General features: G+C 41.0%; 1 protein-coding gene and 1 pseudogene across 1 annotated transcript; one reads left to right on the top strand and one right to left on the bottom strand.

The window, feature by feature from the left end:
- On the top strand, positions 14,353–14,712 carry LOC102172463 (annotated as a pseudogene).
- MMP13 (matrix metallopeptidase 13) lies at positions 17,079–29,045 on the bottom strand. The gene is made up of 10 exons (XM_005689359.3): positions 28,898–29,045; positions 28,567–28,808; positions 27,211–27,359; positions 26,910–27,035; positions 25,023–25,184; positions 23,474–23,591; positions 22,359–22,492; positions 21,258–21,417; positions 19,353–19,456; positions 17,079–18,423 (listed from the first exon to the last, which is right to left on the bottom strand). Exons 1-10 carry the CDS (start codon positions 29,015–29,017, stop codon positions 18,323–18,325), a joined length of 1,416 nt encoding a protein of 471 aa, XP_005689416.1. The 5' UTR covers positions 29,018–29,045; the 3' UTR covers positions 17,079–18,322.

Below are 72,089 nucleotides of genomic sequence, written 5' to 3' on the forward strand. Positions count from 1 at the left end.
CAATATGCTGGGGAGTTTGATCAGCACACCACAAAGAGGGAGTCAAGTTAGGGCTCTGCTGTTGATCAGGAACATCTTGTTTTGTTTCCATGGAGATGGAGGCCGGGGCAGGCAGGGAAGTGGAGCCAGTCCTGCCCCAAGAATGCGCCACAGCCCCGGCCCTGGAGCAGGTTCTGGGCCCTGCTCCGCCAGGTTGCTGCAGAGGTGGAGGCGGTATATCCACCAGGGGTCCATCAGATGGATCGGTCACGTTCTATCTCCATGTCCTCTTCTACTCTAGCCGTCAAGGCCTTTTGCTCTCTGCCTGACAGTCTCATGCCTTTTCCTGCCTCGTGGCTTCTGTCCATTGCCTCTTCTCTATGTTTCTCTTCACTCTTCTCCATCCTAATGTTGGAAATTCTGTCCAATCTTGCATTTAAATTTCCGAAGAGAAAGTATCAGATTGGTCAGTCAACTGTCATCCAGTTTAAAACACCTCTTAGACAAAGCTGTTTTGCCAGGGTGACTTTTTAGAGGTCTGGCCAGGTGCTTCAGCCAGGAGAGGGATCCCAGGTCTCAGGGAACAGAGACCCCTGTGTTGGAGAAGAGGGCTGTGGACAGGCAGACATGAATAGCGCCATGTGCAAGAAAAGCTCCAGGGCACGTTCTTTGGATTCATTTCATGGGCAATAAAAAGACACTGAAGGTTTTCAAAAGACTAACGACTAGAATTCTAGTTAGAAAAATCAGTTAGTAGTCTGCGGGGATAGGACTGTCAGTGCAGAATACAGGGAGAGCAGTGCAGAGGTCCAGGTAAAATGTGCAAGAGTCCAAGTAAGAAGTTATCAGATCCTAGGGCTTAAGCGGGGCTTCTTCCCTGGGGAATGGAAATTAAAAAGAGAAAGGCATTTAGAACAGTTAGGTACCAGGTTGGGTAAGGGAGGGGAAGAAGAAGGAACCATCAAAAATAACTCTGAAGCTTTGAATTTGTGTGACAATACCAAATAGAGGAATAGGAAATTCAAACCGGCTTGTAGGAGGACAGGAAGGATGAATTCTACTTTGGACGTAGTCATAATTCAAGACAGAAGTTGCTTCACAATTATCAGAGTTAGTAATTTTTTATTTTTAATTTTGATGCATAAAACTTTGTTTGAATGAAATTTTAAGTGTAAGATCAATATGTTAAGCGAAATAAAAGCAAAGCTATTCTTGGTGGGCTTGGGTAGGAGGCTCCCAGATCTTCCCTACTAGCCCTGCTCTTATTACTTCCCCACTTCTAACATATCTAAGTGGGCATCTTAATAATGCATGGAGAGATGCTGGGAAAGTGCTCTGTCTTTTGTAGATGGAAAAAACTGCTGTCCATGGAGGAAAATGAACTGCCCAAGGGCTTACAGCTGGTCAATAAAAGGTCTAGGACGAAACCCCAGGTTTCCTAATGCACAGTTTACCAACAAATGTCTAATGTGTGCCTGGCCCTGAGCTAAGGCTTCAGGGTGACAAAGAGAGTCTGTCTTCACAGAATCTCTGTTCTAAACGAACATGTGATACATTCATTCAGAATGGTGATCCTCTGGAGAAAACAGAACAGCCTGCTGTGGGAGAAGGAAGCAGGCTGGGCTGGTAGGGAATAAGAAGCCAGCTATATGACAACCCAGGGGAAGTGGGCTCCAAGAAGGAAGAGCAATTGGAAATACCCAGTGACAGAAATGAGCTGGAAGTATTTGAAGAACAGAAAGGCATCTGCATATCTGAAAGGCAGTAAATAAATGAGAGGATAAATGGTAAAAGGTGAATGACATCCAAGGAGCAAACTGGGGCCAATCATGCACGCTCTTGCTTGGTGACGTTTGGTGTGTCAGTAAGACTTCTCTCAGTATTTTATTTATTTAATTACTTTTAGTTTTGGTTGCAGTGGGTCTCGGTTTCTAGCATGGGCTTTGTCTAATTGCAGAAAGCAGGGGCTGCTCTCTAGCTGTGATGCGCAAGCTTCTCATTGCGGCATGGGCTCTGAGCACACAGGCTTCAGCTGTCGCAGCACGGGGGCTCAGCAGTTGCAGCTTGTGGGCTCCAGTGCACAGGCTCAGGAGTCAGGGTGATGCAGTTTGTTGCTCTACAGCATGTGGGATCATCCCAGATCATGGAGTGAACCTGAGTCCCCTGAATGGTCAGGTGGACTCTCATCCACTGTACCACCAGGAAAGTCCCCAGAAGGACGTTTGAATGGAGAGGGCCAGCAGGGACTGAGAAGTTGGATGGAGATTAGGGTAGAGATATATGTTTACAAGACTATCTTTTCAGGGAAGAGTCATTTGAAGCTCTAGAAGTGCATCAGGCAGCCAAAGTTTGCAAGACTACTAGGAGAAACGGAAAAGAGCTGATAAAAGAAACCTGGGGAACATTTATGAAAGAAGGGGAAAAAATCACAGAACTAACAGAGCTAAGAGAAGTGCCAGCTACCTGCACCTTCACAGAAATCCCGGGTCCCATGACCTTCAAAACTGGGGAGGGTGTCAACAGTGTCAAGTGCTGCCATCCCCCCAAAGTTCAAAGACCTGAGGGATAAAGTCTCTGAGCTGAGCAACTAGGAAAACATAGCTGTCCAGGGGACCTGAAATTGTGGTCTCTACAGGATGCTCATGATTTCTGTTGAAATCACATGGCAAACATTTGAGGCGTGAATTACTTCAACCGGAAGTACAATTCGGTGCAGTCACGAGTCCTGTGCTGTGCCTTCACATGTGCTGTTGCAGCCTTGGCACTGGAGAGAGAGATAAAGGATCAGTGATGAAAAGGGGTAAGGAAACACACTCTCCACCCTCCAGAATTTCCTAGTGGAAGAGGTAAGTAGCCCAGGACAGTGTGACCATCTATGGGAATCAAGTGTCTTCACTGTTGGCCCCCACAGAAGTTTGATGTTAAGCGTGTCAGTGATGACACTGCTCAGGACAGGATTTCTGTTACAACACTTGCTCGTTCCAAAACATTAGCACAATCCTTGTGTTACAGAACCTGCGTGTGATGTGAAGGCCCTAGTACTGTGTCAGGGTCAGACTTCAGTTCAATTTGACCAACATTTAATCAGAACCTTCTGTACAAAACGCATCGCTTTAGCACAACACTCAATCCCAATGCCCACTTGTGCGGGCAGTAAGAGATAGAAATATTGTAAAGAAAGTAATGTGCTTTGCAAGTTCAGAAGAGGGAGGATTCAATTCTAGCTGAACTCCAGCTGAATTCATCAAGCAGTGACATTCCAGCTGCTTTTAGAGGGTTGGATAGGACTTCGCCAAGCCCTCCTGTTCAGTCATTAAAAGCTGATAGAGCATAATTTTCTAATTACTAACGAGTTGCAGGGTCCCATCTGTCTCACTTATTCACCTAGGCTTAAAGATGAAGTAAGGGACACTTAGTGAACGCCCACTGAAAACAGGAGCAGCATCAGAGTGACACTAGACAGTGGGTTATATGCCTCAGCATCATCTTCCTCTGAATCCTTAGGATAATGTTATAGTTACTGGAACTAAAGCTTGATGGCAAAACTTCTTCCAGGGTGGTGAATAAATGAAACATGCTACCGCAAGAAATGCTGCAAGCAGAGCAAGGTCTTGGCTACTAATTAACCATGTGTTTGTTTTAAAGCTCTTCTCTATAATAATATTTACCCTGGGATTTCTTTGGAAGGAATGATGCTAAAGCTGAAACTCCAGCACTTTGGCTACCTCATGCGAAGACTCGACTCATTGGAAAAGACTCTGATGCTGGAAGGGATTGGGGGCAGGAGGAGAAGGGGACGACAGAGGATGAGATGGCTGGATGGCATCACTGACTCGATGGACGTGAGTCTGAGTGAACTCCTGGAGTTGGTTGTGGACAGGGAGGCCTGGCATGCTGTGATTCATGGGGTGGCAAAGAGTCGGACACAACTGAACGACTGAACTGAACTGAACTAATAGTACATTAGTTTCTCTTCTTCCCCAAATAGGTCATATGAAAAACTACAAATGAAATACAAGATCCATTTGTCAAAGCATTATGTTTCCTCTATGAAGTGTGTACTGGCTTCAGCTCAGTTCAGTTCAGTCGCTCAGTCGTGTCCAACTCTTTGTGACTCCATGAATCGCAGCATGCCAGGCCTCCCTGTCCATCACCAACTCTCGGAGTTCACTCAGACTCAAGTCCACCAAGTCGGTGATGCCATCCAGCCATCTCATCCTCTGTCGTCCCCTTCTCCTCCTGCCCCCAATCCCTCCCAGCGTCAGAGTCTTTTCCAATGAGTCAACTCTTCACATGAGGTAGCCAAAATACTGGAGCTTCAGCTTTAGCATCATTCCTTCCAAAGAAATCCCAGGGTTGATCTCCTTTAGAATGGACTGGTTGGACCTCCTTGCAGTCCAAGGGACTCTCAAGAGTCTTCTCCAACACCACAGTTTAAAAGCATCAATTCTTCGGTGCTCAGCCTTCTTCACAGTCCAACTCTCACATCCATACATGACCACAGGAAAAACCATAGCCTTGACTAGATGGACCTTCGATGGCAAAATAATGTCTCTGCTTTTCAATATGGCTACTGGCTTAGTCACCATGTAATAACAGAACTCTTCTAAAGTTATCAGCACAGTAAAGTCAACAGGCGGTAAAGAAATAGATTTTAAAGGACTACTGAAAACTAAAGCAGAGGACAAAGTATATCTCAGTATGAAAGATATGGAAAATGCTTTTCTATGCAATAAATCAGCCCTAAATGGCAATATGTGAACGTACTGTGCCTCCACTCTTCCTGCGTGCTGTGTGCTAGTCGCTCAGTCATGTCTGACTCTTCGCGACCCCATGGACTGTAGCTCACCAGGCTCCTCTGTCCATGGGATTCTCCAGGCAAGAATACTGGAGTGGGTAGCCTATCCCTTCTCCAGGAGATCTCAACCCAGGAATTAAACTGGGGTCTCCTGCATTGCTGGTGGATTCTTTACCAGCTGAGCTACCAGGAACCCCCATTCTTCCTACTGCTTTGTTACTTGATGATTCCTTGGGTCATTCAGAGTGAGATAATCTGACCAGTAATCCCCAGTGATGGAAGCCGAACCCCCCTCTGCACAGAGCTTAGCCCTAGAGATAGGAAAAATTGGAAGGATATTTACAGTCTTCCCGTGGCCCACGCTGGAGATGAATAGACTGGTTGTTTGCAACACTGCCCCTGCCGGGAACACACACCCCAGACAAATATTACACATCTATACTGTTTAACTTGTGCCCTGTTTTGGGCAGATGCATTTCCCAAGTGTCCTTTCTGTGCAGCAATTATGGCAGGGTAACTAACTGTAAAGGACATACAGTTTCTATTTCCAAAAGCCCCCCCTCTCCTTTCATTTCCCCTTCCATTTCTCCTTGCCCCTTGTAACTCCCTGCTCCTACTTGGCAAACCCTCCTCTAGGCCAGTGAGTAGCATATCACGTACAAGGGTGTTTCTGAGTCAGAATAACCATAGCCTGGGGAGCTTTGTAGTCAACATGACTGTCTCTAAAGCAGAATGCCAAATTCATTCAAGACTGAACAGTTGGCCCTGGCCCCAAAGTGATGCCATCCAGCTCCCTCCTCACATGGACGGGGCCGTGAGAACCACCCCTTGTGGGGACCATCAGCCATGGGAGGAAACACTGGAGCCCCTGTCCTTTGTTGCAGGTGAGGACAGAAATCACTCAGTGCTGCAGATAGAGGATGAGCACTTGTCTTACTTTCCTTAATTCAGTGCATGGGGATTACAGTGGCACTATACCACCCTAGAGAGGAGCTGTGTAGGGGAAATCACTGGAACTTTTTGTCCTTTCTTTGAGAGTGAGAAGGGAAACCCTATTGATTTCAAAGACATGCTCTTTCCCAAGCTACTCTCCCTCTCCCCACCAGTTGTGTTCCCAGTGATCAGAGACCTGTTCTGCCATGCATACATGCTAATTTGCTTCAGTCATGTCCAACTCCTTGTGACCCTGTGGACTGGGGCCCACCAGGCTCCTCTGTCTATGGGAGTCCCCAGGCAAGAATCCTGGAGGGGGTTGCCAGGCTGTCCTCCAGAGGAACTTGCTGACCCAGGATCAAACTCCTGTCTCCTGTGTCTACTGCATTGGCAGGCGAGTTATCACTAGCACCACCCTTCTGCCATGGAAGTTGTTTAATTTCCTAATCATAAAATTATATAGATCAAATCACCTGATGTTTTATAATTGTAACCTATGAATCAATTCACATGATTGACTAAATGTGTCTGTTGCCAAGCAAGGGGCCTGTGCCCACAGGGTAGAGAGTCAAATTCTGACAGCAGGTATTTGCAGCAAAGCAAGGGTTCATTTGCAGGGTGCCAGGCAAGGAGAATGGGAAGCTCATGCTCAAAACCCCATACTCCTTAGATGGCTTTTAGCAAGGGTTTTCAAAGAGTGTTAGAGGAGAGGGTCGTAGGATGCCTGATCAGCCTGTGGCGCTTCTTCTGATTGGTTAGTGGTGAAGTAGCAGGGTGATATTTTGGGAATCTCAATCATCAGTCTTCTAGTTCTATCTGAGGTCTTGGGTCCAGCATGTAATCACGACGTTCCACTGGGTGGGAGCTAGTTTCTGCAGAACAATTCGAAGACATGCATCAGATTGTTACCTGTATCCCTTCCCTGGGATCCAGGAGTCCTGTGACTCTTCTTTTCTAATTATTAACTGCTTGAGTCTATTCTCTATAACTCAGGGAAGGCCTAGGAGACCAAAATCTTTTAATACAAACAAGAAATGCAGAACATGGAGGGGTTTTTGTACCCAAGAAAGCCCTGCAGGGTGCCTCTTGATTTCAATTCGCATTTTCGTTTGATACTCCTCAATCCTGAGAGTAACAGGGTCAGACAAGCAAGGGAATACTTAAGTTTTAAATAAAAGCAGGAAAACTTGGTTTTACGTGGGCTCAGTTTCATGTCCTGGTGCTTATTAGTGAAACTTCTTGCCTAAGTAACTTGGCACAGTTTTACTCCTAAATCTAACTTAATTTCCTTCCTGAGAAATATACCCACAACCTCAGTAAGCAAAATTAGGCTGCAAAATATGTGAAGTTACTTTGTTTAGTTTAGGAGGAAGTAATGAAATAAATGGAGAAGGAAATGGCAACCCACTCCAGTATTCTCGCCTGGAAAACCCCATGGACAGAGGAACCTGACGGGCTACAGTCCCTGGGGTTGCAAAGAGTCAGACATGACTGAGCACGCATGCATGCACCCTAAGAGTTAAATCTCAGTCTAAGAAATTGAGAAGACAGTCTTATCAGTGGTGAGCTTGCCAATCTTTGAGAGCTTCAACTGTGAGAATTCTACTGGAGGGCATAATCCAAGAGGCTTTGTCAAGCTTGACTCAACTCTGATTACCATGATTTCACGTTCAGTAACAGCATTCAGCTGGTATGAAACCATGGTTTTACAGGCCGTGTTTTGCTCCCCAGGTCAAAAGTCTTAATTCATCTTCACTAAGTAAAGAATCATCAATGATTATATCACCAAAAGGAATACCTCAATCCATCTTCTTTCTTTTTCCAAGGAGGAGGGATTGGGAGTTCATATCCTCACCTGTCAGCTGGGGTTGGAGGGGGCAGAAATAGGTCAACATATCCTCCAGGGAGTATGAGACTCACCTGCAATTCTGTAACCTAAGGGTGTGGCCACGTCCATGTGCTGTCTATGAGATGACTACATCTACTCCATGTGGCTTTAAAACAATGGGTGAAAGCCAGAGGATTTGGCTTGTTCAGCTACAGTGTGAATGCTCAGACTTGACTCAAATACTGATGCAGAAATCAAGTCAGGCACATGGTGGGAAAAATTAGCTGCCTTGTGCTTCGGCTGACCGGGCCTGTGATGGTTAAGTTGTATAAGTACAGGAAGAAATAGGTTTAGGAAAGGGCTGGGTGTCAACAGTTTCTGCTCAAGCCCACCCTGAGGGTCCAACAGGATTTCAGGCTCAGATGGGCAGCACCCCAGAGTGCGGTGCCTCTGTCATGCCCTCCAGACCTCCCTTTCCATGGGAGAAGTCCTTGATGACTGGCTACTCTTTTGTCCAACTTAGAAGCCTCTGAGTCTTCCCTCCAGGCTTTGTGCATACTAAGGAAATATGGATACATTTTAATATATCTAGTAAAGAAAATGTATTTCCTCCCATAAATCTTATTAAAATGTATTCCATTGACATGTAAATTGATAAAATTACTATGGAGAAAAGTAAAGAGGTTCCTAAAAAGCTAAAATAGAACTACCCTGTGACCCAGCAATCCAACTACTAGGCATATACCCAGAGAAAACCATAATTCTATAAGATACATGCCCTTCCATGTGCATTGCAGCACTATTAACAGCCAGGACGTGGAAGCAACCTAAATGTCCATCAGCAGAGGAATGAATTAGTCATAAGAAGGAATGAAACTACGCTATTTGCATAGATGAGGATGGACCTAGATGCTTCATACAGAATGCAACGTCACAAAGAGAAAAATATTATATATTAACACATATATGTGAAATTTAGAAAAATGGGATCAGTGATCTTATTTGCAAAGCAGAAATAGAGACACAGACGTAGAGAGCAAACACATAGATACCAAGGCAGAAGTGCGGGGATGGAGGGTGAACTGGGAAATTGGGATGGATATATAAACACTATTGATACTACGTATAAAATAGATAAATAATGAGAACTATTGTCGCACAGGCAACCATTGTCCGTGTCTGTGGTGACCTAAATGGGAAGGAAATCCAGAAAAGAGGAAAGTGAAAGTGAAGTCGCTCAGTCGTGTCCGACTCTCTGTGACCCCGTGGACTGTAGCCCACCAGGCTCCTCCGTCCATGGGGTTCTCCAAGCAAGAATACTGGAGTGGGTTGCCATTTCCTTCTCCAGGGGATCTTCCCAACCCAGGAATTGAACCCACGTCTCCCGCATTGCAGGCAGACACTTTAACCTCTGAGCCACCAGGGAAGCCCAAGGGATATATACAAACAGATAGCTGTTTCACTTTTCTGTACAGCGGAAACTAACACAGCATTGTAAAGCAGCTATGTGAAGTGAGTGAAAGTCACTCAGTTGTGTCCAACTCTTTGCAACCCCATGGACTGTATCCTGCCAGGCTCCTCTGTCCATGGGATTCTCCAGGCAAGAGTACTGGAGTGGGTATCCATTCCTTTCTCCTGGAGATCTTCCCAACCCAGGGACTGAACCCCGGTTTCCTGCATTGTAATCAGATTCTTTCCCCTATGAGCCACCAGGGAAGCCCAAGAATACTGGAGTGGGTAGCTTGTCTCTTCTCCAGGGGACCTTCCCAGCCCAGGGACTGAGCCAGGGTCTCCTTCATTGCAGATGAGTTGCTCAGTTCTCCCTTGTCTCTCTCATGTGTATATGTTATTAAGCTTTTGTTTTGCTTTCTTTTAATCTGTCTCACATCAACTTAATTCTTACACCAGCCAGAAGAACCTAGAAGGGTAGAGGAAAATGTCTTTCTGTCCGACAGACAGCTGTGGTTGGCTTTTGTGCTGAGATGTCCAGAGGGCTGATGGAGTGGGCACTCAGGTGCTGTGAAGGTGCACGTCTTTGTAGCTGAATCTAGGTTTTTTCCTGAAGAAGCCCGCTGGATGGCTGAGAGTGAGAGGGGGAAGAAAAATATAAAGCATTCAGGATGAATCAAACAAAATTGAGATAGTTGTATGCGTTTTTCCCAATATGTATGTCTTCACTGAAGGAAGAGGGCAGCCAGTAAGTAGTGGGGTCCAGCCCCTGGGCTGAGGTAAGGACCGGAACTTGAACCAGCAAGGTCTGGAAAAAGGAAGGCAGTATCCACTGGACACGGGGTATTAAGAAGCAGGGATTCTGGCACAGGGACCCAAGGAGGGGACAATTTGTAACAATGGTAGGGCCTCAGTCTTGAGACAACCACAGAAACTGAGTTGTCAGAACTGGACGCAAAACCAAAGTTGTCCTGGCAAAGAAAATGTTTAGAGTCTCAGACAATTGAGCCAGAGCCCTAAGGTCAGTCAGGATCAAGAGACCTGAGCTGTGGGGAGAGGATGACCACCAAAGGCTGAGAACCTGGTGGAGCCTGTCTGTTATCTGAGATGACACAGGCGCGTGGACTCAGCTCCCCTTGCATCATCAGATTGGTGCTACCCTTACGGTAGAGTGAAATGTATTTCATGACCCCTGATAAATACTGAATATCTAAACACACAGTGGACTGTGGAAGGTGGAGAGAAATTAAGGAGCTATAAGGAGGGAAGTGGGATGACTTTTATGGCCCAGGCTCCAACATTACTGAATGGTCTTAGAGGGGTCATTTCCCTTCTCTTGGCCTCAGTTCTTATTTGCAAAAATAAAAAAAATAAATCAGATGATCTAATTCCTCTAGTTATTTTCACCTTAAATAAACACAGGATATACAATGTTGCCACATCTCCCCAGCCCACAGATTTACCACATTAAAATATTTTAGGGAATGTTTTGAACTTAAATGTAAGTATTAAGAAGAAGCATATTAGTTCTTCACTCATAATCCAGTTGATTCCATGTAATCCCTGAGTAGATCTGTTGCCCAAGTACTCTGCTTCCATCACCACTACCATAAAATACTGCCATTGTTTCACTCTCTCATTACCCTGCTCCCTTGGTCTTTATTTTATCTCGGTTATTCAAACCATAAATCAGTTTATTCATTCCCTGTGAAATTGGGTGGGTCTTCCCTGGTGGCTCAGTGGTAAAGAATCCACCTGCCAATGCAAGATTCATGGGTTCCAGTCCTGGGTTGGGAAGATACCCTGGAGAAGGAAATGGCAACCTACTCCAGTACTCTTGCCTAGAAAATTCCGTGGGCAGAGGAGCCTGGTAGCTACAGTCTATGGGATTGCACAGAGTCAGGCAAGACTTACAACTAAACAACAACAGCAACAATGAATTTGAGATTACAGGAGGTGGGAGGGTGGTTCAGGTTTGGGAACACATGTACACCCGTGGTAGATTCATGTCAATGTATGGCAAAACCAATACAGTATTGTAAAGTAAAATAAAGTAAAAATAAAAATTTAAAAAAAAAAAGAAATTGAGATTACAACTACTTAGTGAAATGGAGCAGGACCCCTGGTCCTGTTCTCACCCTGCCGTAGGTCTGTGAAAAAAACTTTAGCCAAAGAGTAAGCTTAATCAGAGAAGGGAAAACATGCAGAAACAAGGGAAAACCGTATAAGGAAACCAAATAATAATAGTTTAGCCTTTAAGCAAATTCGGGGACCTTTAGTTCCTTCTCAAGGATTAAAGAGAATATTGTGAGCCATATCCTAGGAGCTGTCTTACAGATACTGAAAATCCCACCAAGTGGGAGAAGTTAACTCCCCGATGGACAGACTGTAGCTGTGACATAAGCTGCCACAGTTCCAAGAATTGGCCTCAAGTAAATGGAAACAAACCGATCCTGGGACTGAAGATTAACTGTGCCTCAAACAACCACGCTGGTCAGGCCACCAATGACCAATTTCAAGATGACGGTCAGAGCTGACTGTGCTGTCTCTGCATGTAGCCCCCCCCTTCTGTCTTTAATAGAGCTTTAATAGCTCTTGTCCCCTGATTGCAGGGAGGAGGAGTTGGCCTTTGGACAGAAGTGTACCCTATCTCCTGACCCCCTCCCTTCCGGTTGCTGGCATCCAAAAGAAAGCAAACTTTCATTTCTACCAATCTGGCCTTTTTACTGGCTTTTGCGCAGTGAGCAGCTGGACCAGGGTTCTGTAATATTAAGAAGTATATTATTTATCATGGGATAAATTCTAATAAGTGGATTCAGAAAAGTGGGCCTGGCTGGAGGCACAGCTGCTGTTTCTTAGCCTTCTGCTTAACTCAGAAGGATCCAGACCAGAATCTGCCAGAGACAGCGCCAGCATAAGCATACGCACTGTGCCTACATGCTCCGAGTTACTTGGAACTCACAGAGTTCCTTTTCCCTTGTGTTGCTTTGGAAGCAAAGTCACAAGCCACTGGCACTCACTAAGCCAAGGCTGGCTAGAGGACACAGCCCAGAAAGGCTGCTCCTTCACCACAGACAGCAGCGTCCTCCTCAGGTGGACTGGGAGGCTCTGCGAGCTCTGCTGCTGCCAATACCTAGTCTGCTAAAGGAAAGGAAGGTTGTCAAAAAAGGGAAGGCTACTGGTCTGTGTAAACCTTAACAAAGAAATAACCCAAAACACACTTTTAGATATTTCTTTTAAGTCTTTTTGTTACAGCAAGTGGGGCCACAGCTAAGGATGCTTGGGTGACACCCTTTAATCTAACATGAAGCCGTGAGGATGAAGTAGCAATACCTTCACTTGTAAGCAACTGTAAAGCATAATGGGTGGATTTTCATTAACGTGAGTCCAGTTCCTTTTTAACCAAGATTTGAGAGGCTCACAGACGAGCTGGATATCAAGCACTTATGCTCATTTCTTGCTCAGTTGATGTGTAGGGAAATTATTGACTGATTATTTCTGGAGTGGGTAAGAACAAACTTTAAATGTATGGGAGAGAAATTTTCTTTCTCACATCATCTAAATTTAGGGCATAATTGTGACCATTTAAGGCAAACAAGATACCATGATGAATTCTTCCAAGAAAGGTCATGCTGCTGGTGTGAGTGTAGCAAATCTCTGGTTCTCCAGAGGTCATTAACAGAATAGCTGTGGTCCCATTTAAGTGCCTGGTGAGCAGCGAGGGAGAACACAGCCAAGAAACCCTAAGTGAGCATTTCATGAACTCTAGACCATCAGCTAGGTAGGAAATCCAAAAAAGTTAGAAAAGCTGACCCACGTGAGACACCTTGGAAACCTTATGCATTCTCCTTCTCTGATCTTGACGTCGTCCCCAGTGAGAGGTCTGGTGACTCGGGGCTTTCTTCCCCCTCGCTGCCAGCTGGTCCGGTGTCTTGTCTTCTGTTCTCTGTGTGAGCAGATGCATTTGGCGGCTTCCGCTGGAGTCTGTCGCCCAGAAGCCTGTGGTGACACTTAACGCCCGGCCGTGGTGACTTGGCCTGACACCCCCCTATCGGCCTCTCCTCTCCATGAAAAAAGTTTTCACAGTTGAGGACATGAATGGCAGGGAGACTTCTGTGACTAAGAAAACTAGAGCAAGCTGTTCTTGAATTCCTTACGGGAATGAAATAAGAAAGCTTGTTAAACCCTATTTGAAAGTCAGTGGCATAAAGTCAGCAATTAAGCCGTCAGCGATCTGGCCAGAATCCTCGTCCCTGCATTAGAGAAGGAAGCATTGGTTTTGCTCCTTAATTAAGTCATCTGATTTAACCTTTTCAAGAGTGTGGCTGATGCCACCTACTGGAACTATTGTGAATCTCACAGCCTCACGATCAACCCGTAAATATCAAGGTGTTTTCTACAACTGGGACTAAATTTGGTGGAGAGGTATGGAGACTATCTTTCTGTGAGATCTGCTTTATATGTTCTGGCATGTTTATTCTGATATGAAGATACAGAGATCGAAGACACTATTTTTAATTTATTCATAACATGAAAGTTCTCCCAGGATCACTTCAAGGGCAAAATTTGTTACACCAGCACAGAATCTTGTCAGCTGCCGCTTTTTAAAAACCATATGAACTTTTGGTTCACTTCACTTTTCAAACTTTCCACCTTCATTATGTGTGATGAAGAGGCTGTTACTAGCTGCAATTCAGCTTGAGTGCAGAGCATTGCTGTTATGGTTGTTAGTTGCTAAGTCATGTCCAACTCTTTTGCAATCCCATGGACTGTAGCCTGCGTGGCATTAGCTCTGGGCCAATGTACTCTATTATTTGTGGACTCAGTGTTACCTTTCATAAAACATTCATCTGGTCTCCTCGCACCACACATGAAGATCTGTGTGAACAGGCTTTTTATATTTTAACTTTAACATATTTCATAGCACAGCCTATTAAGATGAACTGCTCCACTTGTATTGAGATTTTTTTTTAATACTACCCTCATTCCCAAGGGGAAACTTTGGTGTAATAGACGTTTGGTGTAATTTGAATTTGGTGTTCTGGCCACAGGGGAAACACACTGATCCAGGTAACACCAGTCAGAGTGGGAACTTGAAATCGAGACTGGAGCAGAGATGGGAGTTAGAAAATAATCCTGACCATATATCTCAATTTATTGATCAATCTAGCCATCCATGAGCAAGGCCACACAAGCAAATAAGAAAGCAAATGAAAAGTTTTCTGAAATCAAGTTAAACATCTTTTTTAAAAATAGAGTAGCCTTTTCAAGAAGAAGGAAACCCCTGCCCCTCCCAAAGCTGAAGCCAAAGCAAAGGCTTCAGGGGCCAGGAAAGCAGGGTTGAAAGGTGCCCACAGCCACAAAAATGGAGATCCGGATGTCACCCACCTTCCTGTGGCCCAAAGCACTGCGGCTTGGGAGGCAGCCCAAATATCTTCAGAAGAGCAGGCCTAGGAGAAACAAACGAACAACCACTATACTGTCACCAAATTCCCCCTCCCCGCAGAGTCACCATGAAGAAAATAGGAGACAACAGCATGCTGGTTCACTGTGGGCCTCAAGGCCAACAAAGCACCGGATTAAATGGGCTGTGAAGAGGCTCTACGACCTTGACGTGGCTAAGCTCAGCTCCCTGATCAGGCCTGATGGAGAGAAGAAGGCAGACATTCAACTGGCTCCCGACTATGATGCTTTGGATGTTGCCAACAAATTTGGGATCATCTAAACTGAGTCCAGCTGGCTAATTCTAAATATAAAAGTTTTCACTATTAAAAAAAAAAAAGTAAAAGAATGAAAATGAGTTTCATGTTCTGATATATTTGTAAAACCTTGTTCAACAGGCTGAACAGTTTCTTTGACATGGAACTGTTTGTAGCCTTTGATATACTAGCATATGCTATGAATCTTCTGGAAAGGGTTCCCCAAGATCGTAGCAGGGAGTTGTGAACCCCAAGAACCCCCATGTCGTTCTCTTGGGAGCCTTTGCGTGGCCTTTGCTGAGGGACTGTATGCCGTGAGGGATCCGATTTGTTAACACACAGCTCCCTAACTTCCTGGCTCGGGGTGCCGCAGACTGGGCCTTTCTAGCGCGCTCCCAGGTGCCGCTGATGCTGCTGTTGTTCTAAAGCAACTGTCCTTTGCAGAGAAGAACCAGAAGCCCTCCGCTGGAGCTTCCCCGGGAGCCAAGCCATCCACCTGAGACGAGGTGGGGATGGTGAGCTGACCATAGGAGCACGAGGCACGACCCACTGGGCCCCGGCCATGGGGGGCCTTACTGCGGAGGGGCTTCCCCCTACTCTGCGGGAGATACGTCCCCACCTTGCTCCAGAATCGTGCGGACCCCCATTATGCTCAGAGTTCCTGTTTCCATCAGCTGACTCGATGACCAAGAGCTACATACTCACATGTCAACCCTAGAATGACCTAGCCATTTCTTAACATTTTAACTCATAGACTTTGAAAATGAAAAAGTTTTTCCTGGTTTATCATAGGGAGATTCTCTGGTCTGTGTTTGGCACCATGAAGGGTGGGAGGAACATGGTTGGACTGGGGGATTCCCTGGTACAGTTCATCCATCCATACCTGACCGACGTCGTCATAAAACTCTCTGTAGGGGAATTCCCTGTGGGCCTCGTGGCTGGCATCCAGGATTCTGGATTCTGGGCCTTCACTGCTGTGGCTCAGGTTGCAGTCCCTGGTTAGGACTGAGATCCTGCAGGTTGTGCAGGGCAGCCAAAAGCACCCCCTCTGTAATTCTCCTCTGGGTTCCAACAGTTCCATTCCAGTCCGAAGGTGTGGCCTGGGGCCCTCCGCCCGACTCCCTGCGCTGCCTGGCTAGTCCTCAGCTTTCATGACAGCTTGCGGATCTCTCTCTTCCCTTATGATGCCCTTCCCCAGTGACCCTCTTATGCCCTTCCCCTCATATACACAGCAGGTAAAATTCCCCGTAGTAGAGGACCTCGGAGCACCAGGTTTCCTTTCCTTGTAGCATTTATCATTGTTTTAAGTTATACTCATCTGATTGATGTGTGTCTCCCCAACTACACTGTGAGCTCCAAGAAAGCAATGGGGTTTTCCTGCTCACTGTACTCCCACCATCGACCTAAGTTCCTGACACAGGGCAGGAATTAATATTTACTACATTTTATTTATTTATTGGATGGATGAGTAGATGGATGATGTTCTACTCTGGTAGCAAAACTTAGAAATAAGGAATCCTATTAAATTGTCCAGGAAAATGAAAAGTGCATGAATTGACACTGGGGCTCACTGGGAGGAAGGAAGTGATAGTCTTCTCTGCACTCACAACAGGTGACCACTGCTCCCTTGAAAAGACACTTAATCTACTCAATTCTAATTGCATTGTTTCCATAGTAGGATAGAAACTCTTCAGAGATTGAGATCAAGTTTTTCTAGCATCTTCGGTGCCTGACATTGAACAGGTACTTATTAAATGCTTGAGAATGAACAGTGCTCAAGAAAACAGAGAAGACCAGTGTTTAAGCTCAGTGGACTTTCCTAGATGGAAACTAGGAAACAGTGGAGTTTCCTAGATGGTGCCCATCTTCCTTATTAGAGTTCCCTGCTTCCCCACGTTTCCCCAAAGCGGCTAAGCCTCTCATTTCACACATCAGGAAAGTAAAGCCCAAACAGCTCAAAGGAGCTGCCTGAAGTGATGCACAGAGTCAGCATCAGGACCTGGTCTTCTGAACTTAGACCTACGGCTCTCTCCTCCTCGTGACCAAGGAGCACTCTCGGCAAAGAGACTGAGGAACCCGTGGCCTCAGTCTAGGGCAGCTGGCTCAGAAGAGGGGGCTCATCAGTGCCAGGCCAGCCAAGCTTGAGCAGAAACTGAGCTAACAAAATCTGGTACAGTTAACACTAAATTTGAATTTAGGGTCTTTGTACAAACCAAAGAAACAAAAACCAAAAGCGGTAATGAGCTACATTCACCAAGAAACATATGGTCAGAAAAAGGAATAATTTAAATAGACATTCTTGAAGAAAAATTATACCAAATTATATATAAACATATTTGTATAATTATATATAAAATTATACCAAAAGACAAAAATATGCCATGTACCAATGTCTGTTGAAAATATCTTTTTATTATAAACAACATGAACACTTCCTAATACACTTTGCATATACAGTATACTTTCTTTTCTTTGCCTGAATTTTTATGAATATGATTTCTCAACACAATGGTTCTTCCCTTCAAGGCCATTTATATATTCAACAAGTACCAAGTGAAAGGCACTGTCAAAAGTTATACAGGATTAAAGAGGAAAAAAAGGAGAAAAAAGGAATAATTTTATTCTTCAAGAGGACCATGTTTTCTTTATTTTAGATATCTTTGTTTTTTTAACATACACATTTCCAATTTGTAAGATGTGTTTTAGACTATTTCTTTCAAAAACAGCTTATATACCCAAGGTAAACTGGACAATTAAAACAATTTTAGATAGAATAAAAGTAAAACACTACTTTTAGTTTTAAATGATCAAATGATTTATTAAAAAGTGATGCTATGGCTTTAGATCATTTTGTTAACAATTTTAGTTTTATGTTTTTGAAAGACTGAAATATTTTAATACCTGAAATATTTTAACACTTTGTCTTCTATAAATATGAAAAGGAATAACTATCTTTTTTGAGAGCAGTCTTTGAGTCACTGTCAAAAGTGAAAATTAAGCAGAATCCAAAGGCCGCATCTTCCGTCCTCACTGCTAGCCTCTGTCTCCTATCATTAGTGACTGTGAAGTTTCCTTAGTGTCTGTATGAAGAGGGGCATGTAGCTCCAAATATTTTTAGTGCAAAATCCAAATATTTCTTTGGAAAGTTGCCTAAAATGTATTTACTGTGGACATTTCCCTTTGGTTTATTTTTGTGTACAGATGTCATATGCTACCCCCAAATTTCATTTTCATACTATTTTATAACATTTAGTAAAGATAAATCATTAATTGGATAAATGTGTTTACTTTTATGTCTTTGCAAAGTTTTCTTATGAATAATATGTTAAGTAACTCTCTTTGACACACCATATATCTCATTTTTGATGGGAATGTTGTCAACTACTGCCTCTACATAGCACACAAGAATTAGGTGATTCATCGAGATAATGAATTTCATAACTTTAAAATACAATGTGGTTCCAGCCACGCACAGTTGTATAGATACTAAATAGTCAAAGATAACTTACTGAAGCTCGTTCACAGAACTAAGCTTTCCCCGATATCTCTCCTTCTTCCATAACTCACCCCCCAAATGTCTGGAAGTGTTATCTCAAATGCTTTCAGGATTTAAATAACAATATTTTAAAAACACTTTTAACACCACAATAAGGAATTTGTTGGCATGACTCGAACAATACGGTTACTCCAGATGCTGTATTCAAACTGTATGGGTCCGTTGAAAAAATAGATATAACCTATAAGAAAAAGACCAAAAAGATTTCAGAGTCTGAAAATAAAGCTTTACTCTAGCTAACATTAAAATCTCAATCTGTTAGACTCACTTTTTAAAACATTTCAATGCTTACATTATAAACACAACTAATGCTTTAATTTATTGCTTATAATTTAAAGAGGGGAAAATGTATAAAGGTTTCTAGCTCTCCTAAAATGTCACCTCAAATTAACTGCTGTATTGGCATGAGTTCCAGTTTTGAGGTTTGAGTTTTGTTTTTTTTTTTTTTTTTGGCCACGCCAAACTGGGAAAGCACAGTCTGGACCTCCAGGGAATGACCCCAAATGCTTGGGTTATTGATATTGGTTATTTGTTGCAAGTTAGAGATAATATCCTTTTTCATAATTAAAGCAAAAACATTTTATATTTATAATGTTATTTGTCTTCACATATAAAATACTCCCCATTCATCCTTGATTTTAATTATGGCAATACTTTTTGCATCTTGTGTGCTGTACCTAGTCACTCAGTCATGTCCGACTCTTTGCAACCCCATTGACTGTAGCCAGCCAGTCACTTTGGTCCACGGGGATTCTCCAGGCCAGAATATTGGAGTGGGTTGCCATGCCCTCCTCCAGGGGGTCTTCCCAAGCCAGGGATTGAACCCAGGTCTCCTGCATTGCAGGCAGATCCTTTACCATCTGAGCCACCAGGGAAGCCCTCAATATCTTTAAATTTAAAGTCGTGTTTAAGATTTGGCATCTTTTAGTCATAGAACTAGCAGTCATTATGTTAAGCTCTTATTTGTTGTAAGCATATTAATTTTTGCTTGCTGACTGTGTAAGTAGTCACAATAAGTAATCCTTTAATTATGCAAGGTTTTCATTAGTGAATCTAAGTTCTAACTGAGGGGCTACAGGAGCTCTCCATTAAGATCAGTGAAATAGTTACCATTTTTCTGGTAGACAGCATCTACTTTATCACCAATTCCTGGGAAGACCTCTTCAATGAATCTGGGATAGCCTTTATCCATCACATGGTTAGTGTCATCGTAGCTATATAATAAGAAAAAGAAGCTCTTCAGTGGGTTGTAGGTAAATTACTTTAGAAATAATACAGTGGATATAATGGCAACTTTCAAAATTGACAGTTTCCAATTTTTAAGTCCATGCAAAACATCTGGTAGTTTTTTTTAAATTAAGAATTATAATACTGAGTGTATAGTAGATACCTGGTGACTATTTTGACTTGCCTAAAGGCCTTGTTTATAAAGATGGTTATAAACTCATTTCCATTTCAAAATTTGTATATCAGTTATAAAAGTATGTTATTAGGAAAGCATTTTCAGAGTCAAATAAATATGTTTCTGGATTGAACAATTGTCTCTTGATCTCTCACTATGTGTAAGACCACTTGCTAAGGGCAGTTGTGGATACTAAACTATTTAAGGCTCAGTTTCTGCACAAGGAAGTTACAGAGGCAAATGGTAGTAATAAAGAGAGGGTGGGGAGCATAGATTTCTCCTCCTGTAACTATATATTCCACACTCCTCTTCTCCAGCACCTCCTCACACTCTAGCCAACCAAACACATTCTGAAATCAGCCTAGAACAACCTCCCATGATGCACTCTTCCTACTGTTACTGATGAGAGTTTTTTATATTCTTGAGGTACATTCCAATAAGTAAAAGCTGGACCATCAAGAAGGCTAAGACATACACAGATGACATTGTAACACTAGACAATAGGGGCTAAACATCATCAGAGAATATACATGAGACGTCACGGGAATTACATGAGAAGGGAGATAGCCTTTGAATGGGGGTGATCAAGGAAGATTGTGCATAAAATGGTATTTCAAATTAACTTTAAACAATGGATAGAATGTCAAGAGGATAAATGTAGGGAAAGACCTCTGGCAAAGAAAATTGTATAAGGGAATGTTATGTGGAGATAAAAGCACAAAGCTTTTGAGATATGGTAAGCAGTCCATCTTGACCAAACCACAGACCTCATATAGGAAAAAGGGGCAGAAACACTGGACCAGGTAGAACCTAGATAGTAATATTTAATAGCATTGGATTTAATTTAATTGTATTTAAAGTTGTGAGTGTCATTATCAGAAATAAGAAGTCAAAAGGTAAAGATGATATATACAGGAGTGTGTGTGTGGACACATGCATGCATGAGTGTACGTGTGTGTGTGTATAGAGGAAGTAAAGCTACCATTTTAAAAATTCCAAGTTTTGGACACCTATGAGCTAATCATCCCTGAATTGACTTGGGTCCACAAACATTGCCAATGTCAATGCCGCCTTGAGCTCTACACATGTTTCAGATAGTCCAGTCCTACTTGGTTTTCACAAGGGTCTGGCTTTACAAAGTATAAACCTGGCAGCTTCCTGGCCAACTTCTGCACTGGACCAACAGGCTAGAAATTGTGGCCCTCTCTCACTCAGTCTATCCCTGTACATATTCTCATGTTCCCTCTGGCCCCAGAAGATGGACTTGCATGGAAATTAGGAAAGGATGACAAGAAAGAGAATCCAGGAGAAAGATGAAACGAGCATGTCAAAATAAGAGAGATAGCTTTGCCATGGCTTACATACAACAAATGACTAAGAAAGAGAAGTGTGGCCCAGAGGGTGTGAGAATTATACGTGCATTTTTCAAGAAGGCTTGAGACTTTCAAATGCCTGTCTTAGGGGCTACTTTCAGGAGCTATCATGGAACATAAATGAATGACTGGTTTAACATTTAAAGTAATGCATGAGATAATAATTTTAAGCAACAGGAGACGCTTGAGGCTCACTTCGCCCTCTGACAGACGATGGGGGAGTAAACATGGCTGCCATACCTCCAGACTTGGTTTTCTGAGAAGAAGAGTGTCTTTCCTGAATCCTCAAAGTGAAGGGCTGCGCTGATCTTTTTAACATCTTTTGGAAATCCCAATTCAGATATTTTTTTGGGATAATCTTCCAGAATATCATAACCACTAAGTGCCCAAAATTTTCTGCCTAGAGTAAGTGAAAGAATCATTTTATTATTCAAGGGAATCTATTAAGACTCACATATGTAGACCTTTAGCAAAAAGAAAATCATTTTACACATTTATAAATAAATTAGTCAATGTTTGTGGTCACCATGTTTAAGGAACACAAAAGTATGAGCGTTCTTCAAAAATTAAGATCCAAATTTCCTAAATGTAAGCATAGCCAGTGGAATATTATAATTAATTCGACTATTAACTCTGAATATTAAGACTGGAGCTGGGTTAAAAATACATTAAGATTTCTACAGAAATAAGCAGCACAGTAGGAAGAGGAAATTAGATTGAAAACTCAAGTTTTATACTGGTACAAAAGTTGTCTGCTTCTCTAAAAAAGTGACTTCATTATAGCACTAATTATAATAGTCACACAATAGAAACAGCATTAGTAGGATCTATGTAGCTAATACAAATTATGATCATGCAGCTGGAATAGCAATTTGGGAACCTGTGTCAAGGGAACAAGTAAAATATTAAAAGGCATACATACTATGAATGGAAATGTTTAATATATGTTTTACATATGATTAGGGACTAGATAATAAAGTGAGAAAATAAACTGACTTTTCAGAAGGAGGAATTACAGATAATTTTTTTTGAATTGTTAAAAATGTACATTGTTATAACATTTTCTCAGCAAATAATTTTTAAAAGGAAATAAGAGGAACAAAGAATGGATATGAGTAATATCCAATATTGACTTTTTACTTGTCAAATTGAGGACAATTGGTTTCAGTTGGACACTTGGTTTCAGAAAGGTTTCGGGTGCTTTCTGGCTTCCATTTTGTTGTACTCGATTCTTAATTTAGACATATTTTTGACAATGATCATTTTATTAAATCTCTGGTAGCTAAAGTTCATCGCTGCCTGCTCCAGGCATATGCAAAGTTTCGCTGGTGGAAATCTTACCTCTAAAGATGAAGATAAGGTCATGGGAAGGGTGCTCATAGGCGGCATCAATACGGTTGGGAAGTTCTGGCCAAAACGATTTTGTTAAAAACAGCTCTGCTTCAACCTGCTGAGGATGCAGCCGCCAGAAGAATCTGACACAAAAGTAAAACACAGAGTTTGCATCATTTCTTTGAGTGCAGTGTTTCTATCCTGCTAGCCACTTGTCTCCACATCAGTACAGATAAGCCAGACACAACCATTCCCTACCACCTGTGAAGGGGCAAGATTTCCACTTCCTTAAAGTGCCAGTTAAACAAGCTCTGTCTGTCTTAACTCTAGCCTAAATACTGAAGTCTAAAAGTCTCACAGAGCCTTTGTGAAGGCTCCAGGTCCTTTGTGTGCTGTGATCATTCTTTGTCAGTTTTGCCTATCTTGGAAGTGGCAAGCAAATATGCCAGGCACTGTGTCGGGCTCTGGAAAGAAAACATGACTGACACAGACTGTGCTCCCAACATCTCATGGCCTGGGAATGTGAGACAAGAGAAAATACTGGAGCAAAATGAAATTGGAGCTATAGTAGAAGACGAAGGAATGCTACTGGATCACAGATGAGAGAATAATACAGATCATTAACAGATAATTAAACAATGGATTAATGAGTAGGTGAACAAATAAGGATATTAAAACAGTATCAAAATTAAAAATTGGTATTTTGTTTTTCATCACCTATAGATTTAGGCTGTAACATGCTCATATGTTACCAGAACCAAAGCTTTCCCATACCAAAAGGAATTCATGTGAAATTATGAGTAACAACTCACTAATACAGTAATTGATTTCAATTATTGTGTTTTGTTAAATAAATAAATTGTATTCCTATATGTATTTGGTTATTTTTATAAGAAGAAGATGTAAAGAAAGTTGTACACTGCCAAGATTATCCATTGAAAGGTAAAATGTTTATCCATCAGTTATTTTATTTCATCTGATATACATAAATAAACTGTCCAAAGGTCTGTTATTTTTACTAACTTCACCTCCTTTGGAATCCTGATGAGATGTTTTGGTAATCTCAGATGCGACTTCAGAAATGTTTGTCGCATGCAAGTTTCATAAAGTAATACCGAAAGTACCTGTCTTTAAAGATCAGTGTTTCTCCACGGAGACTTGTAATGGCATCAAGGGATAAGGAAGGGTCACATTTGTCCGGCGTTTTCGGATGTTTAGAGTTGGGGTCTTCATCTCCTGGACCTGCAGTCATGAAATGAGTTAAGGAAGTGACTGAGGATGACCTGCTCCTACCAGTGGAGAGCAGGAAGGGCTTCATCCAAGGAGGATGGTGGGTCCTGCCACCTCCTACATAATGCGCCAAAGAACTTGTAATCCCACCTCTTTCCTCCAGGGCTACCACGCTCTTGCCTATGGGACTTCCCCTTCTGTTTCCAACTTTTAAAACCCTTGAGAATCATCTCAGCTCCAAATCCAGCTTTCTTGAGGCTGGTGATACAAATGGGCTGGGGGAGCAAGAGACTTTGGGGAAACTTTCCCCATTCTTTGCACAACCTATTCACAGACTTCTCCTGAGAAACACATCGCTCTCACAGCCACTTCTGGAGGCGTGTCATCTCCGTGGGAGCCCTCCTTTGGGCTCTTTCTCAAGCCTACTTGACCAGCTGCCAGCATCAGCTCACCTTGCTTTAGAGTTTATCACTGTGCATCTGCATCTCAGTGAAAAGCCAGGCCTTCAGCCACTCTAGTATGACTTGCAGCGTGTTGGTAACTTTCCAACCAGCTCACATGAGTGCAAAAGGGTTGCAGGACGTAAAATAATTCTAAACTTCTTCTTCAATACCTATGTCCTATTAGTTCTGTCATGAAGTCCCTCAGCCAAGATACAGTAGAAATAGTAAAAACTGCAAAATTCTTGCCTCTGCCTTCATGAGCTATTGCAATAGATTTAAATCCAGAAGAGAAAATAGCTTGGGGCTGGCCTGACCGTTGTCTGAGCTCTGTGTTCTAGAAGTGTTTACACTGATGACTGTGTACTATGGCTGTACTTCTATTTATGGTAGGTATTTTTGCTTGTTTGGGTTGAGGTTTAATTATTTTGTAAATATTATTGAAAATTTGGAAGGAAAATGAAGAAATTCTTACCAATGTTCACTGTAGATATTGGTTAAAAACTACCACAGGCTACTTGAATGGTTTCCGCGGTGGTAAACAGGAGTAGTTGAAAGAATACCCACAATTTATAACAGCCGGTTGAGATCTCACTTTCTCCCTGTGAAAGCTACCCCAAAAGCTGTGTTCCTATCTAGCTGTGTTTCACCCAGCTGTGTTACTATAACTATACTGTTTAAACTCTACAGCCTTAGTTTCTTCATTCATCAAATGAAGAATAAAATATTGCCATTTCTTATGTCAGAGGTATCGTTGGGATATCAAATGTACCTTGCAATGTATAAAATACAAATACAAGGAGTTACATTCTACAAAACTTTGGGGAATGGAATATTTTCTACCTGAGCAGGTAGATTGATATTTAAAGAAAAAATGAGCATGCTTCTCCAGGTGTTACTAGCAAAACCAGGACAGTAATATTGGTAATGGTAAATTCATTAATAATGTAGAAAATAAATGTGTATATGTCTTCTGCGGTCAAGCTGATATATCAGTAGTTACCGTAGAGAGACTGAATCCCTTGGACATCATCGTCAGGAAGCATAAAGTGGCTTTTGCCAGTGTAGGTGTAGATGGGAAACATGAGTGCTCCTGGGTCCTTGGAGTGGTCCAGACCTAAGGAATGGCCAAACTCATGGGCAGCAACAAGAAACAAGTTGTAGCCTGTAAGAAAAGAAAGGAACTGAGAAAAAAAGGCCTCCAGTGACCAATTCACAGAATAAATACTCTTTTCCTTGTCTATCTATTATGCTGTCATTTCTCCTTGTCTGTTTGATGCAGTTTTTAAAGTTAATATTCAGTTGCTTAAATGAAGATTGAAAACGTTGATTTAATCATTGTAAATAATTTGGTAATCCTTTGATTATAGCTGCCTACACAGATTCTCAACAGATTGATTAGCAATCAATAAGGTTTTATTGTGAAGACACTAGTAATCCTGATTTGCTCTTTGCTTTCTCATGTCAGTGAGGAAAGTAGAGAATGATGACCTTAAATGGAAACTCATGGGGGGAAAACCTAGGGTGATACATATCTAGGGTGCTGCCTAGAAAATCATCTGAATAGGAGCCACCAATCAAAGGTATGATGACCAAGCATAGAGAATACATTAAATACGGTCTCCAGGAATCTACTTGAGAACAAATTCCTACCAAATGCTCCTTTCCAGTATATCTCTATACTCTAGAATTTAAAGAAGCAGAAACTGTAGACATGATTGGCCAACCTTCCACTACTGTTGACGACCACTGTGTCTCTGTGTTTTCATTATTTCCTTTGGTCATTCTTCCCACAAATTTTTGATGCTTCTGGTATTTTAAATTGGAAAAAAATAAAATATTGAAAGAAAAAAACACATGAAAGCTGGAGCCGGTGGTTTCAGTTTGACCTTATATACCCTTTGCTATCATAGCCTATACATGAAGAAAATATGTAATCAACTTGGTGAACTGTCCAGACTGCAGCATGATCATTCATTAAACCCAGAGTTTACGCAGGAACCAAAAACTGAGGCTTACTGTGACTATGCCTTAACAATACTAGGTGTTGCTCTTTCTTCCTAAAACCATTTTTATCTGTGAAATATTCAGACTTTAAATATGCAAACTCCCACCTTTCCCTCCTAGGACAGATGGCAGCATAGGCATTGAGACATTGATTATTCAAGGCCCAGTTTTACTTTTTGGAAAAAATAATTCCTTTTTTTAAATGAATAGTAAAGACTAGATGTTTTTGAGGACTACCCTCTAACTATCACAATTAAGAGTCCATATAGCCCCAAATTAAATCCTAGTTGGAATAATTTGGCTTTTCTGCCTAAATTAGTGTCCTCAATTCTTTGAGTCTTTAAGATTCAACTACTGACTGAAGTCTCTCAACAGTTTCATTTTGCTTTTGTAAATAAATACATTTTAATCTGGTTTGTCTCAGATTTTCTGAAGTAAGAAACTATATTGATTTGCTAGAGTGGTATTTGTAAAAATCAGTGGAACAAACAAGTCTAAAGAAGTACTCATATAACTGAGAATAGAAATATGACTGGATTTGTGCTGTTAATATTTCTACAAAGAAAAAAAACTATTTCAGCTCGTATCCAACTTATTTATAATCCACATACTTAGCACTAATAGTTTTTAGAACAGAAAGCATTTTGGTCCTATTTCAGAGTTAGCTAGAATCCCTCAAGCCACTAGACTAAGCAGATTTTGCTCATTTTTAATGTTACATATTGGCTTGTAGAAATGCCATTTGTAGAAACTAAGATTATTATACTTATTAAACTTTTTTGAAAAATATAATCAAATACCAAATATAATTTACAGTATGCTTCTTAACCTCTTTTTAATGGGGTCTGATAATCATGAATTATATCATTATAAGAAATATTACCTTTGGAACTACTTGTCCATGTTTCATCATCATCAAAGTGAGCATCTCCTCCATAATTTGGTCCAGGAGGGAAAGCGTGAGCCAACAGACCAGAGGGTCCATCAAATGGGTAGAAGTCGCCATGCTCTACACACACAAAAAAAGAGTTAAGACTTTAATTATACCCAGTAGTGCCTAGCCCAGGTGCTTGGTGAATTTTTGTTGAATTCTGTAAAAACTAATGAGTACCTGAAAGAAGGAATAAAAGAATGGAGCTAATAGTAGAATATAAAAATGTTCAAAAATTATTCTGCATCATTACCTTTAGTTCCAAAAGAGATCATGATATCAGCAGTGCCATTGTGAATTCTGGTAAAATTCAGAGGTGTCACATCAGACCACACCTTGAAAGCTTTTCTGAAGGCCTTTTCCACTTCAGAATGAGTCAGATCAGGTGTATAATTCACAATTCTATTTAACAGAAAAAGCTTGAATCAAATTTTTGGAAAGTGAAAACTCTTTTAGAAGATATTTTCTTGGAGTACTGCTTTTCAACTCAAAATGCAATTGCTTCTCTAAAAGTTCTACTAGAGGTCCACTGTTTCAAATAACTTCTTAATTATGATGTCATACAAAGCCATATAGTGCCGTGAAAAATTTGATTAGACACTTGAGTATCTCCAAATATTTGGCATCTTAAGTTTAAAGTATTTAGATGTTTACTAAAACTTATATGGCTGCCATGCTAAAAGTTTTGTATCACTATGGTCTAAACAAATGAAATAATTCTGTAAATTTCATGAGAGAGTGAAACTCTCCATTTTTAGCCCTCTTATAATAAATATGACTGTTACATTTTCAAATTTTCTTGTAACTACTCTTTCATTTTGATTTTATATCTGAAAGAAACATATTTAGTTTTGCAATAAAAATAATGCTGGCTTAATGCAACAATAATATATAATAGATATTATAAGATATTCTCATCAACAGTATTAAACTTACTCCTATCTCTCTGTGTGTGCTCTGTGCTTAATCACTAAGTTGGGTCTGACTCTTTGCAACCCCAAGATGGTAGCCTGCCAGGCACTTCTGTCCATGGGGATTCTCCAAGCAGGAATACTAGAGTGGGTTGCCATGCCCTCCTCCAGACGATCTTCCCAACTCAGGGATCTAACCCAGGTCTTCTGCATTGCAGGCGGATCCTTTATCATCTGAGCCACCAAAGAAGCTCAAAGTCACTCCTGCTGCTAAGTCACTTCAGTCATGTCCGACTCTGCGCGACCCCATCCATAGATGGCAGCCCACCAGCCTCCCCCATCCCTGGGATTCTCCAGGCAAGAACACTGGAGTGGGTTGTCATTTCCTTTTCCAATGCATGAAAGTGAAAAGTAAAAGTGAAGTCACTCAGTCGTGTCTGACTCTTTGTGACCCCATGGACTGTTGCCCATGAGGCTCCTCCATCCATGGGACTTTTCAGGCAAGAATACTGGAGTGGGTGCCATTGCCTTCTCCACAAAGTCACTCCTAGACCTACTTAATTTCCAGTTTAAAATCTAAGGCCTACTTAAAACAATGGGACCACACGTGTTCTGTAATCTGTATCTTGTGCCGAAAATTAGACAGTTGGTACTACAAAAAGCAACAAATATTAAAGAAAGAATAGTCTATGATTTACCTGTAGGTTAAGTTCATTTTGGACCACTTGAGAGTTCGAGGAAAAACATTGTATTCACCCACATCAGGGACCCCACATCTTGGTTTTTTCATGATGTCTAAGGTGTTATCATCAAGTCTGCCAGTCACCTCTAAGCCAAAAAATGACTGCATTTCTTTAAGCCTGTCAATCACAGAGCTTGCTGCAGTTTTCTTCAGGATTCCAGCAGGATTCTGAGGATAGTAGTATGATTTCAGGTAGCTCTAAAAAAAGGAAAGCAAAATGACCCTCTTTTAATGAGAAGGGCATTTATGAGACATATCACATCACTGGAATTGTTAAAATACTCTACCTCTGCAAACTGGAAGTCTTCCTCGGACAAGTCTTCAGAATCTCCATCGCTGGGAAGGGGCAGGGACCAACAAGCCGTCCAGCTGAAGAAGAGGAAGCCAGCCAGGGCCCTTGGGTGCATCTTGGATGATCACGCCTGGAGGCAGCTGCCTTTTCCCAGACAACTACCTTTACTTTTATAGGCCTATGGTGGTGAGTCATCAATTATGGACAAGTTTCAACTTCCTAGTCAGTTAAAGGTAAACATGCTTACATGGCGCCTTTTTTTTTTTTCCTCCCAAGAAGTGTGGTTTGTGGTAGAATTTGAGGGAAATATAAGATGAGGGCTTCTCTCCTTTCAGCAGGGTCTCAAAAACCATCTTGCAAAATAACAGCCTCAGCATATTTATGGCTATTGTGGGAAGAAGCAGAGAGTAAAATTTTCATTTCACTTGGCAAAAAAACTTTCCCCTTTGCAGGAGGTTAACTACTTTTTCTTTTTCTGATAAGACTATCAAGACAGTACACTTACTTCCATAAAGAGAAACCTAGCCTTGTTTCCAGAATGTTTATAACCTGGTGAGTTTTAAACTTCATTTTTTCCAGTGCACCTATGAGGTAAATATTATGTATACCCAAAGGCCACAGAATTGGACCAGAACCAAGCTTAGAGACTCATCACGGGATTGAGTGCTGTGGTTGGAATTTAAAGGCACTGGTGTGACCTCTCAACTAACATGGAGCCTTGCACAAATTCCCTACAGGTCCAGGCAAAAATAGAAAGATGTGTTAGAATACAATATATTGTAATACAATATAATGGCTAACATATTGAGGGATTACTGCAGGCTAGACTTAAAAGGTGTTACTTCATTTAATCTTTATGGCAGCCTTATGAAGTAGGTAAGTAGGTACTCCTGGAAGACTTGTTTTTTACTTTACAAAAGAATAATCTGAGACACTGAGAAGTCAAATACTCATTTAAGGTGATATGTTTAATAAAATGCTACTACGTGGCATTTGCATTGCAGCCAGTAGGTTGAAGACGTCATGTTTTTAACTGCCATGGAATATGACCTCTCCTCTCTCCATTCTCAGATATTTTCTCAAAGCTGCTTGGTTCCCAAAGCTCTGGGAGGGCTCAGGAAAACTAAGACTCTAAAGTGTCTTGATTTTCATTTTCAAGTTTAAATACTAGAAGTACCTTTGGTCCAATGACTCCAGAAAGCAGTCCTGTAGGGGCCTCTAGTCTATTATTCCCTTTAGAACTTCACACATTTAATACAATGAAATCAGAATGCTGTCTTTGATTCTTTGTAGATGTAAATGGATAGAGCAATATGGGCCATGATTTTCAGATTGATCAAATTGTTGAAAACGCAAGTTAATTTAAGCGACTACGAGTCAGAGAGAGGCTTAAGTCAGAAACACAAAGGAGAATACAGATTAGGGTGAGAAGGGAAGGGATATCCTTAAAATAAAATGCTGTAATCTCTATTAGCCAGTACCTCAGAGAAAACCTATCAAATGTAGCCAATCACTCTAGGGAAGTGTATTATGCTTTTATCCAAAACAGAGCCAAATAGATCCTCACAATAGATTCTTTCCTGAGTTCAAGATTTGATTTAGGCTCAATCAGCGATGCAAAATAATAATTTGTTCTAAGCCTCTTCCATGTACAACATTTTATTTTGACAGTAAGTGAAAATCATCCAAAATTTTGATTCATCTATTAAGCTTACAGGAAATCAGTTCAGTAGAAAGCATTTGTTTTTACCAATACATTTCTATAAAGTCACATTAAATAATAAAAAAGAAGTCCTTGAACAAGAAGTTTAAAAACAAGTGGTATTTTATTTAATGTTTGAAAGTGGATGAAAAGAATAAAGTAGGCTAACTGTACTTATAGATCTTCATATTTATCTAGAAATGGCATCATCTTAAACTAGAATTTTTTAGTTATTAAATCAGTGAACACTGATTGGGCATCAACAATGCAGGATACATCACTAATCACTATGAAGATGAAGGAAGGGATAAGATAAGGGCCTTTTTCTTGGGATGATTACAACATTCTCTCCTCCACAAAGAAACATTTTTAATGGACAATAAAAATAAATGTCACCATTTTTCAACTTTAAAACTAATGCTTACTATCAAACAGCTTTAATAGTTTATTAATTTCTTATTTCATTTATTTGCATTTTTCAGTGCAAAAGATAAGACACAGGAAGAGCATGAGAACATGCTGTTGCACATTTCATAATTTTCTCAGGGGAATAAATAAAAATTCCTCAGATTAAAGTAGAAATCAGTTCCTTAGGAAAATCATCAAATTTCTCACCTATAGGCTATCATTCAGAGAGGAATGATTTCACACAGTAATCAGGATGTGTCACCACGTGGAAATGTGTTGGCAAGCTTCTTGTCAACACAAGTCCTTATCTTAGATTAATTGTTAAAATTCATTTCAACTGGCCTTCTGGTGAAGTGGTTTGTGGTTTCAAATGACACCTTTAACACAATGAGGCTGAACTAGTATGTACAAATGGTTCTAACAAGCTGACGAATCACTGGGAAATCTGAAAACCTGTAGAGTGAGCACACAAAACTGCAGAGGAAATTAGATATGTGTAGGTATATGTGTCTACTGCTGATTCAGACATAAGCAATATGGGACTATTTAAAACATATGTCATCATCAGTTTCTAAGTTCAAAACATCACCCAGGAAAGAGCCAAAAACATCTATGAATAACCCTTTAGTAAAGCAGAGGGGTGTTCCAGCTTAGAAATGATAGAAACAATGAGCCATTTGAGTTGGGTTAAAATTATAAAAATTCATAAAGCAAATAACCTTCAAGTTAAAATATTTTGCTTCAGTTTAGCATGATGTAAATTATTAGTGTTGACATGGCACTTAGTAGTATCTTTATTTTTCTAAAAGGTAAATGATTTGATTCTAACTACATGAAGTAATGAGCTGACTCATTAGAAAAGAAACCGATGCTGGTAAAGATTGAAGGCAGGAGAAGGAGACGACAGAGAATGAGATGGTTGGATGGCTTCACCAACTCAGTGGAGCAGGCTCCAGGAGATGGTGAAGGACAGGGAAGCCTGGCATGCTGCAGTCTATGGGGTCACAAAAAGCTGGACACACCTGAGTGACTGAGCAATGACACCAACACAAAAATAATGATTTTTATAAACACTCACTGATGGTTGCTTTGCTCTAGTCTCTGGATTTCTTTCCTTCTGTCTTTTTGTTTGTTTGGTTGGTTGGTCCCCAACCCCATGAAATGTGCTCACAAGTGCTCTATAAAAAAAGGAGAGAACTAAACTAGAATTTACATGCTGGGCTGGATGAAGCACAAGCTGGAATCAAGATCGCTGGGAGAAATCTCAATAACCTCAGATGTACAGATGACACCACCCTTATGGCAGAAAGTGAAGAAGAATTAAAGAGCTTCCTGATGAAAGTGAAAAAGGAGAGTGAAAAAGTTGGCTTAAAGCTCAACATTCAGAAAAGGAAGATCATGGCATCTGGTCCCATCACTTTACAGCAAATAGATGGGGAAACAGTGAAAACAGTGGCAGACTTTGTTTTGGGGGGCTCCAAAATCACTGCAGATGGTGACTGCAGCCATGAAATTAAAAGACACTCCTTGAAAGGAAAGTTAAGACCAACCTAGACAGCATATTAAAAAAGCAAAGACATTACTTTGCCAGCAAAAGTCCATCTAGTCAAGGCTATGGTTTTTCCAATGGTCACATATGGATGTGAGAGTTGGACTGTGAAGAAAGCTGAGCACCGAAGAATTGATGCTTTTGAACTGTAGTGTTGGAAAAGACTGTTGAGAGTCCCTTGGACTGCAAGGAGATCCAACCAGTCCGTCCTAAAGGAGATCAGTCCTGAATATTCATTGGAAGGACAGATGTTGAAGCTGAAACTCCAATATGTTGGCCAACTGATGTGAAGAGTTGACTCATTTGAAAAGACCCTAATGCTGGGGAAGCTTGAAGGTGGGAGGAGAAGGGGATGGCAGAAGATGAGATGGCTGGATGGCATCACTAACTCAGTGAACATGAGTTTGAATAAACTCTGGGAATTGGTGATTGACAGGAAGGCTTGGCTTGCTGCAGTCCATGGGGTTGCAAAGAGTTGGACACGACTGAGAGACTGAACTGAACTGAACTGAAGCTAGAATTTAAATGCTTAATCATGTTTATACTCTAGATTAAGATGTAAGAGTGTCCCATCCAACTTACTTATGCACAATCATGACATAATCCACTATTGTAGATACTGAAGCTGCAAAACAGAAGGTCAGCAATTCAGGAGGTCATTTTCTTTTAACATCTGAACTGCATGATCTTCAGAGATCTTGCATTCATACTGGATTGGCCCATGAAAGAAATAATTAGTATCTGTAAAAAAAAAAAGTGAAATTCTTTTCAATTCTTACTTGAGTATGACATCTGAAATTCAAAACAATTTCCTGGGCTTGTTCCTAATAAATTTTAATTTTTATTGTTTTTGTTAAAAAGAGTGGTTCCTGAATGTCCACCTCTGACAGCTTTAACCAAATACTGTAGGAGAAAACAACCAGGAACAGAACACACATTCTAGCCTCCTCTTGCTCAAATGTCTCTGAAAAGTTTGTTTGGCAATAAATAATAGAGATGGAAACAAGCTAGAGAAATGGGGCCTGAGTGGGTTTAACAACAAGCACTTTTAGTGTATTTTAAAATCCCTAATATTTAAACAATGAGGCAGAAACTCTATTTTTAAAACACCTTGTTACCTCGGTTTCCTAAAGGAGAAGTTGTTGCATAACTTTACCTTTTTTTTTCCCCTCTGGCTGCACCACAGGACATGTGGGGATCTCAGTTCACTGACCAAGGATCAAAACTGTGCCCCCTGCATTGGAACATGAACTCTTAACCCCAGGATAGCCAGGAAGTCTCAGGAAGTTGTTACATATTGTAAAAGACAAATTTTTTGATTCAAAAATTAATATTAAAAAAAAAACCACATTGCATAATGACTGGAAAATAGGGAGAAAACGAAAAGAAAAAAATTACTGGGTAATTACTTGAGGTATTACCCCAAGATTTCTTAGATAGCCCCATATACTTATAAATTTTAAGAATATCCTTTAAATTGATTTATTTAGATGACGGTCAGTCTTGAAGGTTTTTAAAAACAGTACTTTCTATAATAGAAAACCTGCCAGGTTAGTCATATGTTACCTCTATTTTATTTTCAATTCTAGGAAAGTTGCCTTTAATGAATTTGGAGTAGCCATCTTGCATAGTTTGCTTTTCTTCTTTGAATGTACCATAAAATTGAGAATGAACTCAAAATTGCACAAAATATATCTTAATAACACTATACATGAAAGAGGTTAATATTTAAATTTTTCTGTATGTTCTAGTTAGTTAATTTCAGAAGATTAAAGACAGGAACTCACTGCAACCATGAATGACCAACAAAGGCTTCCACCTCAGCCTGCCTGCCAGATGATTTCATCCCTTCAGTACCCATCTGCAGTGAAAAAGGTGGTCATCTCAGTGTTAGGCTCATGGGGAGCGGCATCAGCCTCTTGGGTTTTTCCTGGGAATCCAAGCTCACTAATTTCCTTGGAATATTCATATAGCATGACGTGAAGGCCCTAAGGCTTTTTCCGGTTAATCATGAGTCAAAGAAAGACCTTATTTCTGGTTGGAAAGTTATGACCAAGCTAGGGACACATCTAAGGCAAAGAACATAATAAATTGGCTAAATACAAGCTAAACTACAAAGAAATCCTCCAAAGTTATGGACTACAAGATATGTGTTTCTTTTACCTCTCCAGTGATCCGGTCCTGTACTAAGTCTGTGGGGCTCATGCAGAGATAGATAGCACAGAGTCTGGAGTCAGCTCACTGCTGTTGTTTAGTCCCATCCAGCTCATTTGCAACCCCATGGACTGTGGTCCACCAGAATCCTCTGTGCATGGGATTTCCCAAGCAAGAATACTGGAGTGGTTTGCCATTTCCTTCTCTGGGGAATCTTCCCGACCCAGGGATCAAACCTGCATCTCTTGCACTTCAGGTGGGTTCTTTTACCACTGAGCCACTTGGGAAGCCTCTTGGAATCAGCTACACCAGCCGAAATCCCAACTCTGTCATTTATTAGCTCCCTAATCTTAGTGATACAACAGTGAACAAAACACATCAAAATCCTGGTCCTTGAGAGAAAAGGAGAAAAATAGAGCAAGATAGGGAGTAGAGGACTCGGGGAGGACTGCTGCAATTTATACACACAGCAGGGAAGGGCTTAGTGAGAAAGTGACATTTGAGTGAGGACTGGAGGGAGGGGAAGGCATGAGCTCTGAAACTGTCTGGAGGGAGAACACTGTTGGCTGAGAGAACAGCAAAGGAGGCAGCCAGAGGCACCAGTGTGCCTGTGGATTTGAGGAAAGCTGCAAGGAGGCCAGCGCTCTGCAGGAAGCAGAGTGAGGAGAAAAGTTACTTAATTTTAACTGTGCAAATGGGATCATCACAGTAACCTGTGTTATAGGTTATATGGGGACTATATGTGCCTGGCACATAGGAACTGCCTGATACATATCATTGATTCACAGTAACCAATCTACAGTTCAGGAAGATCCCCTAAATAGGAAATGACAATCCACACCAGTATTCTTGCCTGGAAAATTCCATGGACAGGGGAGCCTGGTGGGCTACAGTCCATGGGGTCGCAAAAAGTCAGATGCCACTGTGCAACTGAGCACAGCACAACTAACCTACACAGCACTCAGCAAAACCATTGTGCCAGGCACTCTTGTAGGCACACGGGATAGTGTATAAACAATACGGACAAGAACCCTCAGATATTAGAAGGAGGAGTAAGTAGGCATTGCAAGAAAAAAGAGGCGATTCTGGCTAGTTAGAAACATTATTATGAATATAAAATGAAGTGATGATATAGAATCACCAGAGACAGGGCTCAGGGGGTAGATACTTTCTCTTGAACGTCAAGGAAGTTCAATCAAAGGAGATACATTTAAAACTGAGGCCAGTGGGATACATGTGAGTGAAGTGAGTCAGAAAGAGAAAGATAAATACCGTATTCTAACACATACATACAGAATCTAGAAAAATGGTACTGAAGAATTTATTTACAGGGCAACAATGGAGAAACAGACATAGAGAATAGACTTATAGACATGGGGAGAGGGGAGGAGAGGGTGAGATGCGTGGAAAGAGTAACATGGAAACTTACATTCCCATATGTAAAGTAGATAGCCAAGGGGAATTTGCTGTATGGCTCAGGAAACTCAAACAGGGGCTCTGTATCAACCTAGAGGGGTGGGATGGGGAGGGAGATGGGAGAGAGTTTCAAAAGGGAGGGGATATATGTATAGCTATGGCTGATTCATGTTGAGGTTTGACAGAAAACAACAGAATTCTGTAAAGCAATTATCCTTCAACAAAAATAAATTAATAATAATAATAAAAAAAAACCCTGAGACCAGATGACAAGAGAGGTTTAGCCAGGTAGACATCTAGGAGCAGAGGGTTAGTCTAGTCAGAAAGAACCACAGCACATAGGCAGTAGGGGTGCAAGCAGGCTTCTGTCCAGGAACAGGAAGAATTCTGTGCCGGAATACCACAAGAGAGTGGAGTGGTGGGAAAAGCTGAACTAGGGGATTTGCAGACTGTCAGTTTGGAGGGTTTCCCAGGCTATTCCATGGGTACCAGGCACAAATTTGAATATTTTGTCCTTCAGTTCAATTCAGTTGCTCAGTCATGTCCGACTATTTGCGACCCCATGAATCGCAGCACGCCAGGCCTCCCTGTTCATCACCAACTCCCGGAGTTCACTCAGACTCACGTCCATAGAGTCAGTGATGCCATCCAGCCATCTCATCCTCTGTCATCCCCTTCTCCTCCTGCCCCCAATGCCTCTCAGCATCAGAGTCTTTTCCAGTGAGTCAACTCTTTGCATGAGGTGGCCAAAGTACTGGAGTTTCAGCTTTAGCATCACTCCTTCCAAAGAAATTCCAGGGCTGATCTCCTTCAGAATGGACTGGTGGGATCTCCTTGCAGTCCAAGGGACTCTCAAGAGTCTTCTCCAACACCACAGTTCAAAAGCATCAATTCTTCGGTGCTCAGCCTTCTTCACAGTCCAACTCTCACATCCATACATGACCACAGGAAAAACCATAGCCTTGACTAGACGGACCTTAGTCGGCAGAGTAATGTTTCTGCTTTTGAATATGCTATCTAGGTTGGTCATAACTTTTCTCCCAAATTTTGTCCTTAGAGGTAACTTTTTCTCCTTGGACTGTGTCACGGCATCAAATGTGAAGTCTAGATCACATTTCTCTGGGGTTTGCCCATTGAATGATCTATTTCTTGGACCTAAAAGTTAGAAAATAATGACCCAACTTGAGCTGTTGATTTGCTTCATACTGTCTCCAGATTCTTTTCAAAAGCAAAATAGCCATTAACATTCTAGTTTTGTGTCTGGATTAAAACGATATAGGTAGACATCTTCAGATTGTATGTTGTGGCTTATTCCTAATTCTTACTCTCAAATACTGACCTATGTTTCCCTGTGTAAGGGGGTCACTTGTTAGCTTTAAGGTGAAATTAATGTTCTTAACTTCCTGTCCTCAACACTTCTTCTGCTGTTGATAGCTTTCAATAACTTTTCCTGGGCCTTCTTACCAAATGACTTCCAGGTTGGTTTAGCCAAAGGGAGGCACTGGAGAGCAGGAGAAAAGCCAGGATTTCTTACCCTCTTCTCTCTTCCTCAGGAGGTGTGGTGGCTGTCTCCAGTTATCTGCAGACAGTCCCTCCCTCTGTGGTCTAACTCCCCCCAGGCAGCTCACCATGGATTCTAATTCCCCATCACTCAGGCTTCCTGACTGCTTATTTCATCTGTTTCCTGTGTCCCTCTAGCTCCAGGGGGTGGTAGAGGTTTTCAGTGTTTCTAATTTGTGGGTTAGCAACCCACGTCCAAGGTAAGGAGCAGCGGCTGCACTTTGCTAGAACAGCCGTAAAGAGATGCCCCACGTCCAAGGTAAGAGAAACCCAAGTAAGAGAGTAGGCGCTGAGAGAGGGCAGAGACTAAAACCACAATAACAGACAACTAGCCAATCTGATCACATGCAACATGGCCTTGTCTAACTCAATGAAACTATTAGCCATGCCGTGTGGGGCCACCCAAGATGGACAGGTCATGGTGGAGAGGTCTGACAGAATGTGGTCCACTGGAGGAGAGAATGGCAAACCACTTCAGTATTCTTGCCTTGAGAACCCCATGAACAGTATGAAAAGGCAAAATGATAGGACACTGAAAGAGGAACTCCCCAGGTTGGTAGGTGCCCAATATGCTACTGGAGATCCATGGAGAAATAACTCCAGAAAGAAAGAAGGGATGGAGCCAAAGCAGAAACAATACCCAGCTGTGGATGTGACTGGTGATAGAAGCAAGGTCCGATGCTGTAAAGAGCAATGTTGCATAGGAACCTGGAATGTCACGTCCATGAATCAAGGCAAATTGGAAGTGGTCAAACAGGAGATGGCAAGGGTGAACTTCGACATTCTAGGAATCGGCAAACTAAGATGGACTGAAATGGGTGAATTTAACTCAGATGACCATTATATCTACTACTGTGGGCAGGAATCCCTTAGAAGAAATGGAGTAGCCATCATGGTCAACAAAAGAGTCTGAAATGCAGTACTTGGATGCAATCTCAAAAATGAAAGAATGATCTCTGTACGTTTCCAAGGAAAACCATTCAATATCACAGAAATCCAAGTCTATGCCCCAACCAGTGATGCTGAAGAAGCTGAAGTTGAATGGTTCTATTAAGACATACAAGACCTTTCAGAACTAACACCCAAAAAAGATGTCCTTTTCATTATAGGGGACTAGAATGCAAAAGCAGGAAGTCAAAAACACCTGGAGTAACAGGCAAATTTGGCCTTGGAATGCAGAATGAAGCAGGGCAAAGACCAATAGAATTTTGCTAAGAGAACACACTGGTCATAGCAAACACCCTCTTCCAACAACACAAGAGAAAACTCTACACATGGACATCACCAGATGGTCAACACCAAAATCAGATTGATTATATTCTTTGCAGCCAAAGATGGAGAAGCTCTGTACAGTCACCAAAAACAAGACCAGGAGCTGACTGTGGCTCAGATCATGAACTACTTATTGCCAAATTCAGACTTAAATTGAAGAAAGTAGGGAAAACCACTAGACCATTCAGGTATGACCTAAATCAAATCCCTTATGATTATACAGTGGAAGTGAGAAATAGATTTAAGGGTCTAGATCTGATAGATAGAGTGGCTGATGAACTATTGTTGGAGGTTCGTGACATTGTACAGGAGACAAGGATCAAGACCATCCCCATGGAAAAGAAATGCAAAAAAGCAAAATGGCTGTCTGGGGAGGCCTTACAAATAGCTGTGAAAAGAAGAGAAGCGAAAAGCAAAGGAGAAAAGGAAAGATATAAGCATCTGAATGCAGAGTTCCAAAGAATAGTAAGAAGAGATAAGAAAGCCTTTTTCAGTGATCAATGCAAAGAAATAGAGGAAAACAACAGAATGGGAAAGACTAGAGATCTCTTCAAGAAAATTAGAGATAGCAAAGGGACATATCATGAGAAGATGGGCTCGATAAAGGACAGAAATAGTATGGACCTAACAGAAGCAGAAGATTAAGAAGAGGTGGCAGGAATACACAGAAGAACTGTACAAAAAAGATCTTCACGACCCAGATAATCACGATGGTGTGATCACTAACCTAGAGCCAGACATCCTGGAATGTGAAATCAAGTGGGCCTTAGAAAGCATCACTACAAACAAAGCAAGTGGAGGTAATGGAATTCCAGTTGAGCTTTTTCAAATCCTGGAAGATGATGCTGCGAAAGTGCTGCACTCAATATGCCAGCAAATTTGGAAAACTCAGTAGTGGCCACAGGACTGGAAAAGGCCAGTTTTCATTCCAATCCCAAAGAAAGACAATGCCAAAGAATGCTCAAACTGCCTCACAATTTCACTCATCTCACACACCAGTAAAGTAATGCTCAAAATTCTCCAAGCCAGGCTTCAGCAGTACATCAACTGTGAACTTCCAGATGTTCAAGCTGGTTTTAGAAAAGGCAGAGGAAACAGAGATCAAATGGCCAACATCTGCTGGATCATGGAAAAAGCAAGAGAGTTCCAGAAAAACATCTATTTCTTCTTTATTGACTATGCCAAAGGCTTTGACTGTGTGGACCACAAGAAACTGTGGAAAATTCTGAAAGAGATGGGAATACCAGACCACCTGACCTGCCTCTTGAGAAACCTTTATGCAAGTCTGGAAGCAACAGTTAGAACTGGACATGGAACAACAGACTGGTTCCAAATAGGAAAAGGAGTACGTCAAGGCTGTCTATTGTCACCCTGCTTATTGAACTTCTATGCAGAGTACATCATGAGAAACGCTGGGCTGGAAGAAGCCCAAGCTGGAATCAAGATTGCTGGGAGAAATATCAATAACCTCAGATATGCAGGTGACACCAGCCTTATGGCAGAATGTGAAAAGGAACTAAAAACCCTATTGATGAAAGTGAAAGTGGAGAGTGAAAAAGTTGGTTTAAAGCTCAACATTCAGAAAACGAAGATCATGGCATCTGGTCCCATCACTTTATGGGAAATAGATGGGGAAACAGTGGAAACAGTGTCAGACTTTATTTTTCTGGGCTCCAAAATCACTGCAGATGGTGATTGCAGCCATGAAATTAAAAGACACTTCCTCCTTGGAAGAAAAGTTATGACCAACCTAGATAGCATATTGAAAAGCAGAGACATTACTTTGCCAACAAAGGTCCGTCTAGTCAAGGCTATGATTTTCCAGTGGTCATGTATGGATGTGAGAGTTGGACTGTGAAGAAAGCTGAGCGCTGAAGAATTGATGCTTTTGAACTGTGGTGTTGGAGAAGACTCTTGAGAGTCCCTTGGGCTCCAAGGAGATCCAACCAATTTATTCTGAAGGAGATCAGCCCTGGGATTACTTTGGAAGGAAAGATGCTAAAGCTGAAACTCCAGTACTCTGGCCACCTCATGCGAAGAGTTGTCTCATTGGAAAAGACTCTGATGCTGGGAGGGGTTGGGGGCAGGAGGTGAAGGGGACGACAGAGGTGAGATGGTTGGATGGCATCACCGACTCGATGGACTTGGGTTTGAGTGAACCTCGGGAGTTGGTGATGGACAGGGAGTCCTGGAGTGCTGCAATTCATGGGGTCGCAAAGAGTCGGACACAACTGCGTGGCTGAACTAAACTCATGGTATATTAATATTTGTTTAGAAATAGCTTCAACTTGGATGTGTTTACAAGTATCCTTAGTTAAAAAAAACTCAATTGCACTATAATCATCTATTGTTTTAAAATTCCTATAAGGTATTAGTCATTTTGCATAAGGGTGCAAAATTCTACATAATATAAAATGTCTGATTTTTAAAAATTGAATTGAAGTACAAAGCAAGGGGTAATTCGATGCAACTAATAAATTAACATTCAGCCTATGCTACATATCTAGAGAAGGCAATGGCAACCCACTCCAGTACTCTTGCCTGGAAAATCCCATAGGCGGAAGAGCCTGGTGGGCTCCCGTCTATGGGGTTGCGCAGAGTCGGACACAACTGTAGCGACTTAGCAGCAGCAGCAGCAGCACCATGCTATGTATCAATAAATTATATACTAAATGAGTGAATTGGTGGTCCCAAAGTTTGGAGACAAAACTTTTTTTTTTTCGTCTATGAGAAAAGCACTTTATTTTTTTAAATGTAAATTTATTTATTTTAATTGGAGGCTAATTACCTTACAATATTGTATTGGTTTTGCCATACATCAACATGAATCCGCCACAGGTGGACATGTGTTCCCCATCCTGAACATCCCTCCCATCTCCCTCCCCATACCATCCCTCTGGGTCATCCCAGTGCACCAGACCCGAGCATCCTATATCATGCACAGAACCTGGACTGGCGATTCATTTCACATATGATATTATACATGTTTCAATGCCATTCTCCCAAATCATCCCACCCTCTCCCTCTCCCACAGAGTCCAAAACACTGTTCTATACATCTGTGTCTCTTTTGCTCTCTCGCATATAGTGTTATAATTACCATCTTTCTAAATTCCATATATATGCATTAGTATACTGTATTGGTGTTTTTCTTTCTGGCTTACTTCACTCTGTATAATCGGCTCCAGTTTCATCCACCTCATTAGAACTGATTCAAATGTATTCTTTTTAATGGCTGAGTAATACTCCATTGTGTATATGTACCACAGCTTTCTTATCCATTCATCTGCTGATGGACATCTAGGTTGCCTCCATGTCCTGGCTATTATAAACAGTGCTGTGATGAACATTGAGGTACACATGTCTCTTTCAGTTCGGGTTTCTTTGGTGTGTGTGCCTAGCAGTGGGATTGCTAGGTCATATGGCAGTTCTATTTCTAGTTTTTTAAGGAATCTCCACACTGTTCTCCATAGTGGCTGTACTAGTTTGCATTCCCACCAACAGTGTAAGAGGGTTCCCTTTTCTCCACACCCTCTCCAGCATTTATTGCTTGTAGACTTTTGGATCGCAGCCATTCTGACTGGCATGAAATGGTACCTCATTTTGGGTTTGATTTGCATGTCTTTGATAATGAGTGATGTTGAGTATCTTTTCATGTGTTTGTTAGCCATCTGTATGTTTTCTTTGGAGAAATGTCTGTTTAGTTCTTTGGCCCATTTTTTGATTGGGTCATTAATTTTTCTGGAATTCAGCTTCAGGAGTTGCTTGTGTATTTTTGAGATAAATTCTTTGTCAGTTGCTTCATTTGCTATTATTTTCTCCCATTCAGAAGGCTGTCTTTTCACCTTGCTTATATCTGCAAATCAATCAATGTAATACACCACATTAACAAATTGAAAAATAAAAGCCATATTATTATTCCAATAGATGCAGAGAAAGCCTTTGACAAAATTCAACATCCATTTATGATAAAAACTCTCCAGGAAGCAGGAATAGAAGGAACATACCTCAACACAATAAAAGCTATATATATGACAAACCCACTGCAAACATTATCCTCAATGGTGAAAAATTGAAAGCATTTCCCCTAAAGTCAGGAACAAGACAAGGGTGCACACTTTCACCACTACTATTCAACATAGTTTTGGAAGTTTTGGCCACAGCAATCAGAGCAGAAAAAGAAACAAAAGGAATCCAAATTGGAAAAGAAGAAGTAAAACTCTCACTGTTTGCAGATGACATGATCCTCTACATAGAAAACACTAAAGACTCCACCAGAAAATTACTAGGGCTAATCAATGAATATAGTAAAGTTTCAGGATATAAAATCAGCACACAGAAATCCCTTGCATTCCTATACACTAATAATGAGAAAATAGAAAGAGAAATTAAGGAAACAATTCCATTCATCATTGCAATGAAAAGAATAAAATACTTAGGAATATATCTACCTAAAGAAACAAAATACCTATATATAGAAAACTATAAAACACTGGTGAAAGAAATCAAAGAGGACACTAGTAGATGGAGAAATATACCATGTTCGCGAATTGGAAGAATCAATATAGTGAAAATGAGTATACTACCTAAAGCAATCTATAGATTCAATGCAATCCCTATCAAGCTACCAACGGTATTTTTCACAGAGCTAGAACAAATAATTTCACAATTTGTATGGAAATACAAAAGACCTGAAAGAGCCAAAGCAATCTTGAGAAAGAAGAATGGAACTGGAGGAATCAACCTGCCTGATTTCAGGCTCTACTACAAAGCCACAGTCATCAAGACAGTATGGTACTGGCACGAAGACAGAAATATAGATCAATGGAACAAAATAGAAAGCCCAGAGATGAATCCATGCACCTATGGACACCTTATCTTTGACAAAGGAGACAAGAATATACAATGGAGAAAAGACAATCTCTTTAACAAGTGGTGCTGGAAAAACTGGTCAACCACTTGTAAAAGAATGAAACTAGAACACTTTCTAACACCATTCACAAAAATAAACTCAAAATGAATTAAAAATCTAAACATAAGACCAGAAACTATAAAATTCCTAGAGGATAACATAGGCAAAACACTCTCTGACATAAATCACAGCAAGATCTTCTATGACCCACCACCCAGAATATTGGAAATAAAAGCAAAAATAAACAAATGGGACCTAATTAAAATTTAAAACATTTTTAAAGTATTAAAGAACCATTAAATTCATAGATTCTTGGGGAAAAAATAGCTGCTGCATTCTAACTTAATTAGCCTTCCAAGTAAAACTAAACATTAGCCCAGAAAATGTTAATGTGTTTTTTTTCCCTCCAACATATTGCTAAATGAGATTTATATATACTTAATAAAATATTTAACTATATCAGCAGCGTTTAAATCAAAGAAATTTTACTTTAAAAGGCTTTTAAAGTAGTGGAGAAATATCTTTCTGCCGTCCTAGAGATTGAGTGAAAAAGTGCTTCTAACTCATTTTTATAACACTAGAGATTCAACCCACACTTGTTACTCTATTAAAATGTGTTGTATGGATAAAAAAATGAAGGGATGCAAATAAAGACAAGTTCAAGGTGAGTGTCTACAGATATCATGCCAGAATTATGTCTTAATCCTTTTCTTGAGTTGTAATTTGCAATCTCACTTGAGAAAAAATCAGTTCTGCCCAATAATATAGTTTCAAAATTTGTTGCTTTTGATCTCTCTAAATTTTCAGATAAATGATTTGATGCATGAGGCAGGATGCTCAGGGCTGATGCACTGGGATGACCCAGAGGGATGGGATGGGGAGAGAGGTGGGAGGGGGGTTCAGGATGGAGAACACATGTATACCCCTGGCTGATTCATGTCAATGTATGGCAAAAACCACCACAATATTGTAAATTAGCCTCCCCCCCCCAAAAAAAAATAATAATGATTTGTTGTTCCGCACTACCATTGATCTTTTATAGGATAAAAATCTTGGCATACAATTCATTTATCACTGTTTTTTGCACTGCTGTCTGTTCAGTGACAGAGCAAGTATAGCACATTCTTTGATCCAAAGTAAAAGTTTATGGATAGAAGTAAAGTAAAGGCTTCATTCTTTGCTTAATGACCTTAAACGTAGATGTACGTTTTCTTTTTTTTTTTTTTTTTTTTTTTGAGGATTTTATCCCTAAAACTGGCTGAGCAAGAAGGATCTTGTAATTTGCCCTCTGACACAGGAAGGAAGGTAAGGAGGGAGGGAGAGAAGAAAGGAGGGAGAGAAGGAAGGAGTGATAAAGGGAAGGTTGAAAGGAAGGGAGGGAGGGATGGCAGGAGGGGGAAAGATGCGAGAAAGCAGAAAAAGAAGGACGGAGAAAAGGTCGGGGAGGATGGGAAGTGGGTTAGAAAGAAAATGACACTTATTCTGAAACAAGCCAGAGCCAAGCACTGTCCTTTTGCTTTGACTCTTATTCACTAGAGAATGGCCAGGAATCTGAGTGAGTCTGTTCCAGACATCTAGATCCAAAGATACTAACACTAGACAGGACTATAGGGATGGGAAGAATTTACCCTACAGATTATAACCCAAGGACCCTCAAAGCTAATTTGCCTCATTTGGGGAACTCATCTAACCACCTGCTGCCAGGACCATTTTAACCAAGTCCAACGTTAGGATTAATAGAATCCACATGTTAGGAAATGAGCCATTTTCTTGTAAAGCATCATTGAGGATATGTGTCAGTTTTTTCCAATACCAAAAATTTTTTTCAAAATTTCCAAAACACTGACAAACACAAATGATTAAGTGGACTTGATTCTTCTTGTACAACTATTCAAGCTGATGAAACTCATCAAGCAAGAGGTTAAAAACAGAATTTGATCTGCTCTTCCTCCAGTGATAAACAATTTACACATCTTGGAAAGTCCTACACCCACCAGTTCTTGGGTTACTTCAGAGTGCTTTCAGCTTGAAGAGGAAAGCACATTGCATAAAAGGCGTTCATCCTAATATTTCATTTGCTCCCAGGGTATTCTGCCATATCCAGATTAAATGAACCAATTTGTTCCGCCATTTTTCATTATCTTAAAGAACTTAGTCAGTTAATGGGAATGGAGATAGGTCACAATCTCAAAAAATAAGATGACTTACCCCCTAAATTTAGGTCCTAAATCAGAGATGGTTCCCAGAAACCAGTGGAGGTGAAAAATGGCTTGCAGGTGAGATCCAGGTAAATGCATCCATTCTTTGCCATGTTCTGTGGTCCTCAGCAATAGGTGCCATTCCTATGCAGCACACACTTTCTTGAACTGCACAGGGCACCAGTGAGTTTCTACCTTTTTCTCCCCAACTCAAGGAAACACTAGAAAATGGTAAGTGTGACAGTATCAAAACAGAGAGCCCAGAAAATGAAGTAACAAATGTAAAAGTATAAATTGTTTGAAAAACCCGGCACTTTATTATTGCTCATGTCTGACATTGCACTATCAATGGAGACAAATTATTGAGTTATGAAAGCAAAGTGGAGGTTTTCCCCAAAATTTCAGATATGAAGTTGAAAATATTGAAATTAATTCATATAGAAGAAGATTTCATTTACAAATGCTGAAACTAAAGACTGTGAAAATAATGTTATTTCAGCAATTTATGTTTATAACTTATTTTAGAATGTCAAATATGTATTATTTGACAAGTGCTAATAAATTTTATCCTTAAGGAAATACTAAAGGAAATCAATCTTGAATATTCATTGGAAGAACTGATGCTGAAGCTGAAGCTCTAATATTTTGGCCACCTGATGAGAAGAGCCAACTCACTAGAAAATGCCTTGATGTTAGGAAAGATTGAAGGCAGGAGGAGAAGGGAACGACAGAGGACAAGATGGTTGGATGGCATCACCACCCCAATGGACATGAGTTAGAGCAAGCTCTGAGTGATGGTGATGGACAGAGAGGCCTGGAGTGCTGCAGTCCATGGGGTGGCAAAGACTCAGACATGACTGAGTGATTAAACAACAACAATAAATGTTATGTCCTAGAATATGCTTATAAATTTTTAAAGTGTATTAACTACTTAATTTCAGTGATTTTTCAAATTTTTAAAATTACTAGTGTGTTTTTAAAAATAAAATATAAGTATCAACCCTAGAATTTTAGGGACTTCCCTGGCAGTCAAGTGGCTAAGACACCATACTTCATTGCCAGGACACAAGCAATGGTTGAGGAACTAAGATCCTGCATACCGCGTTGTGGGCCAGATTAATTAATTTTAAAAGGTGCTTCCAAATAGAATTAAGGAAAAAGAAAACAAAAAACAGAATTTTGTGAAACAAGTGATGAAACACTGGTATTATCATTTGTTAATTTTATTAATTTGTTGAAATCTCTCAACTGCTAATGAACTCTCCCATTCTTTGGGTTCTTTTAGAGCTTTGTAGGAGAAGGCAATGGCATCCCACTCCACACTCTTGCCTGGAAGATCCCATGGACGGAGAAGCCTGGTAGGCTGGAGTTCATGGGGTCGCAAAGAGTCGGACACGACTGAACAACTTCACTTTCCCTTTTCACTTTCATACATTGGAGAAGGAAATGGCAACCCTCTCCAGCGTTCTTGCCTGGAGAATCCCAGGGATGGGGGAGCCTGGTGGGCTGCCGTCTCTGGAGTCCCACAGAGTCGGACACAACTGAAGCGACTTAGCAGCAGCAGCAGCAGCAGAGCTTTGTAACTTTTATTTCTTTCATATAATTGTAAGAGAGTGAGGATTGACATATAGGCCTTTTGTGTGCAGCAGTAACTATCTCTGCAGGAGAAAAGAGGAACCAGCAAAATCTGAAGGAACAACCCTTTAAGATCATCCAGGGCCTTTTGCTCTGTCTCCAAACAAACCAGGAAAACCCTGCTCTTGATTATATCCTCATATAGGTATCTGTCAGTGGGAAAGAATGCATAGATTACTGGATACAATTCTTCAGTCATCATATTCTTATCTAACAACAATTCCTCTGTCCAAATTAACATGGAAGCACTGGTTTCTTGCGAAGAGCTCCGGTCTGTGTTAAACTGCCATGATTTAGAGATGATTTTTAGGCAAAGGATGTTAAGGCAGTAGAGATGCAGGAAGATGGATGATGCTAACCTAGCTGAGCTTTGTAACTACTTTTCCATCCCAGACCAGCCTAACCCAGATTACCTGTTATAAAGTGTATTTATCTGCTCTTTGCTCTGCAACAGAAATGCAGCTGCCTTTTTGATAAACACGTTTGAGTTTCAGAAAAACAAATACAGCAAAACAAGATAGAAGCAACACCTTGATTAGGATATAATTAATCAGGAGGTGCTTTAGAGATTTTTGAAGTTGTCTGAAGATAACTCTCTGTAAACCTATCTTCCTCATAATTCTTGACAGCTTTTCTGTGGTCTGCATGCTATCTATAAATATTTATTAATTATTGTTATTTATTAATTTAGTGCTAAAAAATGTCTTGGTTGATGGATAAATTAACAGAAAAGTCCCCTATGCCCAAATTCACTTTAAACCGTAAGTCAGTTCAGTTCAGTTCAGTTGTTCAGTCATGTCTGACTCTTTGTGACCCCATGGACTGCAGCATGCCAGGCCTCCCTGTCCATCATCAACTCCTGGAGCTCACTCAAACTCATGTCCATTGAGTCAGTGATGCCATCCAACCACCCCATCCTCTGTCATCCCCTTCTCCTGCCTTCAATCTTTCCCAACATCAGGGTCTTTTCAAATGAGTCAGCTCTTCGCATCAGGTGGCCAAATTATTGGAGTTTCAGCTTCAACATCAGTCCTTCCAATGAATATTCAGGACTTATTTCCTTTAGGATGGACTGGTTGGATCTCCTTGCAGTCCAGGGAACTCTCAAGAGTCTTCTCCAACACCACAGTTCAAAAGTATCAATTCTTCGGCACTCAGCTTTATAAAAGTTGACTTAAAGCTCAACATTCAGAAAACTAAGATCATGGCATCCAGTCCCATCACTTCATGGCAAATAGATGGGGAAACAGTGGAAACAGTGGTAGACTTTATACTTTTGGCCTCCAAAATCACTGCAGATTGTGATTGCAACCATGAAATTAAAAGACACTTAGTCTTTGGAAGGAAAGTTATGACCAACCTAGACAGCATATTAAAAAATTGTAAGTAGACTTATTCACTTGGAATGTTAGTGACCTAAATATTATTATTATACTATTGACATTCATACATACAGTTTAAATAAGCTATTTACAACCTCTTGTAAGTTAGTAAGACTGTAAGGTACCAAGAGTCACTAAATACTGTGAGTCATGTCTGGCTTCAACTCCAGACAACAGGTGTGGCTTACATCAGATCAAAGTATAAATGATATGAAGAGTTTGTGAGCCGTGCCCTTGGGGCAGGAAAGAGGGTGCTGCATACCTTTAGCAAAAACTGAAGTTGATGTTGTTATGTATGAATCACCGCTGGATTTTCCATAACTGAGAGGGAGGAAGAGACAGAGAGAGAATTGTAGACAACAGATAAATGATTTTCATTTTCTCATTAATCATTTAAGGAAGAAAAGTCTTTCAGAAGAGCAAATTATTTTCAAAATAAACAACTGCAAAACTCATATTTCAGGTAATAAACAATACTAATATGCACACGTGCATACTCAGCCATGTCCAGCTCTTTGCGACACCGTGGATTGTAGCCCACGAGTCTCCTGTGTTCCTGGGATTCTTCAGGCGAGAATACTGGAGTGGGTTGCCATTCCCTTCTCCAGGGGATCTTTCTGACCCAGGGATTGAATCCGTGTCTCCTGTAGCTCCTGCATTGCAAGTGGATTCTTTACAGCTGAGCCAATGAAGAAGACCTTATTGCTCTTATTGCATTCTAACAAGGGAAAACAGAAATGATCAAGAGCTAGGGCAGATCTGGTAGAAGTCTGTGGACTGGAAAACACTTCTTGGAGGCTGTGAATTCTCATTAGATCTTGCAGGGCTCTGGTGAGGGGCTTGCACTGGTGGAGAAAAGGGCAATGGGTGTTTTGGGAGAGGACAAAGGAGGCAGACATATAGAGATAAATAATCTGGTTTCTGTAGATAAATCATGCTCTTTATTGTTTTGATGCATTCACAGAAGTCTTCTCCTTGGGCTTTCTCATCACCAGCCTTTACTTTCGAGTTCATGGTGCATGGCGTTTCGAAATCAAAGCCAACCTGCAAGGTGACTGAAGGTGTGAAACACCTGCTCCTGGGATGCCTGAATACAGAAGCGTTCAGTGTTGACAGGGTGTTTGCTAGCAAAACAGAAAGGAAGAAATGGAAAGAAATCAGAACTTGATCACCTAGTGGTCACTCTCTCAGAATAGTTGAAGGGACTCATAGATGGCTGTTACCTCTAACATATTTCTGATCATCTAGCAGGCCTTGAGGAGAACCCGACCGCTCTCCCAGTTCAGCAGCAGTTCCAGCTGTCCAGCAGCAGCTCTGCTGATGCCCCCGCCAAAGGTGGCCCTCACTCAGGGCCTGCTAGCCTCAAATCTCTCCTCTCCTCTCTGACTCTGCTCCTGCTTTCCTTTCTGCTGACAGCACTAAGCCTGCCTCTCTCCATCCTCCTGTTTTCAGAGCGTCTGAGACTGTGTTCTGACAGAGTCTGCTTCTTACCTTCCTGGTTGCAGGCTTTGCAGTCTCTCTCTCTGTCTCTCTCTCTCCTTGACACACACTTAAAAGGAAATCAGACTGGTTTCTTAGATTCTCTCCAATATAGAATTGCTTGTCCTGCACAGAGTTTTCTGACAAGCATATGAAAGGCTACCTTTGGTTGCAAGGGTCCTGGTTAAATTTGGTGGGCATGATGGTGTTGTGGTCCACATAAACTATGGTGACAGATGTGTGAGGAGTCACTCCTGGACAGGGAGCTGTGAGCATGGTGTGTACTGAGAAAAGCATTAACGCCCATAAAATTCTGAGGCTGCTTTCCAGGCTTCCCTAGGGTTGGCTAATCCTATTAGAATGGAAAAGATAGGGCAGAATGAGCAAAGAGGATGAGTTAGCAGTCCAAGTAGTCAGATAGTCAGTCAGTTCAATTGCTCAGTTGTGTCCGACTCTACGCGACCCCATGAATCGCAGCACGCCAGGCCTCCCTGTCCATCACCAACTCCCGGAGTTCACTCAGACTCACGTCCATAGAGTCAGTGATGCCATCCAGCCATCTCATCCTCTGTCATCCACTTCTCCTCCTGCCCCCAATCCCTCTCAGCATCAGAGTCTTTTCCAATGAGTCAACCCTTCTCATGAGGTGGCCAGAGTACTGGAGTTTCAGCTTTAGCATCAGTCCTTCCAAAGAAATCCCAGGGCTGATCTCCTTCAGAATGGACTGGTGGGATCTCCTTGCAGTCCAAGGGACTCTCAAGAGTCTTCTCCAACACCACAGTTCAAAAGCATCAATTCTTCGGTGCTCAGCCTTCTTCACAGCCCAAGTCTCACATCCATATATGACCACTGGAAAAACATAGCCTTGACTAGACGGACCTTTGTTGGCAAAGTAATGTCTCTGCTTTTCAATATGCTATCTAGGTTGGTCATAATTTTTATTCCAAGGAGGAAGCTTCTTTTAATTTCATGGCTGCAATCACCATCTGCAGTGATTTTGGAGCCCAGAAAAATAAAGTCTGACACTGTTTCCACTGTTTCCCCATCTATATTCCATGAAGTGATGGTACCAGATGCCATGATCTTCGTTTTCTGAATGTTGAGGTTTAAGCCAACTTTTTCACTCTCCACTCTTCACTTTCATCAAGAGGCATTTTAGTTCCTCTTCACTTTCTGCCATAAGGGTGGTGTCATCTGAGTATCTGAGGTTATTGATATTTCTCCCAGCAATCTTGAATCCAGCTTGTGCTTCTTCCAGCCCAGCATTTCTCATGATATACTCTACATAGAAGTTAAATAAGCAGGGTGACAAGATACAGCCTTGACGTACTCCTTTTCCTATTTGGAACCAGTCTGTTGTTCCATGTCCAGTTCTAACTGTTGCTTCCTGACCTGCATATAGGTTTCTCAAGAGGCAGGTCAGGTGGTCTGGTATTCCCATCTCTTTCAGAATTTTCCACAGTTTCTTGTGGTCCACACAGTCAAAGCCTTTGGCATAGTCAATAAAGAAGAAATAGATGTTTTTCTGGAACTCTCTTGCTTTTTCCATGATCCAGCAGATGTTGGCCATTTGATCTCTGTTTCCTCTGCCTTTTCTAAAACCAGCTTGAACATCTGGAAGTTCACAGTTCACGTACTGCTGAAGTCTGGCTTGGAGAATTTTGAGCATTACATTACTAGTGTGTGAGATGAGTGAAATTGTGAGGTAGTTTGAGCATTCTTTGGCATTGTCTTTCTTTGGGATTGGAATGAAAACTGGCCTTTTCCAGTCCTGTGGCCACTACTGAGTTTTCCAAATTTGCTGGCATATTGAGTGCAGCACTTTCGCAGCATCATCTTTCAGGATATGAACTAGCTCAACTGAAATTCCATCACCTCCACTAGCCTTGTTCGTAGTGATGCTTTCTAAGATTCATGTTGATGTATGTCAAAGCCAATACAGTATTGTAGAGTAAAATAAAGTAAAAAAAAAAAAAAAAACAAACAATAAGGCCAGTTGACTTCACATTCCAGGATGTCTGGCTCTAGGTGAGTAATCACACCATTGTGATTATCTTCATCGTGAAGATCTTTTTTGTACAGTTCTTCTGTGTATTTCTGCCACCTCTTCTTAATATCTTCTGCTTCTGTTAGGTCCATACCATTTCTGTCCTTTATCGAGCCCATCTTTGCATGAAACGTTCCCTTGGTATCTCTAATTTTCTTGAAGAGATCTCTAGTCTTTCCCATTCTGTTGTTTTCCTCTATTTCTTTGCATTGATCACTGAAAAAGGCTTTCTTATCTCTTCTTGCTCTTCTTTGGAACTCTGCATTCAGATGCTTATATCTTTCCTTTTCTCCTTTGCTTTTCACTTCTCTTTTCACAGCTATTTGTAAGGCCTCCCCAGACAGCCATTTTGCTTTTCTGCATTTCTTTTCCATGGGGATGGTCTTGATCCTTGTCTCCTGTACAATATCATGAACCTCTGACCATAGTTCATCAGGCACTCTATCTATCAGATCTAGACCCTTAAATCTATTTCTCACTTCCACTGTATAATCATAAGGGATTTGATTTAGGTCATACCTGAATGGTCTAGTGGTGTTCCCTACTTTCTTCAATTTAAGTCTGAATTTGGCAATAAGGAGTTCATGATCTGAGCCACAGTCAGTTCCTGGTCTTGTTTTTGATGACTGTATAGAGCTTCTCCATCTTTGGCTGCAAAGAATATAATCAAACTGATTTTGGTGTTGACCATCTGGTGATGTCCATGTGTAGAGTCGTCTCTTGTGTTGTTGGAAGAGGGTTTTTGCTATGACCAGTGAATTTTCTTGGCAAAACTCTATTAGTCTTTGCCCTGCTTCATTCTGTATTCCAAGGCCAAATTTGCCTGCTACTCGAGGTGTTTTTGACTTCCTACTTTTGTGTTCTAGTCCTCTATAATGAAAAGGACATCTCTTTGTGGTGTTAGTTTTAAAGGTCTTGTAGGTCTTAATAGAACCGTTCAGCTTCAGCTTCTTCAGCGTTACTGGTTGGGGCATAGACTTGGATTTCTGTGATATTAAATGGTTTGCCTTGGAAACGAACAGAGATCATTCTTTCATTTTTGAGATTGCATTCAGGGACTTCATTTCAGATTCTTTTGTTGACCATGATGGCTACTCCATTTCTTCTAAGGGATTCCAGCCCACAGTAGTAGATATAATGGTCATCTGAGTTAAATTCACCCATTCCAGTCCACCTTAGTTCGCCAGTTCATAGAATGTAGACGTTCACTCTTGCCATCTCCTGTTTGACCACTTCCAATCTGCCTTGATTCATGGACCTGACATAGGATCCTATGCAATATTGCTCTTTACAGCCTCGGATCTTGCTTCTATCATGAGTCACATCCACAGCTGGGTATTGTTTCTGCTTTGGCTCCATCCCTTCATTCTTTCTGGAGTTATTTCTCCCCTGATCTCCAGTAGCATATTGGGCACCTAGTGACCTGGGGATTTCCCCTTTCAATATCCTATCATTTTGCCTTTTCATACTGTTCATGGGGTTCTCAAGGCAAGAATACTGAAGTGGTTTGCCATTCTCTCCTCCAGTGAACCACATTCTGTCAGACCTCTCCACCATGACCCACCCTTCTTAGGTGGCCCCACGGGCATGGCTTAGTTTCACTGAGTTAGAGAAGGCTGTGGTCCTAGTGTGATTAGGTTGAGTAGTTTTCTCTGAGTATGGTTTCAGTGTGTCTGCCCTCTGATGCCCTTTGCAACACATACAATCTTACCTGGGTTTCTCTTATTTGGACGTGAGGTATGTCTTCACGGCTGCTCCAGCAAAGCGCAGCCACTGCTCCTTACCTTGGACGAGGGGTATCTCCTCACTGCTGCCCCTCCTGACCTGGAATGTGGAATAGCTCCTCTAGGCCCTCCTGCACCCACACAGCCACCGCTCCTTGGACATGGCATTGCTCCTCTTGGCCGCCGCCCTGGCCTCGGGTGGGGGGGTAACAATTCCCCAAAGAATATCCTTAAATTAATAACTGTCATATTAAAGAAATTTATGTTGACTAGTTTGTTCCCTTACAACTCTGCGGCATTGTGCAAAATGATATGGAAGTTAAATGAGAAAAATGATAATAACGCCTAATGTTTGTTTAGTAACTAGGCTAAATAACCTTATTTCATTTATGTAATAATACATGCCTCATGTTAGAATTATATTATTCCTTCCTTACAGACAAGGAAACAAATTCAGAAAAGTCACACTTCTTAAAGCCAATATATGGTAGGTGAAGAATTTAAACCTAGTTCTTTCTGGCACTAAAGCCCATGCTCTTAACCACTATCCTGAATTGTTAGTCAACTAAGAAAAAGAATTTGAGGAGAAAAAAAGAAGCATATCTCACAGAAGAAACCTGAGGCTAGAGTCAAAATGGAGATTGGGAATATCAAGAGCTAACCACTCAAGACTGAAAGATACAAAAGATCTCTCTACAACCCTTGATCACCACCATCAATTTGTTAGGGCACAGAGACCAGACAAGTCACTTTCTGCTGATGTTAACAGCATATACTGCTGACTCAATGACCTGTTTGCTGTGAGAGTTCCTAAGCACCAAGATGGGAGAAACACGAGAGTTATCCTAGACTGGTGATTCCTTAAGGTATTACTCTAATATTTTTCACCTGTTGATGCATACTAAATCATTTTACAGTAATCACTGAATAAACATCTTGAAAACAAACTGTACACTTAATTGTACTGCATAATTCTCAATTTGATCACACCTTTACTACTATAAACTTTGTCCTATATAAACCCAATTTTCTTCAGATCAAAAATAACATCCCCAAATGAATATTGACTTATATTTGACATATGAAATTTCCACATAACACTCTTAATTAGCCTTTGGATTAATCTGTCCTATATAATTACTGGGACAGAGTTTTAATGATTTGGGGCAGAAAAAAAATTGTAAGTCAAACTAAAGAGGGTTCATTGCTCAGATTCTATCTCTATAAAAATCACCAACAATAAACTAACCAGGTAAAAAAGATTAAAAACAAGCAAAAAATGCTGATCAAGATTTTGTTTTAAGATCTAGAATATTGTTATTGAGTTAAATGTTTTACTGTTTCAGTTTTGAAGAAAGTATCACATTAGGGAAACAGTTTAACATAATATTTTTCTTTAGGTTACTGGAAGCCACTGTGGTGCTGCCCACCGAAACTGGCACTGTTTTACTGTGGGGTGAGGTGCCCTCCACTTATGGTTTTTCCTCTTTTACATACACCACAGCATATAATTTTTGCCATAGAAACATTGAGCAATGCATTGGGTCTGTGTTTGTCTGGTAAGAAAAGTGATGAAATTTCTGTATTTGCTAAACTACTGGAGGGTTTCCCTGAACTCCTAATTCCAGAAAACTCAGGAAATTGATGGAAATTGGGGTATACACTGCTCTGAAATTCTCCTTGCTGACAGTGCTCTCCCCTCATCACAACACCTGTGTCCTGGGCTTTTCACTTTTGAAGTCTAAAGGGTAAGAATTCAATACAGACACTGAATTGACCTCCTGACCTCATTTTAGTCCTGCTGGCTGCAATTAATAAAGCACTCCACACCTGGATCTTCACCTTTCCAACCCAGTTCCTATTAGTGGTCACTCTGTCTCCTCAATGGACAAAGCCACAGGAATCCATCCAGCCACTGGGTGGGAAGTTCGTATAGCTGGAAAGTTAGGATCTGAACCATTAATCAGGAGACAAAACCTGGGGGTGGCAAGTCATCCCAGGAGACTGAATGTGGGGGTGGCAAATTGATAGGACATTGCTCATGGCAAGTCTGGAAAGCTGACAAACCATTGTAACTGTTGCAGGCTATCTCAGGGCCAGCCCAGTCCACGGTGCTAGTAGAGAGAGGTGAATGAGCAAAACATTATGACTCACATCCTGGCCTTAGACAACACCTCGGGGTTAATGAAGGAAATAAAAAATAAATATCAGGGCAATGTCAAGGTTAATTTTTAGTTTGCTTTGGAAAGCTGGGCATATTCTTTAATAAGCTCACAAACTGCATCCTTTGAAGAGTTTATGTTAGCGTAGCCTCTATATGCCTTACTACCAGTTTGGTTCTCTTTTGGCACTCTTTCTTAAACATATTTTGGGGTGGCTCAGAGGTTAAAGCGTCTGCCTGCAATGCGGGAGACCTGGGTTCGATCCCTGGGTCGGGAAGCTCCCCTGGAGAAGGAAATGGCAACCCACTCCAGTATTCTTGCCTGGAGAATCCCAAGAACGGAGGAGCCTGGTAGGCTACAGTTCACGGGGTCGCAAAGAGTGGGACATGACTAAGCGACTTCTTTCTTTCACTTTCATACATCTACCACACTATCTTTTCTATTTCTCTTCTCCCATCGTACTGTGTATTGGATGTTATGTTGGGTCAGGAATCTTCCATCATGTCTTTAAGTATAGATGTATGCTTTATTAGCCTACAGAGGCAGTGCTTCTTGCTTTTTTGCCACTGTTTACAACTCTTTATATAGATACTGTGTGTGTGAGTTAGTCGCTCGGTTGTGTCAGGCTCTTTGGGACCCCATGGACTGCAGCGCACCAGGCTCCTCTGTCCATGGAATTCTCCAGGCAAGAATACTGGAGTGGGTTGCCATTTCCTTCTGCAGGAGATCTTCCCCACCCAGAGATCAAACCTGAGTTTCATGCACTGCAGGCAGATTCTTTACCATCTGAGTCACTTACCCTGTAATATACATATTAGGTCAAGCCATATAAAATTGCCATTTGTGTACATAAAAAATGACCAATACTGGCAATTTCAAACAGTTCAGCCTAATATTTGTGTGTATGTGTATGTATTATGTAATGTTTGTGTTTGTATGTGTGTGTGTGTTTGAGGTATAAGCACTTTACATACTTTACTTCAGTAATTATTACAATGTTCTGTGAGATGTCTGTTTCTTCAAGGTACACATGTGGAAACAAAAGGTAAGAAAGCATAGCAATTTATCTAAGGTCTTCAAGGATTCAGATTTAGCTTTCTTTCCCTGTGGTACATACTCTCTCCAGGCTCCCCATTATGAAGACTGTTTGGTTGGCTGAATCACCTTGGTTTCACAGCTACCTTGGGAAGAGACACAGCTGAGGGCTCCCAGCTTGCAGACATCCTTTCTCTCATCCGGTCTGAGGCTGTGGCACTGCACTAGGGAGGTGATCAGCATACTCTGTGTCGGTTTATCCCATTAGCAAACACTGGTAAAATTAATTTAGAATGTTTCAATGAGTGTCATGCTTATTTCTACAAAAAACCTTGAATAAATTCTTCAAGCTATTTTGTTGGCCCAGATTTGGGCAAAATCTTGCATTTTAGAGGAACACTAGTTTTCCCAGAAATTTGAAGAGAAATGTGCTTAGAATATAGTTGAGCAAAGGTGTCCAAACACTGTGAAATCTAGTTCTCTCCTCTTCCAAATTATAGAGCGTGAGAAATGGTTTGCTGGCTTTCCGGTTCCTACCCTGGGCATTTTGGGAAGTTAGACCACAGCAGTCTAGATTTACATTGCTGGGATTTTTTTTTTTCAGTAAATGCTTATGCAAATTCATCCTTTCCTGTTGGTCTTTGACTGATTTGTTTTCATCTCACATTTTCTGCTGAACCAAAGTTGTTAAAAAAAATAAGAAAGAAACTTTTGCACTAGATCATGATAACATTGTATCAAACCATATTCACAACTCACATTTTATAATGACCAGTGGCAGCAAGGAAGCTGACTTTGAAACAAGCAAGCACAGCATCTCCAGGATTCTCTGAAAAGGGAATAGGACCTGAAAAAGTCAACAAAGCATAGAAAATCAAACCAGAATGAGGTCACCAGGAAAGCGTCTCTGTCCCAATGATCTAATTCATTAAGTGAATAAACAAAGAGCAGGACAAATCATTTCCAGTGTAAACCTCGCCAGATGGGAGGATCCCTTAGGATTAAACTTTTCTCAAACTGAAATCCCTGCATGCTTGGTAGTTTGTGCCTTGTGTTCTTAGGCCTCCACAAGGTTCCCGTGAGAATTTTTTATTTTTCATTTTGATTTTAATGGTCTTCTAAAACGTGATCAGCATAACCATATCCTGGGTTGTTTGGATGACCACCTTGGAACCAGGAACTGTGCCGTGGTTTCCAGGCCCATATTTGCAGTTGTGTTTATAAATTATCGAGAACAGGGGAGAGCTGAACGTGCTCAGTGAAAACTAAATGATGTCACGAGCATTGTATAAAGGAAAGTTCTGGAGTAGAGAAAAACTGGAAGAATTGCATCCAGGAACATGTAGTCAAGAATATATTCATAGTGGGAGCCATGATACAGTTGTAGCAAAATTATACTAATCGTCACACTAATCATTAACTTAGAGTCACTCATGCAAAATTTGGGGGGTTTATAAATTTAAATATGTATATTTTTAAAATTTGCTTTGCTTTGATAGCTGTAAAAGAACTGTAAGTTTATGGAGGGTATTGATACATACGTAAGTATATTAGTTTGCTAGAGTAGCTGTAATAAAGCATCGCATACTGGGTGGCTTCAATAGCAGAAATCTAATATCTCACAATTGTAGAGATTAGGAGTCCAAAAACACGGTGCTGGCAGGGCCATGTTCTCCCCAAAGGCAACAGGGAGAAACCTGTTGCAGGTCCTTCTCTTAACCTCTAGTAATTCCTTGGCGCCTGCAGATATGCGCATGCTCAGTCACTTCAGTCGTGTCCAACACTGTGTGACCTGTGGACTGTAGCCTGCCAGGCTCCTCTGTCCATGTGATTCTCCAGGCAAGAAAGTGGGTTGCCATGCCCTCCTCCAGGGGGTCTTCCCAACCCAAGGACTGAACCCAAGGCTCCTGCATCTCCTGTACTGCAGGCAGATTCTCTACCTCTGAACCGCCATGGAACCGCTAGCCCACATACGTGTCTGCATCCAAATTTCCCATTTCTATAAGGATGTGCTGTGCTCTATGTGATGTCGCTTCAGTCGTGTCCAACTCTGTGCAACCCCATGGACTGTAGCTCACCGGGCTCCTCTGTCCATGGGATTCTCCAGGAAAGAACACTGGAGTGGGTTGCTATGCCCTTCTCCATCTATAAGCATACCACGCTGGATTAGGGACCTACCTTACTCTAGTGTGACCTCATCTTAACAAATTACATCTACCACAACCCAATTTCAAATAAGGTCACATTTTTCAGAAGTACTAAGGTTAGGACTTCAACATATAAATTTGGAAGGAACACAATTCAATCCATTATAAGAAATAACATAATAAAAGTCATTTGTCGAGTCAAGATCATTTTCTTCCTTTAGAAGTAGTCTGCAGAATGCTCAATTTTAAGAAGCCATGCTGAAAGTTACATCATTCTGGTAAGAATTTACAACTTTTCATTTTCCCATAGAAAATGTCATAAAAACATTTAACTATTAAAAATGAACTTCTGACAGATCAAACCATAGAAAAATCTAGATAAAAACACAATGAATATTTAGTCAGACCTTTTGAAAGAGGTGAGTCTTTCAGTCTACAGGTAAAAGAAGAAATCACAATGGAAAAAAATAAGCTTAATGGTATAAAAGCTTTTTTAAAAAATATACTTAAAAAAAGCAAACTATGAAAAAATTACCATGAAAAACAAAACAGAAAAGGGAATAATATGTTTATTTCACAAGATACATACAAAACAACAACAGAAACATAGGACCTCAGTAAATAAGTACAGGACAAAAAGAGACAATTTTTAATAAGAGAAAATGTAACTCAGAAACAATCAAGGAAATGGGAATTTTTAACTGAAATGCCTTTTGCACACATGCAGACAGGCACACAGGCTGAAACTGGGGCTCTTGCATCTTGCTGGCACCAAGAGAAACTCTACCACCCTTTCAGAAAGCACTATTGAAAACACTGCAAATCACGTTTCTCAAAGTTACGAAATGTTCCGATGAATGTTTTAAAGTTTTATTGAGATGAAGGTCTCATAAAACAAAATTTAGCACCTTTAAGTGTATAATTGTGTGGTATTTAGTGCATTCACGATGTTGGGTAACTATCACATACACTGACTTCCAAAACACTTTCATCTTCCCAAAAGAAAACCCTAGACTCTTTAAGCCAACACTCCATATGCCTCCCCTCCACCATCCTTTGGATTTACCAGCCTGAGGATTTACCTATTCTGGACATTTCATGTAAATAAAATCATCAAATATGTTATCTTTCTCTGTCTTGCTTCTTTAATTAGCATGATGTTTTGAAGGTTCATCAGCTTGTTGCATGTATCAGTATTTCATTCCTTTGTATGGCTAAATACTACCCCACTGTATATATGGTTTACAGCAAGATTTGTTTACACATTCATCTGATGATGGATAGTTCTGTTGTGTCTATCTTTTGGCTGTTGGGAGCAGTCCTAGTACAGACCATATTTCAGAAAAAACTTTGCATTTCTTATTCAGTCATTCTAATGCAGGAATCCTCTCTGAAGGGAAAAACTTAAAATATGGGAAAATCTACATCTTATGTTTATTTCAAAGCTATCAGTGTGATTGGGAAAAAAATACAGATTAGTAAGGCTCACACTGATGGCTAGCTGTCCAATTTTTAATCTTTTGTTGTAACCTGTGGATTGGTTCCCACTAACTCCACTTTTTCCCTTAAAATTTATCCTTCAAATATAGCTTAAATAAATATTTTACAACAGGATCATCTTAGTTCAGTCCTCAGTCATGTCCAACTCTTTGAGACCCCATGGACTGCAGCACTCCAGGCCTCCCTGTCCATCACCAACTCCTGGAGTTTACTCAAACTCATGTCCATCGAGTCGGTGATGCAAACAGAACCAGAACCACTCCGGCATGTGTTTTCACACTAGGCTGGGATGGCAGAGAACGTGCCAAGGTAGCTTTCAAATGACTGGGTCAAAGACCACAAAGTGGATTTATCCCTGTGAACCTGATCCCGTGGCTTCCCAGGTGGCTCAGTGGTAAGGAACCTGCCTGCTAAGGCAGGAAACGCAAGTGATGCAGGTTCAATCCCTGGATCAGGAAGATCCCCTGAAGTAGAAAATGGCAACCCACTCCAGTATTCTTGCCTGGAAAATTCCATGGACAGAAGAGGCTGGCAGGTTACCGACCATGGGGTCACAAAGAGTCAGACACAGCTGAGAACACACACATGCACTAATGATATCCAACCCCTCGGAGAACACACAGAGTAAGGTGAGGAGGCTGCCGACAGTTAGGGGTCAGGCGCTGGCGATATTTGAATATTAATATGAATGCAGTCTCTTGTATTCTCACAAGTTGGTAAAGCCTGGGCCTTCAGGATGGTATCAGATCCATACTTCTCTAGAGCAGAGAACGCCACAGATCAGTGGGCAATGCCTGTCGATTACTGCATTATACAGAGATTACTTCAGGTAACTCTCAGGCTCGTTGTTGCTAATTAATGTCAAAATCACACAGAAACTACACAAATAAATGCTGGTGCTCTTTACATGCAGCAGGAGACCCCATCGTGTCTGCTTCAGCACAGTTTTAAGGTCCCCATTTGCACATTTGCTTAATTTAATCAAAGAAACACATACTGAGTACCTACCATGTGTCCTTGAGCCAAACACATTAGATATGAGATGAATCTGACATGGTCTCAGCTCTAGGAGATTAACAAATAATATATAGGAGGCTGGAATAAAGGGAGCCCTTTTCAAAAAGTAACACCTTCTCCACCAAAATTCAGATCAAATCCAGAGGTAAGGTTAAAAAAAAAAGCTATATAAGTAGTATATCAACTTTATTAGCAACAGAAACTAGATTGAAGGACAAAGCTTAGTGTGAAAATCAAATTGGGTTTGCTATTCCTTTATCCTCTAGTTTATATCTTGGAACAGTCCAACAGATGGACAGTTTTAATCTGTGAAGTAGACACTCTTACTTCAGGTCTTCCCTCCCACTCTTGTTGAGCAGAGAGGCAATGAGAACAGAGACCAAACGTGCCACCTCAGGACCACTGATGGACTAATGTCATGCAATTCAGACACGTGGCCCAAAAGCTGTCACCCGCTGACAGCACACTTACTCTGTGAGGGGAGTCGGGGAAGGAAAAGAGGCCAGCAATGATAAAAGAAAAACTTTCTTTGTGGAAACCAGGAGTGGAAAAGAGCTGCCAAGAGGAAGCAGTGATGTATGGAGGAGGTAGCTCTTGCATTATATTGAAAAGTTGAGAAGGACAGGTCTAATCAGAAAAGGAAAAGATCAGTTTCCATTCCAATCCCAAAGAAAGGCAACACCAAAGAATGTTCAGACTACCACACAATGGCACTCATCTCACACACTAGAGAAATAACACTCAAAATTCTCCAAGTTAAGCTTCATTAGTACATGAACCAAGAACTTCCAGATGTTCAAGCTGGATTTAGAAAAGGCACAGAGACCAAAGATCAAATTGCCAATACCCGTTGGATCATAGAAAAAGCAAGAGAGTTCCAGAAAAACATCTACTTCTGCTTCATTGATTATGCCAAAGCCTTTGACTATGTGGATCACAACAAACTGTGGAAAATTCTTAAAGAGATGGGAATATCTGACCTGCCTCCTGAGAAGTCTGTATGCAGGTCAAGAAGCAACAGTTAGAACTGGACATGGAACAACAGACTGGTTCCAAATTGAGAGAGGAGTATGCCAAGGCTGTATATTGTTACCTTGTTATTTAACTTATATGCAGAGTACATCATAAAAAATGCTGGACTGGATGAAGGACAAGCTGGACTCAAGATTGCAGGAAATATCAATACCAATATCAATAACCTCAGAAACGCAGATGACATCACCCTTATGGCAGAAAGCGAAGAGGAGCTAAAGAGCCTCTTGAAAATGAAAGAGGAGAGTGAAAAAGTTGGCTTAAAACTCAACATTCGGAAAGCAAAGATCATAGCACCCAGTTCCATCACTTCGTGGCAAATAGATGGGGAAACAATGGAAACAGTGACAGACTTTGTTTTCTTGGGCTCCAAAATCCCTGCAGATGATGACTACAGCCATGAAATTAAAAGACACTTGCTCCTTGGAAGAAAAGCTATGACAAACCTAGACAGTATATTGAAAAGCTGAGACATTGCTTTACCGACAAAGGTCATTATGGTCAAAGTTATGGTTTTTTCCAGTAGTCATGGATGGATGTGAGAGTTTGACCATAAAGGAAGCTGAGCATTGAAGAACTGACACTTTTGAAAGGTGGTGTTGGAGAAGACTCTTGAGCATCCCTTGGGCAGCAATGAGATCCTACCAGTTCATCCTGAAGGAAATCAGTCCTGAATGTTCACTGGAAGGACTGATGCTAAAGCTAAAACTCCAATACTTTGGCCACCTGCTGTGAAGAACTGACTCATTGGAAAAGATCCTGATGCTGGGAAAGATTGAAGGCGGGAGGAGAAGGGGATGACAGAGGATGAGATGGTTAGATGGTATCACTGACTCGATGGACATGAGTTTGAGCAAGCTCTGGGTGTTGGTGATGGACAGGGAAGTCTGGGGTGCTGCAGTCCATTGGGGTTGCAAAGAGTTGGACACAACCGAGCAACTGAATTGATCTGAACTGAACCAGGAAGGGAATCAACACTTCCATGAACTCGCAAAGAGTCAGACACGAGATAGCAACCAAACAACAAACCAGGAAGGGAATAGTGGGGTGTGCAGTGGAGTGTAAGGAAAAGAGAAAAACATAAGGTACAAATGTGAACATTCATGTTTGACCTAAAGAAGCAAAAAGTATACAGCAGTATGAACGTGGTCATCTTATGAGACCAATTTGGTTATAGAGTTTTTGACTTGGCCTTAAACACAGACATTTTTCCACATTTTAGATTATCAAGCCACAATGTTTAAATGCATTTTATCATGGCTCAGAATATGATGAAGTTCAAGGTAAGGGGAAATTCAATTAGGGACAGGTGACAAAAATGGGGAAAAGGATAGAATACCTGTTTCCCAGATTATTCGGTGATTTAAAAATATAGTGATTAACATTATGATGTGGCCATTTTGAAAAGATATTGGTGAAAATGTCTCTCATTTCCCAGAATACTCTGTTCAAATCCTGGGTAGTATGGAGGGCGGAAAGTAAGAGACGGAGATTTTTTTTTTTTTAATGCAGAGGGAATGAAATTGTAAAGGACTTGGAATAACATTTTAGTGAGTTTGTTTCATAGGAAGTAGGAACCAATAAAAGATTTTTTAATAGAGTTATTATTGGCAGGTGTACACTAATCACTGATATGAAGCGAGACTAGCATTCCAAGAGTTCATTCCAATGAGATCAACAGGTGGATAAATTCCGTACAAGCAAACAGAAAGATAGGGTGACATTATCTGAGTCATGTGTCAGAAATATCTCTCTGGCAATGGTGTGAATACTGGGTGGAGGAGGAACAGAGACTGGAGGCAAGGACTCCAGTTACAAAGCAACATGACATCCAGGTAAGAAGAGACCAAGACTATCACTGAGTTACCAGGAGGAAATGAAGTCTAGCACACAGCAGAAGCATTCATTTCAGAAAAAGGAACTTCTGAAACAGGTGAAAAAACAAGTACAAGTAAAGATACAAAATATTAGATTTTAGATTTTCATGATTTAACAACCATTTTGGCATTTTAATTCAACGGGGTCTCTCTCAGTAGCTGTGATGGAAAGTATTCAGACCAATTACTCAGATTCCAAACAAGCAGCAGACTTTTGTTTATTTAACTTCATGGTTCAGCTGTAGAAAAATAATCAAGAGTTGACCTTGGTGTCTGTTTGTACACTTAGAAAACTATAGGTTAGATTCCCAGAGGTTTTTATTTTTCCAGGAATCAAAACCACAGTCATTATAAAATTATGAAACAAATAGTGAAGAAAGTAAGAAGCTCTTTTTGAGAAGACAGCAGGAATAGGCACATATGAGAGCAGATCCAAGGTGACAGGCAGTGGACACTCACAAAGAGGTTACTGTCCACAGGCAGTTGTTCAGCTATCCCTGAAGAGCTCATAAAATCAGCTGCCTACACTGCCATTCATTCATTCATTTCTCAAATATTTATTAAATGCCTGTAATGAGCCAGGCATTCTTCTAGGTACAGAGGGTATAGTACTAAGTATATTAAACAAAAAAAACTTTAGCCTTATAGAGCTTACATTTTAGTGAGAAAAGGCAGATAACTAAAAATTAGATAAGTGGGAAATTAATAGTGTGTTAGATGATAACTGTTAAGGAGAAAACAGCATGGAAGTTTGGACGGGACTGTTATTGCTGGGGCTCAGGGTGTGCAGAGAAGTCTTCACTAAGAAACTAATATTTGGGTAAAGGCCCTAAGGAAGTGAGAGACTGAACAATTAATGCTTCTCCACTTGAATGTCCAAGGACCCAACAATCAGCATGCTCAAAACTGCTCATCATTTTTCTTCTCAATGAGAAGAATCAGGGTTAGTGAACTATGTTTCCCGGGTTAGTGAATGGCACCAACACACACTGGTCGCCCAAGTCATCTTGACCTGGTCCCTTCCACTAGCTCCCACATTCAGTCTGTTACGAAGGCCTATCAGTTTTACCTCCGAAACATTTCTCCTATTTGTCCCTTCGTGACACACAAGTCCGTCTCAATCTAAACAACCTCATTAGCACCCAGAACTCCCTGCCCCTAGACTTGCCCTTCTGAAATCTATCCTCTGCATCAGAGATCACGAATGAAAATCTTGTATCTACATCACAAACCTTACAGTGTATTGTCTGGCTCAGAATGCTTCACTGTCTCATCATCACTTCTAGGACATTGTCCAAGCATTCTAGCATGAGGAACAAGTCCCCTTAGACCTGACCTCTTCCAAATTCTCCACCCATGTCTTCTTCTCAATAGTTAATTACTCCTTTCCAACACACAACATGTCATTTCACTCTTCCTTGCCTTTGCTCATGCCATCCCCTCAGCCTCAAATCTATGTCCAACTAACTCCAGATATCTGTCCAGCTCAACCTGGGTACCATTTCTTTCGTGGAATATAATCTCTCAAATTTGTTTAAATGCATCTCCTCTTTGCATACTCCTAACATAGAGAAGACTCCTTTTTTTTTTTTTTTTTTTTTTGAGAAGACTCTTGAGAGTCCCCTTGAACAGCAAGGAGATCCAACCAGTCCATCCTAAAGGAGATCAGTCCTAGGTGTTCATTGGAAGGACTGATGCTGAAGCTGAAGCTCTATACTTTGGCCACCTGATCCGAAGAACTGACTCATTGGAAAAGACACTGATGCTGGGAAAGATTGAGAGCAGGTGGAGAGGGAGGCAACAGAGAACGAGATGGTAGGACTGCATCATCGACTCGACGGTCATGAGTTTGAGCAAGCTCCCAGAGATAGTGAAGGAAGGTAAGCCTGATGTCCATGGAGCTGCAGAGTTGGACACAACTTAGCAACAGAACAACAATATAGGACAAACCACAGTGTCACGTTACTGTGTGTGTGTGTGCTCAGTTGTGTCTGACTCTTTGCAACACCATGGACCATAGCCTGTGAGGCTCTTCTGACCATGGAATTTTCCAGGCAAGAATACTGGAGTGGGTTGCCATTTCCTCCAGGAGATCTTCCTGACCCAGGTATCAAACCTGCGTCTCTTGTGTCTCCTGCACTGGCAAGCGGATTCTTTCCCACTGAGCCATCCTTCTGTGGATATATCTGTCACCTCCACAAGACTAAGTGCTTCAAAGGCAGAATGGGAATTATTCATCTTCATACCTCCTAGCATGTTCCTTGTTGAACTTTTCAAATAAACTAATTTAAAGATAAAGTTCTCAGAATACAGGAAGTGATTATATTTTAGTCCAAAGTCTGATGCTTCTCTCTACTTGTAACTCAATAACCACAGAGTGGTTTGTTCTTCCCAATGCCAGAAGAGGGAGAAAATGCTGTTTCTTGACATTCTTCTTGGGGTCAAAGCAGAGACCACTTTGTGGCCTGGGTGTGAGCAGCACTGGTCTGGGCAGGACAAAGGACAGAATTTCTTGTTGATTCCAGAAACAATATTGGAATAGATGAGTACTGAAGGTTCAAATGGAGAGGGAAGCAAAGGTAAGCCAGGCGTTGGCAGAAAGCTGTAGGTGTTCACTGTGAAACTTCTACTAATACTTCAAGTCATACTGAATTTGGTGCACAAGTATGTACAGGTGGGGTTTAATCTGGGAAAGGCACATGGGTTTATGTCCAGTGATGAGGGACAAACAAAGACCGCATGAAAGGAGTTGGAGTTGCAGACATTAGGGACCATAAGCAAATAAACTGTCACTATTTCCAGTGTATGGTTTATGTGAAGTAATCCAGGCATATGGCTTGGGGTAATGCGTGGACCTTAGAGTCAGAATGAGGTGAGTTTCAACCTTCTATCCAACTTTCATCAATTGTGTAGCCTTGGGCCAGTCGTTTAATTCCTCCAAGTCTGAGCCTTTGACTATATAAAGAGGATACCTCTGGATTACTGAAAAAATTACCTAAGTGCTTAGTGCATTACAACTGTTGTTATTTTCATCAGTCTTGTGTTTTAGTTCAGATATATCTGCTGGGAAGAAGTGAACAGAAGCCAAGAGAAACTGACAAGATGATGTTTGAGCAACTCTTCATGAGAGAGAGAGCATTAAGAGTCTCAGTGCAGGAAATGGTGAGGGAAATGAAAAGGAAAAAGCTGAAAGATGAGACTTAAGGCTGAGGGATGGGGTCCGAGGTGGAGACACAGCTTTGCTTTCAGTGAGTGAGAAATGAAGGGTGACAAGCCACCCTCCTCTGTGTGCAGAGAGCACTCCCGTGAGGGGCGGGCTGTCCTTTCCTAAGCTGAGACGGCTGGGCTTGGCGCAAGTCCCTTGCCATCAGAAGTCTTCCCTGACCACACAAGCCCAGGTTTAGCTCTTCTTTCTCTAGTCAGCTGCTGCACTCAAGTCACTTAAGTGTTGGGTACTTAATTATACTTCATTCCTGGGGTTTTAGGTCTGACTTGCTGACTAAATTTTCTTGTCCTCTGAAGAAGAGAACAAAATCTCCCCTATTTTTCTATCGCCATCCCAGCCAGCGAACCTACTCCTACTCACTGCTTCTGCGACCTAACATTGATGACTTCCTTTGTTCTCAACCTTCATACAATCACCAGATGCAAATTGTCACTCATGAGAATCCCATAAGGAAGAGAGTATGTTTTTTAAAAGGTAGGAGAACCAGGCAGCAACCTCCAAAGAATAAACGAAATCAACCTAGTACAAATGTTTTGTGCTCACCACTATATTCATCATCATCTCCACCACCACTAACATTTATTGAGCATCTACCAAGTGCCAGGTACACGGGTCATCTCATTTAAACCTCAGAATCACCTGATAAGGTCCCCATTTCCCAGAAAGAAATGAGACTTAAGGAGGTTAAGTAGCATCCAGATATTAACAGCTAGTAAGTGGCAGAAGATGAAAACTCTAATATAATAGGAAACACTAATGTAGTTGAGTTATGCTAGTGACCAGATTAAAATAACTGTGTTGAGGGAAGGAGGTAACTCTAAAATAGAGCAAGGGGTGGCAGAAAGACCCTGGGCTAGGAGTCAGGAGACCGAAGTTTTGGTCCCGAGCAGGTTAAGATCTCTAGACCTCAGTTTTGTTCTCCTGGGAAATGAAGGGGTTACGGTTGGGTAACTTCTAAAATGTATCCCAGCCTCAAAATTCTGTACTAGAAATATCAATTTCTTGATATGATAAGAGACTTACTAGCATCATTTTTAATATAGATGCATATATTCTAAGGAGTTATTGGAGGTATTGGGGCAGATAGATCTGGGAAATGGGAAGGTCACATGGAGCTTTGAGAGTGAAACAAGGAAAGAAATGACATGAAGTAGAGACATCAGGGAAAAATTCATGCTAAGGTATCGTCAGTAAAATGAGTAAAAGGAAAGAGGGGATGAGTCATGCCTGTGTACAGGATAGCTGGCAGATTCGCCGGGCGTCGAGGGGGAGAGCACAATCACAGCAGGAAACGGAAATGCTTAGTCAGGAGAGGACTAAAAGTGGTGAACGATCTTGAAAGTGATGCTTGGAGGTCCACAAATTACTAACTGGGGCAGAAATCTTTCTCCAAGCTTTTTGAGTGTCTGCAGGCAAAAAAAAAAAAAAAAGACCAGATAAATAATTTTTTTCATCCATTAATTTCTTTTTCTGAGCATAACAGGAACATAGCTACCTCACAGGAGCTTTTGAAAAGGAAAAGTGTAGAATAAAAAGTTGTTCTGGCATGACATTCTAAAAATCACCTGAGCCAAATAAAATGTTTGGTGATATAAGAGTTACATTTCCTCAGAGAAATGGTTATGAATGGGGGCAGGTTTGGGGAGTGAGGTATCTGAATGTGGTATATGTATAAATGTTAGGAGGAAATTGTTGAGGTCTGCGTCTTAGGGGTTTGGCTTTTCTTTCTTTCTTTCCTTTCTTTTCTTTTTTTTTGAGTTATGGCTGGCATGTTTTCTTAATTTATTCCCAGAATGAAAAACAACTTTGCCTAACTTCCCAAATGCACCACAAGTCCCTTAAACTTTGTTTTACCTTTCGGAGATCTTTGTATTCACAAAAAAGAATCTTTATTTGAGAATAAAATCAATTAAACTCTGAAATTCTATGTAAGCTAGCTCTACTTCTTAGTCATTAGAAAACAGCAGGGCTATTTCAATAGGAAGTCCTTATAAAATGATTAGTTTTGATAAGAAATTAGATAGGATAGTTCTAGTGCTTTTCATAGAAATCATGAAAATTATTTCCTAGTATATCATGAGAACATTTATTTGGTATTCTCTTGTTTCTGGAATGCCTTTCCTTAATTATAAAGTGACATAAGACATTTAAGATTTGGATTTTCCAGTCTGGGCAGAGAGCTATGTTGGAAAGGAAAAAAAGAAACAATACTAATTTGAATGCGTATTTACTATGTGCCAGCTATCACGTTGGATATTTTATACCCATTATTTCATTTAATTGCTCGAATGCTCCTACACATGAGAACAAAGAGCTTCTGAGTTACTGGGCTGAGTCACACTGCTCATAAATGAAACATAAAGATGCAAAAAAATCCCAGATCTACCCTATTTTGAAAGCCCATGTTCGTTCTACTAACAACTGATTCATGCTACTGATTACCTCATCTGGAAAAGGGGATTTCTATTTATTAACAAAACTCTTTGATGTTAAAATTTTTATTAAAAAAATATATAAGTACAATTTACAAGGGCTATTTAAAATCAATTCCACTGAATTTTATAATTTGCTTATTAACCTTAGGGTTAGGGATTTGGGCAACTAATATAAGCAGATCATTCATTCAGCTCTATCTTAAACTCCACGTCCAGAATCAGACTGCTTCTCATCACTGCCCTTCCCACTACCCTGGACCATGCCTCCATCCTCTCTCTTTCCTGGATTACTGCATTCTAACTGGTTTTCTGAATTTATCTCTTGCCTCCTCTTCAATTTATTCACATAATATAGTTTCCCAGAAGGATCCTTAAAACTTCATAACACAAAACCCTCCTGTTCAAACTCTTCAATGGCTTTCCATCTCACTAAAGTAAAAGCCAAAGTATTTAATAGGTGTAGGGAGAGCAAATTAGCCAAGATGGCGTGGCCAGGCTCTCTTGCTCCACAGCCTCTTGCTCTTGCCCCGTGTTTTGTACATAATGATTATGTAACAGCTGAGCTCACGTGTATCACTGTGCATGCCTGTCATGAGATACTAGCTTGGACATGGGCTACTTCTGTTATATGAGCTCCACTTGGACCATCCCTGGGGACTGTGAGTGGTACACCTGTACATGCTTCACTGTGAAAGCCCTGGAAGCTGCTGTCTTGGGGCTACACTGGAGCAACATTATGGTCTTATGCTATATGAGGTTACGTTATGGCTACCTTATGGCTACGTTATGGTTACCTGTGGCTGCTGCTACAGCTTCTGAGTCAGCCAGGAGAGACACCGTGTTATGGCTGCCATGCCAGCCAGGAGAGAATGAATGTGTCTGCAGTTCCTACGGCTCCTGGCATCTTCTTCCAGCTTCTTAGCTTGCACCTTGCCTACCCTGGATTTGTGACAAGTGCAGTGTGAACAGGATCAGCAATAAAATGGGCTAAAAAGTTTTAATTGATTTGGCCCATGGGTACCTCTTTGATCTTGTCTCCTATTGTTTTCCCCACCATAATTTTAACTCCCTGCCACTCAGGTCTTCGGTTCCTAGAACACAGCCTCTGGTTAGTGACTTTGCTCTTGTTTTTCCCTCTGCTCACAACACTCTTCCTTAAGATACTGACATGACTTGCTTCTTTAACTCTTTCATGCATGCATGCATGCATGCTCAAATGTGTCCAACTCTTTGCAACCCCATGGATTGCAGCCCACCAGACTCCTGTGTCCACGGGATTTCCAAAGCAAGAATATTAGCGTGGGTTGCCATTTCCTCCT

The sequence above is a fragment of the Capra hircus genome, chromosome 15 (assembly GCF_001704415.2).
Source record: "Capra hircus breed San Clemente chromosome 15, ASM170441v1, whole genome shotgun sequence".
Classification (NCBI taxonomy): Eukaryota; Metazoa; Chordata; class Mammalia; order Artiodactyla; family Bovidae; genus Capra; species Capra hircus.

Bases quoted from the DNA above. Each gene is read 5' to 3' on its own strand.
- MMP13 (XM_005689359.3), bottom strand. From the start codon at position 29,017: ATGCACCCAAGGGCCCTGGCTGGCTTCCTCTTCTTCAGCTGGACGGCT. The intron at 19,457-21,257 runs GTATGGCAGCCA...CTTATTATATAG, and splicing joins TCAGAAAACCAAGTCTGGAG to CTACGATGACACTAACCATG. The intron at 18,424-19,352 runs GTAACTATTTCA...TTTTTCTTATAG, and splicing joins TGCTGTCTACCAGAAAAATG to GTTATATCTATTTTTTCAAC.